The sequence below is a fragment of the Lathamus discolor genome, chromosome 20 (assembly GCF_037157495.1).
Source record: "Lathamus discolor isolate bLatDis1 chromosome 20, bLatDis1.hap1, whole genome shotgun sequence".
Classification (NCBI taxonomy): Eukaryota; Metazoa; Chordata; class Aves; order Psittaciformes; family Psittacidae; genus Lathamus; species Lathamus discolor.
In genome coordinates, this window is record NC_088903.1 from 1,147,778 (window position 1) to 1,205,574 (window position 57,797).

Sequence of the window (57,797 nt, forward strand, 5' to 3'; positions counted from 1 at the left end):
TCCCAGCCCCGACCCCCGAGGGACTCCACTAGTCACAGACCTCCAGCTAGATTCTGCGCCATTGACCACAACTCTCTGCCTTCTTCCTTTCAACCAGTTCTCGATCCACCTCACTACTTGATCGTCAAGCCCACACTTCCTTTGCTTATCTATGAGGATGCTGTGAGAGACAGTATCAAATGCCTTACTGAAATCAAGAAAAACCACATCTACCGCTCTACCTTCATCCCTCCACCTAGTCACTTCCTCATAGAAGGCTATAAGGTTGGTCAGACGTGACTTCCCCTCATAAAACCATGTTGGCTGTTCTTAATGACCCCCTCATCCTTGATATGGCTAGAGATGGAGTCAAGAATAAGTTGTTCCATCCCCTTTCCAGGGATGGAGGTAAGGCTGACCGGTCTATAACTACCCGGGTCCTCCTTCTTGCCCTTCTTATAGACTGGTGTGACATTTGCCATCCGCCAATCCTCAGGCACGTCTCCCAGCACAGCCCCCTCTTAATGAGGCAAAGGAAGCAGGAGCAGGCTGGAAGGTTTAAGGGGAGGCTTCCAGGCTGGGAGCAGGCAAAGGCAAAGGCGAAGGCGCCGCTGCCAGGCAGGAAAGGGCAGGAGGAGCCGGTGCCCCCAGTCCCCACGGGACTGCAGCACACCCGGAGCCACGGCCCCTCCGTCCTGCTCCCACCACACTTGCCCATCCTGGAGGGTGGCTACGAGGAGCTGGTGCAGGCAGCCAGATGTGTGCCAGCGCCCACGTGTGCCAGAGCCCACATGTGCCTTGGCAAGGCAGCAAAGGGGGTCAGGGGGTGCAAGGGACAAGTGCGGTCCCAGGGTAGGGATGCTCAGAGCTCTCTGCCCCAGGCCTGGGGCTTTGCAAGCAGCCGGAGCAAGGGGGACACAGAGAGCAGGGCGGCAGCAGCAGGGTTTTAGCAAGGGGGGAACAGCACCGAAGCACCCAAAGCAGCAGGGGCTGGGCCTGCACTCCAGGACACGGCCCAGGCTGGACGCCCCCAGCACAGCAAAGGGGCAGAAGGCACCCGCAGGAACCCCTGCATCAGCAGGGAAGCCACGATGGAGCTCAGCCCCAGGAGCAAGGGCCTTTGCCAGGCCCAAACCCAGCTCCCCCCAGGAGGGGGGCAAGAAGAAGCAGCCGATGTCTCTGCTCAGCCCTCTGCTTTGAACCAAACTATTTATGAACGACAATAAATCATCTGCTGCAAAACACATCCAGGGCTGGGCTGGGAATGGGGGACAGGGAAAGGGGGACAGGGAATGAGGACAAGGAATGGGGGACAGGGAATGGGGACAGGGCAGGGACTTGGGGGTGACTGTGAGGAGAAGAAACACTTAAGGGGAGCGCTGTGGGGCTGCAAGGAGGACGCAGAGGAAGGAAGAAATCTGGTAACTGGGTTAGGGACACGGGGAGGGATCCGGGAGCCGTCAGCGCAAGAGCTTCATTGGCTGGGGGCGGGCGCAAGGGGTTGGGGACAGTTCCTTGGGTCTCCTCCTGCTGCCCTTCCGGGTGCTGTTCCCCCAGCGAGGCTCTGAGGAAGACAAGAGCAGAGAAACAGATGAGGCAGCTCCTGGGCAACAGCAGCAAACCCAGAGCCCCTCCTGAGGAGGATCCAAGCCTCCTCCTTCCCACCCCTCTCCAAGGACCCTTCCCAAGGCTGTGGCTGCAGCCAGGAACAGCAAACCCCAAACGGCCTCTTCCAGCAGCACCAAACATCCCATTCCCAGGTGTTTGCCCCCCCAGACTAGAACGGGGCTGGCACTGCAGCAGCTCGCCGAGGCAGGGAGCACTCCCAGCGCCCATCACGCTGCAGGGAAAGGGCTTCCCTGGGTGCCTGCCTGGGTGCAGAGGAGCGCAGGGCTCACCTGGGATGCGGGAGGGCTGCACACAGCTCTTGCTGCTGCGCTGCAGTTGGGCAGTGCAGCTCTGGAGCCCCCCTGGGCAGGGCAGGGAGCCGCTGGCAAAGAGAAAGGGACCATTTCAAACCCGCAGGGCTCAGGGCAGAGCCCCCCTCATCCCCAGCTGGCACAGGGGAGGTGGCACAGACACAGGCAAGGATGGGGGCTCGAGCCCCAGCGGGGAGCAGAGGCAGGAGCTGCCTGCACGGAGCACTGAGGGGCACAGGGGGCTGGTGCCTGTCTCACCTCTCCACTCGCCTCCGCTTCAGCGCAGGTGCTTTGGGGATGGAGGAGCTCTTCATGGCCAGCGCTGGGATGGGGGCTCTGTAGCCAAGGAAAAGAGGGTCAGCGCCAGGGGATTCCCCCAGGCTGCAGGGCCGCAGATCCCCAAACGCACACTGAGCCCATCCAGGGCAGCACTTACCTAGGCATGAAGGGGCCCTCCTGCTTTGCTTGCTGGCACTGCCTCTTCTCCCTGTCCAAGCACTCTGAGTGGCGGACGGGAAGGGGCCCGATGGCGCTGGGGGATCTGCTGTCCGGGCAGACCTCAAAGGTCACATTGAGCTCATGGGCAGGCGGGGAGCACAGGTTCTGGGCAGCTGACACTGCCGGGGGCACACGGCTTTGGGGGACTGGTGCTGGGCAGGATTTGGGGGTGTAACCCAGTGGCACCGGGGAGCCAGGGGATGCTGGAGCTCCTGCTTCAAGCCAGGAAGTGCCAGGGCTCTCCGGACTGGGAATCTCCGCTGCCTTCCCACATCCCTGCTGCCGTTTCAATTGCCTCTTGACGCTGCGGCGAGGTCCTGATGGGGAGGCACTGCCCAGCCCAGACTTCCTGCTCTCAATCGGGCTGGAAGCCATGAGCACACGGCCGGAGAACGGAGCAGGGTGCTGCAGGCACTGCGGGGTGGGACTCAGCACCGGGGCACCGCACACGGTGACAGATGCCTCATCTAAAGCAGCAGGAAAGAAGCAGTCACCCCTCTGCCTGCAGCTCCCAGGAATGCCCGGAGCTCAGGGCATCCCCCTCTCCTCCAGCACCGCTCACTGGACTCTGCCCAACAAGCCCCACGGCAGTCACTTCCCAGCGGGGGTTTCCACCAAACCACATTAAACCCAGAGGAAAAGAGCCAGCACAAGGAATCCTGCCCCTGGCAGCCCAAAGGCACCAGCCTGCTCCCAGAGCAACTGCCTGTGGCAATGCCTGAGCTCTCCCAGGAACATGGGGTCTGCGCAGCCCACAGCTCGGCTGCTGGGTCCATGTGTTCGCAAGGAGGATGAGGAGGAAGAGCTCAGGCCTGGGCACACGTAGGCCGAGGACACAGCCAGGGTGACTTGGGCAAACGAACCACGGAGACAAAGGAGAGGGGCCAGCACCGACTGTCCCAGATCCAAATCCTCACCATCACAGCTCCACTTCGTCCTCTTGGCTGGGGGGGGTCTCGCTGAGCTCTGCAGACCTGCTCAGAGGCCCGGCTTGCTCAGGGCTCCCACCAGTGTCCTGAGGGACCAGCTGGGCCAGTTCCTCAAGCACGAGGACCAAGTCAGGGGTGAGGAGGTTGGCAGCCTTCAGGACGGAACAGAGCTTCCGGATGCCACTCAGGCCAGAGGCCACAGGCCTGGGGACAGAGACAGGAACCAGTGAGCAGGAGACTTGAGCCAGTGTCACCAGGAACAGAGGCTCAGCACCACCAGCATCACCTCCGAGACACCAGCTCAGGTGGGGCAGGGCCCATTAGCAGAGCTCTGGGGGAAGAGAAGCCAATGGAAGCTGCGAGGTGCCCAAATGTCAATCTCTTGCTGGAGAAGAGCGAGCTGTGCGCTCAGCGCCTGCTTACAAGGGACCAGCCGGCACCTACAGACTTTTTGCTGCCCTTCAGGCACTCGATAGCTCGGCTGGAGACAGATCCAGGCCCACACCAAGGGCGGCTTCCCCCAGGAGACCTTTCTAAAGAGGTTCATTCTGCCAAGATGCTCGGGCAGAGCCATGAGCAGATGGTGCTGGGGGAGCCCTGCCAGGGCAGGACCCGGGGGAGCCAAGGCAGCAGCAAAGACTTCAGAGGCAGTTTCAGAACCAACAACACACACTTAAGGCTCCAGCAGTTGCTGTGCCTGGAAACCTTCGCAGCTGGCATTTCCAGCAGAGATTATTCCATGGGATTAGATCCCAGGAGCCAAATCCCTTCTTGTACAGGGCAGGCAGTCATCTGAAAGCAAAGATGTGGGCCCGCCTTCATCTAGACCATGCCCAGGCTGGTTACGTGCAACAGCAGGGTGGACAGTCCACCTTCCCCAGGCAACCAAGAGGACACAGGGAGGGCAGGAGGACACTCACTTCTCTGTGCAGTGGCCGGACAGCCCCTGCAGTTTACTGCTTCCACCAAGCCTTGGCTGCTTCAGTCCCAGCCGCAGATCTGCCCGAAGGGATGCTCTGGGTCTGCTGGCAGGCATTGCCTCTGGAGCCTGGAGCAATCACCCAACATTCCTTACCCATCCAGCCCAGGGTAGCCCACATTTGAGCTGAGTTTGGTCCCCAAGATGCTCGTTCCCTGGGAAGTTAAGGGGTTTCGCTAGCAAACCACAGCCCAGCACATGCTGAGCCAGGACACATGGACCCGCCGAGCTCCTGCCACCGCCCAGCAGGCCCAGTGCATCCCGTGAGAGCCCCAGCTTCTTCTGGGCCCTGCTCATCACGCCAAGCCCTCCTGTGCTGCCCATCCCTCCTCTCACCTCGCCCTCCAATTCCAGCTGCATCTGAACACGCAAACCAGCCTGCAGCTCCTGCTGCTCTCCATCATTCTCCCCCTCATCATCGAGGGCCAAGCATGTCTTTGGGACAGCTTCCTCCAACCTACAGAAGCCAGAGAAGCCGGCACTGAGCCAGAGAAGATCCTCTGGTGAAGCACCATTTTGCATGACAAGTCTTGGGATGGATCAAACACAAGACTGGGCCTTTGCAACCCAGCGTCCCTTGGTGCTTGCGTGCTCTGCTCCAGCAGGTTCAGAACCAAACCCGACCACAGTCGAGATGATGCTGCACACCAGCGGCTCCTCTGCTTTCTGACAGGCACTAGGCTCTTACCAGCACTAAAACCCTGCAGGCTCCTTGACACAGGGGACACCAGGAGGTCACACACAAAAGCTCTCTTGCTTCTTTTCCCCCCAGCCTCACCTGGGCAGCTCCACTGGGCTCACGCTGGAGGGAGCCTGGGGCCCTGCTGCCTGCTTCTCTGCCTCTCGGGCAGCATCCTCATAAGCACGAAGCTTTGCCCGCAGCTCTGCCACCTGCAAGGAAGGATCCTCTGTTTGCTCAGATGGTTTTATGACCCCTGGAGCTCAGAGGTTTGCATCCCAAACAGACCATAGCTGAAGGCAGAGCCCTGCCCTCCCCACCAGCATCTCACCTCCCCTTTCAGCTGCTCACACATCTCCACATATCCACAGACGTGGGAGCCAGAGCTGCGCGTGCTGCTCTTCAGCTGCAGAGGCAGGGACGAGACAGAGGTTAAAGAAGCACTGGGGCAGCACATACCCTCTCCTGACACCGGAGCAGGGCAGCTCCTCAGCCTCCTCCAGGATGCAGGGTCCCCATGGAGCCCCGGGCTGCCTGCAGCAGACACAACCTGCACTCAGGGACCTACTGCCACAGTCACAAGCCTTTCTAGGCTCTGGGCTGGGGAGCTTTAGCAGAAGCCTAGGCACACACTGTCTGCAGCTCCATCAGCTGCTTCCTGCCCAGAGCAGCACCCCCAGGGCTGGAAAACTCACGCTGGGTAAGGGAGGCTCCCACTGATCTCCCCCAGCACGCAGCAGACTCCCTCCCATCCATCAGCAGCTCCCAAACACACAACGCATCACCACCACCACCACCAGCTCCTCACTGACAGCTTGATCTCCTTGGCCCTGCTGGCATACTTGAGTGTGTTGTAGGTGTCCTCATAGGCCAGCACAGAGGCGCTCACCGCCGCCACCATGACGCTGCGGCAGTTGCCACCCAGGCAGTCCTTCAGCAGGCGCGTCAGCTTGCTGTCCCGGTACGGGATGTGGCTTTGCTTGCTCTGTAGCAAGAGATCCAGGACCTGCTCAGCTCTTGGCCCTTGGGCACTCAGCTCCTAACCCTGAGGCACAAGGGGATGGCTGCGCTCACCCCCAGCACCAGCAGCACTGACACTTGAGGACACGGCTCACATTCAGCCAGCCCAGGGAGCCAGAGCCCAGCAGGGCCACGTGGGGAACAGCGTTACCTTCGCATCAGCCAAGGCGTTGATGACGTTGATGAGGGCCAGCAGCGAGCGGTTGATGTTGGCCCCCTCCCGCAGCCGCTCTCCCCCGGTGTTGGCGACCGACACCCGCTCTGAGCCTGCCAGGTCGATCAGGCTCATCTTGGCCACCTTCAGACCCCGACTGAGGCTGCCAGGGCAGTCGTGCTGCTTCACATGGATCTGTGAGGACAGACATGGGTGAGGCCGCAGCTCCACAAGGCTCATGGGGGCCATGGCTGGAGGCGGCTCAACAGCAGGGCAAGAGGCTGATGTTTAGAACAGGATGGCCAAGTGGATCGTGTGGGCTGTGGGGCAGAGAGGAGCCTGACACGCCAAGAAGAGAAGCCAAAACCTCAGTGAGGGGACAAACAGCAAAACCATGGAAGGGATCCTGCAGGAAGTGACAGAGCTGTGGAAAATAATCAGCATCTGCTATGCGTGGTGCACAAGCAGGGCAGAGCCGGCTGGGTCCCCAAAGGGCAAAACACCACCCAGAGCCCCAGCACCAGTGGATTTTGTCAGACTCAAAGCACCAATGGGGGGGCTACAAGCCCTCAAAAGAAGGGGCTCTCTGTGCCCCCTTGCAGGCATCAGCCAGGGCTTTCAGTGCTGAGCCCAGATCCCAGCTGGTAAGGGCGAGGAGGGACACAGCCACCAAGACTCATCTGGCAGCATCCTTCCTCTTCTGCATCCCGGAAGGTCTCCCTGGAGAATGCAAATACTTTCCCCACAGCCTTCAAACACACTCAGCCCCCAAGGAACAACACCTGCACAGACTGGAGATACCATGGAAGTGCTGGAGCCCACTAACAGGTCCTGCATCCTCACCCGACTGTGGCTCGCCTGCCAGGAGGCAAAGCTGGCAGCGGGAAGGGCACATTTCCAGCACAGCGAATGGATTCACAGCAGGCAGCAATCCAGCACCCCCCAATAAACTCAGCTGGGATGCCAGCCGGAAAAGCATCCAGACACCTGGACTTCCCCCTAGAAGCAGCCACGGGGGAGACACCAGGTTTAGACTGAAACTGCAGTCAGAGCCCTCCATCTGCGCACGCAGCCGTGACCGCCCTGCTCATTCAGGAGAGGGCCCAGCTGCAACTGAAACCAACTGGCAGGTTTGCACAGGAAAGCACCAAGAAACTGGGGAGCCAATTCACAGAGCCCCTGCGGGAGGGCAATTCCCAGCTCAGTGCCAAGGAAGACACCATGGAGGAGACAGCCTGCTCCAGGCACCCTTTGCTATGGCTCAGGTTTCAGGGACAGCTCCCACACCTTGACTCAACAAGAGTGAAAAGCACACAGTGAAGTTTCAGCCCCAAGAGACAGAACACCAAGCTGAGAGCATGGAGCTGCCTGGGAGACGTGGCCACCAGCATGACCAGTACCTCCCGTTCTGCAGCAGCATGGCCAGGGCCCTGCTCAGACCCATACCTCTGTTTGCAGGGCTACAACCACTCTGCTTTACCCCATGGCACATGAGGAGCAGGGGCAGGAACCCCAGGCCTGGCATGGCCTTGCTTCCTCGTCTCTTTTTAAGCACAAACCCCTGTGACACTGCAGCCACCAGCCCTCACCTGGAAGATGGCATGCGAGCGGGAGGAGACAGCGTTGGCGTCAGTGGGATGCTGCGTCCGGTTTCTGTTGCCATTGGCCAACATCTCCAGAAGCTGCTCTGCTGAGGCAGGCTGGGAGAGAACAGGGAGAGGGATGATACCAGTGTGCCCCATCTGCAGGCACAGACACAACCCGACCCAGAGCACCCACAACTCCGGCATCCTGCAGCACCGTGGGCCTCGTTTCAGCTCAGGCTCATGTTTGCTGCCAGCCAGGAGCTGTGCAGGTGGCACCCCCCTATCTTCAGACACCCCCATCTCCAGCACACGTCTGCTTTCAGAGCTGGTGGGGTGCAGCACTGCCCGTTTTTATACCTGGTGTGCCCATTTTAATACCTACCTGGTGGAAGGAGAGGCCCTGAACCACAGCTCCTCGCTCAGGATCCTCCCGGATGGCTGGCGGTCCCTTGGGCTCCAGCAGGTCATAGATCTGTTCGTTGTACATCTGAAGCAGGGAACTCACTGTAAGGCCGAGGTTTGGCTCCCCAGTGGTGAGCAGGGAGAGGAGCTCTGTAGCCCAGGGTCACACATGACCTCGTGTCCCACTCCCAACACCCCCTCCAGGACGTCACTGCACCCAGAGCCGCTGATGGTGCCCTAGGGGACAGCTCAGGAGGGCTTTCAGAGCAACGCACTTGGCCACAGCTCCTCTAAAGCCTTTCCAGCCAGGAACCCCTCATTGCTACGTGCACCGTGGCAAGGAGGAGAAAATGCCCCGATTCCAGACAGGAGAAACCAGGAACACCAGTTCATTGAACTGGCAGGCTGAGCATGCTTCCAGCTGGGCTCTAGGGCTGCCCTGGGGACACTGGGTACCCTGAACGTGGCACTACCGGGTCTGCATCAACCCCGAATCTTAGTGACAGTGACCCAGTTGCGGCAGCCACAATGCACCTCCTGGTAGGAGACTAGGACCTCACAGCTCTTCTGCTTTCTGGCCTCCATCCTCCTGTACAGCTCCACCATGGTGAAGTACATGATGCCAGGGCTGTGCTCCGAGCCCAGCATGGTGTGGGTTTTCCCTGCTCTGGTCGCGCCATTGGCAAACACTGAGAGGAGAAAGATTGGATGGGTGAAAGCCTGACTGGGAGCAGCAGAACGTCCGCTCCTTGCTGCAGAGGAGATGTGGAGATCTTCCCGCAGCAACCCCTGCAGCAGGGCTCGCTCACAGGCTCCCAGAGACGAGGCAAAGCCCATTACCCTCTGCACTACCGGCAGGAGCCTTCAGTGCAGGTCATTTCCTCAGTTCAGCCTCTCCCATTTAGCAGAAGCAGAATGGGTCCCCAAACCATCACCACTTGGATGCTGCAGTCGCCTCCAAACTCTTCCCTTTAATAAACCAAGCAGCCCCATTCCCCCATCTCTCACCAGAATGGGTTTCTCCATCCAGCCCTCGTAATTCATCTCATTTTTCCACCCCAGCCTTTCAACACCCTCTTTAAAGCATCACCATCAGAGCAGGACACACTGATCTAGAGAGCCTCAGCCCTTCTCCCTGTTAGCAGCACTCGGTGCCTCGCAACTCTCTCCTTGAGGATCCTGGAGCTCTTTTATGCAGATAGAGACACGAGACGTGCCTGCCAGGTGGGCACGGTGACAGAGGCAGGCTTCAGCGCCTCGCCGAGCACACGGGGAGCCAGGAATAGCATCCTGCAGCGCCAGGGCCCCGCTCGGCACACGAGGAGACGGGAGCGCGGTGTCACCTGCTCGGTGCCTGCCTTACACAAGTGATGGGCTCATTAAGGCACCGTCGGCTGACGGCCTGCAAACGGCACAGGGGCTGCAGCACCATGAGAGGAGCTTTCAGGCCCAGCTTCATGGAGCTGCCAGCCTGGGGGATGCTCAGGAGGGGCACAGCAACCCCCAGAGCTCCCCAAGAAGTGGCTGCTTCACCCCAGATCCCCCTCCGAAACTCAGCATCCCCTGTGGATGCAGCCCCACATCCAACCTACCTTCACTCCTGCCACAGTGCTCTGCTCACTCCCCTTCAGGTCAGTGCGCACCACAACCCACAGGTCCCTCCCAGTCACACAGATCCCAGCCTGCACCCAGCTCCTGGGTTATCCCATCACAAGCGCAAGGCTTCCCACTCCTCTGTGTTAAGCTACACACCATTCTGGTTCGCCTTCCCCAGCCCAGCCGGGGCTCTCCCACAAACCACATCACATCCTGACCACACTTGCCATCACTAAGGGATGCCACCGACCAGTTGAAGGCTGCAGGTTTTGCACTGCTCTTGTGCCTCCCCCCACCACCTGCCTGCGGGCCCCCAAACTAAACCCACAGCTCTCCCAACAGACGGGGCAGGAGCTCCCAAAGGCTCCAAGCCATTCGGCAGCTCTCACCAGAGCAGTTGTAGCCCTCGAGGACGCTGCCCAGCAGCTCGGAGGTGGTGTGCTGGAACACCTCCTCCTGCGTGGCCTCTTCCCCGAAGACCCGGTCGAAGACAAAGTCCAGGCCCTTGCCCTTGGGCCCACGCGTGGGCAGCGCGCTGCCGGGGGGAGCCCCGGGCCCCGCGGGGGTGAGGACGATGCCGCGCTGGTTAACGACGTGCACGACCTGGGGCAGGGCCTGCTCACTGCGGGCCAGGGGCCGCACACGCACCACCACAGCCACGGTGCCCTCCTCGGGCGGGGGGCACGGCCCCATGGGGGCAGCAGGGGCAGGCACCAGGGGCAGGCACCAGGGGCAGGCACCAGGCAGGCAGCTCCTTACTTGTGCTGGAGGCTGCTGAGGTCCTGGCTGAGGTTGTCCCTCTGCGTCTCCAGATGGGCCTTGGCAGTGGCCAAGTGCTCCACGCGGCCCCGCAGCTCACGCAGCTCCTCCCGGTAGACGTCGGCCACACGCGAGGGCTCCTGGTCCCGCGCCTGGTTCAGCTCCAGCGCCAGCCCCCGGTTCTGCTGCTCCGGCAGCCGGACCTTCTCGACGGAGCTGGCGAAGCGGTCGTTGAGCTCCATCAGCTCCACCTTCTCCTTGCTGCGCGTCTCCCTGAACTCCGAGTTGAGCACCGTGGCCAGCGAGAAATCCATCCTGCCCGTGCCCATGCGGGGACCCAGCCGGGAGCTGCGGGGCGCCCGGAGCCGCGCCGGGGAGCTGGCGGGGAGCACCTGGTGCAGCGGGGCGGCGGTGCCGGAGCGGCGGCTGTAGGAGGACAGGCGCTGGCTCTCCATGCCGATGGGATGGGCGCGATGCGCCGGGATGAGGGGTTTTATGGAGCCCCGGAGCCCCCGTCCCGCCGGCACTGGCCACTGGCCACAGAGCTGGAGGGATGGCACAAAACCCAGCCTCTGCGGCGCCTGCAGGGGTGAATGTGCCCTGGCACCCGGCCTGGGCACCGGGAACCGCCTGCCCCATCCACAGGCTCTGCTGGGATCCGGGGAGGGCCCGCGACAGCCGGCATGGGGAGCACAGAGCACGGCCATCCCTACCCATCCCTTCTCCATCCCCATCCCGGCTCCATCCCTACCCATGGGGCAGCCGGAGGGTTTGCTGGGCGCAATGCCCTGGGGACACGGGGTGCTGGGTCCGAGGTGTCGCAGGGTGCCCGCTGCAGTGCCAGGGCTGTGCCTGCACCCTGGGGATCCATCCAGCAGCGTCTTGAGGTGCTCAGGGTAGGGAGAGCCCCTGGGCAGGCTCAGGGGTGGGTGTGCACCCCCCCGCCATGCACACACACGAGGCTTTCCTGTGGTTCTGCCGCCTGATGATGCTGATGCTGACCTGGATGCTCCTTTGGAGCCGGGGCCTCTGGATCCGGGCAAGGAGCCTGGTTCACATCCCCCACATCCTTATGACAAACGGGCAGCTGTAAAGGGAGAAGGGAGAGGGGCAGGGCTGCGGATGGACAGAGAGCTTTCCCGGTGGCGTGTGTGCCGGAGCAGGACCCGCCGTGGGAAGGTCTCTGCTATGCTCTTATGAAAGATACCAGGCGAATGGTGACGGACCATGGACCCGGGGCCCCATAGAGAGCTCATTTGACAGGGTCTCTCTGGGATACTCACGTACCAGGGGCTGGCACATACAAATAGATCCATGTTGCCATCGACACTGGAGACTTTTCCAGCCTGATCGTCCATCCTCTCGGGGTTCTGGCGCCACGTTCTGTGCAGGGGGCTGTGGAGTGGCGTAATGATGGTCCGGGTTTTGTGTTTCAAACACTGTAATTGTGGGGAGTGCGCTTGTGCGATCCCATGCGTGTGTCTGTGTCCGTGTGCGTGTGTGTTGGTGGCAGGCAGTGTTCTGTGTGCTTTCTGTTGTCTGGTTCCCGTATTAGTTTTTAAGGGGTTGGAAGCAGCAGTGCGGCCCCCTCAGCTGTTGCATCACCGTGTGCAAAAGAAGCTGCCCCCCGATCCGCTTCCCAGCGCTCCAACGGTGGCACGGCCGGGATGGACACCGGAGCCGTGCAGTGAAGGAAAACAAACCCAAACCCTTTCCATCTATGGGAGCACTGGGGCAGTTTGTAGAGACCCCACAGACAAGGCCTAAAGAGCGCCTGCAGCACGCGGGGCACACGGGAGGAGCCCTGCTCAGTGTGTTTAAAGTGACCTGGGGGTGAATCCAGGGCTGGGAGGAACGGATGGATCGGGTGACACCAGAGCTGCTGGCTGGAACAGCGAGAGGGGCAGCGCAGCCCCAGCTCCATCAGCCCCATCACCTCCATCAGCTCCATCAGCTCCATCAGCTCCATCAGCCCCATCACCTCCATCAGCCCCATCACCTCCATCAGCTCCACCAGCCCCATCACCTTCATCAGTTCCATCAGCCCCATCACCTCCATCAGCTCCATCAGCTCCATCAACTCCATCAGCCCCATCAGCTCCATCAGCTCCAACATCTCCATCAGCCCCATCAGCTCCATCAGATCCATCACCTCCATCAGCCCCTTCAGCTCCATCACCTCTATCAGGATATCTATCTCTTCTTTCCTCTTGTTATTTCCTTTATCATTATTATTATTGGCGGTAGCAGCAGAGATTTCTGTTATACCTTAGTTACTAAACTGTTCTTATCTCAACCCGTGGGAGTTGCATTCTTTCTGATTCTCCTCTCCGTCCCTCCAGGAGCAGGGGGAGGGCAAGAAGGGGGGGAGTGAGCAAACGAGGTTTGTAGTTGGGTTTAAAGCAGAACACTTGTGAGGTCCCAAGGGAAGATCCCAAGCCTGGAAGCAGGATGCTCCAGCTGGATGCAGGGATGAAACAGAACCATGGAAGGCTGGGTTCTCCTTCATCATTTGGGTGTGTTCCAACTGGAACAGAGAAGTTCAGGTTGGAGATAAGGAAGTGAGGGAGCTGGGACACTGGGATGGGTTGAATGGAGAAGGAGGGATGGGGCATGGAGCAACCTGGTCTAATGGAAGCTGTCCCCCCTCCTTCTTCATGCCACGGCTTGATGGTAGGGCAATGATTGGACTTTATGCTCCTGAAGGTCTTTCCCAACCTGGCTGATTCCCTGATTCCCAGCTCCCGCTTCCCACTGTGCCCTCCATCCCTCATCCCCATCCCTCCCCATGCACCAGAAGAAGAGGTGGGCGTGCAAAGCATCCCTTCTACGGGAAAACGAGGCAACTTTACTGCAGTTCAAGCCAACTGCAGGCGATGCCGCTCCTCAAGTCTTCTTCCCCCCTAGACCCTGCAGCAACTCCCGCACCCGAGTGGCGAATTCCACCAGCACCCGAACCGGGAACGAGCAGAAGCCACTGATGCTGGAGGCCGTGGGCGCCGGCATCGTCTCCTGGGTGGGAGTGTGGGAGACGTGCTGGTGGCTCCATGTCGGGGGCGTGGCGGAGGCTCCCGCGGAGCGGAACATCCCCAGCTGGTAGAGGATCCACTCATGGAAGTGCTGCGTTGAGGTGTAGACCCCCGGATGGTTGGCCCTGGCGCAGCCGCGGCCCCAGCTCGTCAGCCCCACAACCCAGAAGAAGTTGGCGCGCTTGTCCCGGCACATGAGGGGACCGCCGCTGTCACCCTATGGAGGAGAAGGAGAGAGGATGAGGATGGGGATGGGTGGCCATGGCAACGCCGGAGGGGACCGCCACTCTCCCCTGTGGGGATGGAAGGGTTCTCCTTCATCATTTGGGCGTGAAGGGGGACCTTCCACATGGATTGGAGCCGTAGGATGAGGAGTGATGGGTTCCAACTGGAACAGGGGAGTGTGGCTTGAGATAAGGAGAAGTTGTTCCATATGAGGGTGGTGGGACACTGGCATGGGTTGGATGGAGAAGGATGGATGGGGCTTGGAGCAACCTGGTCTAATGGAAGGCGTCCCTGCCCCTTGCTTCCACCTGGATGCTTTAAGCTCCTTCCCAACCTAACCCATTCCATGAACCCGTGCTCATGACATGGTTTAGTGGTGGAATCTCGATGCTCTTAAAGCTCTAGCCTCTATGGTCTGTGCGCAGGGATGACGGCCCAGGAGGCGGATGCGCTTCCGCAGCTGGGATAAGGGGGGATGCAGAGCAAGGCCCTGCGGATGGGAGAGGAGAAGGGAGCCCCGATGGCACATCCCTACCTGGCAGGTGTCGATGCCTCCCTGCGGGTACCCAGCACAGAGGTTGTGTCTCTTGATGGCCCCTCGGTACCAATTGGTGCTGTTGCAGAGCTTGACATCGATGAGGTGGACCTTGGCCTCCTGCAGGGCTGATGGGGACGATGCCCCTGCTGTGGGGACGCAAAGGGGGTCAGGGCTGGGGGTACAAGGGATGGCTTTGGGGTATTGGGGGCTGAGAAGCTCAATGGGATCCATCAACACCCCCCCACGGCCTGGGCTGCATCCTCTTTGCTCAGTATCCTCAACATAAGGAGGACGTGAAGGGACCTTCAGCGATGGGACAAGGGCTGATGGTTTCCAGCTCAACCAGAAATGCTCAGGTTGAACAGAATGAAGTGGTGGGACACTGGGATGGGTTGGATGGAGAAGGCTGGTTTGCTCCTTCCCCAGTTGCAGCAACCTCCAATAGGCCTGGATGAGCTTTACCCTCCCTTCCATCCCATTCCATGAACTCATGACCCAGCATTCCAAGGCCAACGGGGCCGTCGGGCACTCACTTCTGGCCTCCCTCGCGCCCCATCCGCTGATGAAGCACTCGGAGAGCTGGGATAGCCTGAGCGTCGCATCGGGCACGCAGGCCAGCTGCACGTGGTACCCGCACTGCACCGGCTGGTCCAGCTCCACCAAGGCGATGTCGAAGCCGCCGGAGATGCCGGTGTAATATTCATGGACCACAACCTGCCGTATCCACCGCTTCTGGGTCTCGGCATTGGCCCAAGCCAGGTCCGTGATTCCAACCATCACGAACCAATCCGTGGTGAAGCTGGGAGGGAGTGGAAGAGCAGGGGTTGGAGCCGTAGGACAAGGGCTGATGGGTTCCGACAGGGACTTGCAGGCTGGAGATAAGGAAGGGATTCCCTGGGAGGGTGCTGGGGCACTGGGATGGCATGGACGGAGAAGGTTTGGATGCTCCATGCCTGGCAGTGCTCAAGGCCGGCTTGGAGCAAGCTGCTTTACGGAAGGCATCCCTGCCCATGGCAAGGGGTTGGAAGTGGGTGATCCCAAGCTCCTTTCCAACCCAACCCAGCCGATTCCATGATCCATTTGATCCCGTGCCATTCCATTCCATCTCATTCCATTCCATTCTAATCCATTCTAAGGATAAGAGGGGTGGGAAGGAGCCACATTCCTGGTGCTTCCCAAAGGAAAGCACTGCCCCAGGGACAGGATGGGGGCTGCTCCTGGGCTATTCCCTAAGGCTGGAATCCCTCCTCTGCCTTACTTTTGCCCGACGAAGCAGTGAGCAGCCGTGAGGACCCACTGGGGGGTGATGAGGGACCCCCCGCAGATGTGCGAGGAGCCGGTGCCCCTGGGGAACTGGATGCTGACGATCCATGGCCAGGCGCCCTGCTGCGCATCCACGCCTCCGACGATGCGTGACGTCCCATAGTAATCAGCCATGGGACGGGTACCGCAAGTGCCTCTGGAAGCAGAAGCCCAACACTTGATGGTTAGCGATGAAGGGCGAGCATTGTCCCACCCCACTGGTGCAGCAGGTACAAGGGACCCTATGGGGTGCCCCATAGCTGCGCTGTGCTACCACATGGGGTGATGGCAAGGAAGTGGGGCTCCCCCAGTCCCACCATCCCACTGGTGTGCTCCTGGCTGGGAGCAGCAGCATCTCCCTGTGGAATAGCAGGAGCCCCAGGGCCACTCACCCACAGCTGTCCCAGGAGCCTCGCACCAGCCAGGCCGAGGCCAGCAGGATGACGGCACGGAGCAAAGCCATCGCTGCCAGCACTGCTAAGGGTGACAACAAGGAGCTGCAAGCACCACTGCACCCAAAGCACAACTGCCCCAGGGACACGGGTGCTGGATGCAGGTCCCTTGGAGCTGGTGCTGATGTCATAGAGAGGCAGGTTCCATGGGGGGGGTTCAGTGGGGGGGGAATGGGGCGTGACCATGAGGGGTTCCATGGTGTGTGGGAGCCTGCTGAGACGGGGGTGTTCTGATGGGCTTGGGGTGATTTGAATCCCTATGGGATGCTCTGGAGCTCTGTGGGATGCTCTGGAGCCCTGTGGGATGCTCTGTTTGTGGGATGCACTGAATCCCTTTGGGATGCTCCAGAACTCTGTGGGATGCTCTGGAGCCCTATTGGATGCTTTGAATCCCTATGGGATTGATTCTCTGCTTGTGGGATGCTATGAATCCGTATGGGCTGCTCTGCTTGTGGAATGCTCTGAGTCCCTGTAGGATGCTCTGCTTGTGGGATGCTCTGAATCCCTATGGGATGCTCTGCTTGTGGGATGATCTGAATCCCTATGGGATGCTCTGCTTGTTGGATGGTCTGAATCCCTATGGGATGCTCTGGAGCCCTATGAGATGCTCTGAATACCTCTGGGATGCTCTGCTTGTGGGATGCCTTGGAGCTCCCTTGTGCCAGCGTCGCCCTGCTGTGCCCGGGGGGCCTCCAGAGCTGCACTGCCCAACTGCAGCGCAGCAGCAAGAGCTGTGTGCAGCCCTCCCACATCCCAGGTGAGCCCTGTGCTCCTCCGCACCCAGGCAGGCACCCAGGGAAGCCCTTTCCCTGCAGCGTGATGGGCTCTGGGAGTGCTCCCTGCCTCGGCGAGCTGCTGCTGTGCCAGCCCCGTTCTAGTCTGGGGGGGCAAACACCTGGGAATGGGCTGTTTGGTGCTGCTGGAAGAGGCCGTTTGGGGTTTGCTGTTCCTGGCTGCAGCCACAGCCTTGGGAAGGGTCCTTGGAGAGGGGTGGGAAGGAGTGAAACAAGGGGGACAGAAAATCGCAAAATGGAATATAAAAACCTTTAGAATCAGTTTTAAGTAATGCTAAGTTTGATGGCTTTGTAACAGTAGCTATGGAAAATTACTGAAGTGCATGGTACATAGAAAAAAAATAGAGTGCAGCTGGAGAACACACTGAGCATTCTTGTGCAAGATAAATTGTTATAGTTGACAGAGTTTTAAGAAAAACAGGCTAGAAGAGCAGGACACAGGGATAAGGAGTATCTGGGAATGGCAGGTGTCCAGGATGGGCTACAGTTAAACTAACTGATAAGTAGGAGGATAGGAGGATTATTATGTCTCCTGTGCTAACGAACCAATTAAACTGGTATGAGCATCTACTGCGCATGCTCCAAAGGCTGCCAGAAGTGATGAAGATTGTTGGAGGAAGTAAACGACCCTCAGAGACCACCGCCACAATTCTGTACGCATGCGGGGAACTTTCTGGAAAACGACGTAATGTATGTGTGCCCAGGGACTAGATAAGGACAGCCTGTGGAGCAACAGAGAGACACACGTTAGGAGGAGCTCTCCCCCGTGTCTCCCGGCGCCGCAATAAAGAATACCTGCTTGTCAGCTTGAAAACTTTGCTGGCAAGTTTGTTCCTGGAGTTTTCTCCCAATCAATCTGGCGACCCAGATGGGACCCTCTCTGCTCGGCTGCAGGACCCACTGAGGACAGGGCTCCCTAGGGCCCTCGGGAATTTTTCCCGGAGGGACCCCTCGACTCATTCGGATCACTGCAGGAGCAGACAAGGACCATCTTCATCAAAGGTATTCTTTTCTTTTGTATGGTCTGTAAGGTGCAGGGGCATCTTGCATAAAGACTGCATTGGTAATTGGGTTGGTTTGGTAAGCATACGCAAGGTTTGGAAGCCTTCCGTAAATCGAGATAGGAAATCTCGTGGGTAAAGGCGAATACCCGGCTGCTAGCGTCCGTTTGGTATACACCCACAAGAAGCAGGGGGCTTCTTGTGGTTTGGGTCCTACAAGACACAGGGGGTGTGTTGTGGAAATGGTTTTGGATCTTGTTGGTATTTGATTTATTTTGTGGCTTGTTACGTTAAGGATTTTGGTCGTGTGCTTTGGTATTGGTGACAGGATGCTATAACTGTGTTATTAACTGTTGTTTGTTTGATAGAATTTTAGTCTCTGTCTCCAGGGTTGTAACTGTGTGCAGTGTGTCTGTGGGATCCCGTGTGTGTGTGTGAATGTGAGACTGATAGTGGAAAGTCAGCAGAGTGAAGAGATCTTGAAAAAGAGTCTTTTAGGGTGCATTTTGGCACACTGGAAGTAACTTGGAGGGTCTCCTGGGGGCTCGGTAAATAAGAAAACATTGGTAAAATATTGTAACCGATGGTGGCCTTTGTATATTTTGGAAAATCAGGGAAAATGGCCTGAAAATGGAACTCTGAACTATAATATATTGTTACAATTAATGTTGTTTTGAGGTGGCAAGGAAAATGGGATGAAGTAATGTATGCAGATGTGTTTTTCACTTTAAGAAACCACGTGGAGTGAGGGACTGAATGCAGAATTAATATAGCTCTGCCAGATCCCTTAATTTTCGCTTTGGAAAAGGACAGGGAAAAACTGAAAGTTAAGATGGAGAGATGCTGTTCAGCCTGTGATATTGGGGAAAGATGTTTAAAGTAAAAAAACAGTAATCAGGAAGGTAGGTTGGGAAATTATGTGTCACAGGTACCTCTGAGAGGAGCACCCTCTGCACCTGTCCTATCTGATATTGATAAGGAGGAAGAGATTGCTGCCACTGGCAAAAAGCGGCAGATTCACATTCAGAGTTAGGAAAGGGTTAAAGCAGAAGTGCTGTTGCAGAGGCAGGCACCTGCAGCCTCTGCAGAGCAGGGTGAGCAACTGTGAGATAAAAAAAAAAAAACAAAAGGGAAAACCAAGGGGGAAAGGAGGGGAGCTCGAGCAGCTCCTGTGTTTGAGCCTGGGAGGAGGGATGTCGGGCAGAGGTGGGGGAGTGGGCTCTTCTGTGGAAGCGGATCGGTGTGCGGGCTGTGGGGAGTTTGGACGCTGGAAGTGAGACTGCCCTGGGTGGGGGGGCAGTGCCACGGGGTGGATCCGGTGACTGAATTGCAACCAGACTGACAGGGACCTGGGGAATCTACCTTACCAGATCCACTGGTTAAATTAAAACTAGGGACTAGAGGAAATAATGTGGAATTTTAGCAATTACAGGAGCAAGTTATTTGGTATTAAATCAGAGAGAAAAGAATTCACTACAGATGTGGGAGCTACTGGCCCCCAGGAAAAAAAAAAGTGAAGCATTCTTTCTGAAACCTTTAAAGTACAAATTGGGAAAACAAATAGGAATGCATAAATTTTTATGCATGCCAAATTCTCTAAAATCTTTATTAGGGTGAGAAGCAACATTTAAAGAAGGCAAAATGGAATTTAGAGTTAAAAATAATCAATTAATTGCAGTTTTGAGTTTATCTTTAATTCAGCAGAAAAGCAAACAGGAGGACCTCCCTGCAATAGAAGAAAAACTTAATCAGGTATATCTGGGAGTATGGGCACCTGAAGTTCCAGGTAAGGCGAAAAATGCTTTGCCTCTTAAAGTGTCAATAAAAAGGAGGGGGAGCCTTGCTCAATTAGAATAAAACAATATCCCTCAAAATTAGAAGATCAAAGGGAATCAACAATCACTGATACATTTTAAAATATAGATTATTAATTGAATGTGACTTGGAATATGACACTCCTATCTGGACACTAAAGGAATATGATGGCAAAAGGTGCAGATTGGTTCAAGATCTCAGGGCAATCAACAAAACAGCAGAGTATATTCGTCCAGTAGTAGCTAATTTGTATGACTTATTGGCTAAACTGAATAATAATCAGAAATGGTTTGCCGTCCTGGACTTAAAGGACACTTTCTTTTGCTTACCATTGGCCAAAGAAAGCCAAAGTTATTTGCTTTTGAATGGGAAAATCCTGACACAGAAAGGGAAACTCAGTTAACTTGGGCAGTATTACCTAAAGAGTTTAAAACAGTCCAGCAATGTTTGGAAATCAGCTAGCACGAGAACTAGAATCACAGAAGCCACCTACTCAGACGGGACTCTGTTACAATATGTGGATGACCTGTTAATTGCTACAGAAACAAAGGCAGAATGTATCCAGTGGACAGTGGAATTATTCAATTTTCTGGGACTGAATGGTTATTGGGTATCCAAATGAAAGGCCCAACTAATCCAAACCTGAGTTTCCTACCTAGGATATGAAATAGCAGGAGGACAGACAGAACTTGGAGCTGCTAGAAAAGAAGCCCTTTGTCAGACTCCATGACCGTCAACCACCAAGGAGCTCCAGGCATTCCTGGGAATGACCGGATGGGTGCAGACTTTGGATCCATGATTATGGTGTTCTGGTAAGACCACTGTATGAACTGTTGAAAGGAAACCCTCCCTCTTTAAAACGGACTGATACAGCAGAGGGGCTTTTAAAAATTTAAAAACAGAGCCAGTGAGAGCTGCAACTCTGTGACTTCCGGATGTGACTAAATCCTTTAGGCTATATTCCTATAAAAAACAAGGAATAGCCTTGGGGGTCCTTGCTCAGAAACTAGGACCATACAGAAGGGCAGTGGCATATTTTTCAAAACAACTGGATGAAGCGAGCAAAGGATGGCCCGGATGCCTGAGGGCTGTGGCCGCAGTCATCATAAATATTGAAGAGGCTCGCAAATTCACCTTGGGACAGAAGATTACTGTGCTAGTGTCCCATGCAGTATCAGCAGTCCTGGAGCAGAAAGGAGCCCACTGGTTATCTCCTTCACGGTTTTTAAAATACCAGGCCACCCTTGTGGAACAGGATGATACAGAAATTGTGGTCACCGATGTGGTGAATCCAGCATCCTTTTTGCAGGAACAACTGACAGAACTACTAACACACAATTGCTTGGCCACCATAGAGACTGTGTATTTGAGCCGACCAGACTTGAAAGAAAAACCTCTGGAAGGCGCTGATTCTCGGTTTACTGAGGTAGTAGCTTCATGAACGAAAGCAGGTGAACGAAAGGCAGGATATGCCGTTACCACCACTTCACAGGTAATAGAAGCTAAACCTTTACCAGCAAACACCTCTGCCCAGAAGGCAGAAATAATAACATTAACGAGAGCCCTGGAACTGCCTGAAGATAAAAGGATAAATATTTGGACTGATTCTAAATACGCATTTGGTGTGGTCCATGCACGAGGTGCTATCTGGAAAGAGCAAGGACTTTTGAATACACAAGGGAAACAGACTAAACATGCTACAGAAATTCTACAATTACTAGAAGCTGTTCAGCTACCTGAACAAGTAGCTATTATGTACTGTAAAGGACATCAAGGTGACTCTGATCAGGAAATTGGAAATAATTTGGCCGATTTTGAAGCCAAACGAGCAGCTGAACAATCTAAAATCATGTCCTTAATCCCTGATGGCAAACTAACAATTGAGAAATCTAAACCTAGGTATTCAAAAGAGGATAGAAAATTGATTCAAGATCTAAAAGGACAGGAAAATAAAGAGGGTGGGGTTCAGATACCTGATGGGAGAATTGTAACCCCCTATAACCAACTCTGGAAGTTAGTTCAGGAAGAACATAATAAAACTCATTGTGATAGTAACTCTTTGTATAAACACTTAAACAAACAAATTGTAGGAAGAAATCTATATACTGTAGTTCAGTAAGTGACAAAACAATGTCAGCTATGTCTTAAGAATAATCCTAAAAGTGAAAATAGAAATCAAATTAGGACAATTGTGAGAGGAAGTTACCTGGGACAGCAGTGGCAAACAGATTTTTCTGAATTATCAAGAAAAGGAGGTTATCAATATTTGTTGGTGTTAAAGGATACTTTTTCAGGCTGGCCAGAAGCATTCCCTTGTAGGATAAATAATGCAAGACAAGCGATTAAAATATTATTTAACGAGATCATACCTCGTTTTGGAGTACCAGAGGCAATTTCTTCAGACTGAGGTTAACACTTTAGTGCAAAATTGTCACAAGAAATTAGCAAAAAAATTTGAAATTGATTGGCAACTACGTGTTCCATACAGGCCTCAGGCCAGTGGGTAAGTAGAAAAGATGAACCATCTGATTAAACAGATTAGTAAAATATGTCCGGAAACAAATTTATATTGGTACCAGGCGTTACCACTGGCTCTATTAAGAATTCAAACTAAACCTCGGTCAAAAGAAGAGGTTAGCCCATTTGAGATTTTGTATGGAAGACCATATCAGTCCCAGTTTACAGGGGAAAGTCTTCAGGAAGTGAGAGAAGGCTATCTACGACAGTTTTTGATTAATTTAGGAAAACAATTGGAAGAGATAAATAAGAGAATAGTAGGGACAAGAGCAAGAGGTTTGGATTATCCGATCCACCCTTTCAGATCTGGAGACTGGGTTTATGTTAAGAATTTTTCTGGAGATCCTCTACAGGAGAAGTGGAGCGGACCGTACCAGAGATTACTGACCACCTTTACAGCAGTGAAGATAAAGGAACAACCTGCTTGAATACATTACTCAAGAATAAAGAAAGAACCAGAGCCAGAGAAGACATGGCAGGTCAAACCTTCAGGACCCTTGCGTATGAAATTGCGTCGGGTGGTGTTCTGATGGGCTTGGGGTGATTTGAATCCCTATGGGATGCTCTGGAGCCCTGTGGGATGCTCTGCTTGTGGGATGCACTGAATCCCTTTGGGATGCTCCGGAGCTCTGTGGGATGCTCTGGAGCCCTGTGGGATGCTCTGAATCCCTATGGGATTGATTCTCTGCTTGTGGGATGCTGTGAATCCGAATGGGATGCTCTGCTTGTGGGATGCTCTGAATCTGTATGGGCTGCTCTGCTTGTGGAATGCTCTGAGTCTCTATGGGATGCTCTGGAGCCCTATGGGATGCTCTGAATCCCTGTGGGATGCTCTGGAGCTCTGTGGGATGCTCTGGAGACCTACTGGATGCTATGAATCCCCATGGGATTGATTCTCTGCTTGTGGGATGCTGTGAATCTGTATGGGCTGCTCTGCTTGTGGAATGCTCTGAGTCCCTATAGGATGCTCTGCCTGTGGGATGCTCTGAATACCTATGGGAAGCTCTGCCTGTGGGATGACCTGAATCCCTGTAGGATGTTCTGCTTGTGAGATGCTCTGAAACCCTATGGGATGCTCTTCTTGTGGGATGATCTGAATCCCTATGGGTTGCTCAGCTTGTTGGATGTTCTCAATCCCTATGGGATGCTCTGCTTGTGGGATGCTCTGAATCCCTGTGGGATGTTCTGGAGCCCTATGGGATGCTCTGAATACCTCTGGGATGCTCTGGAGCCCTATGAGATGCTCTGAATACCTCTGGGATGCTCTGCTTGTGGGATGCTGTGGAGCTCCCTTCTGCCACCAGCTGCTTCCCAAGATCCATGCACCAGAGAACATCCACACTGCAGCACAGAGGTGTGGGATCATGGAGTCATGGAATCCTGGAGTCATGCAACGGGTTGGGTTGAAGGCACCTTAAAGCTCTTCCAGCTCCAACCCCTTCCATGGGCAGGAACACCTTCCATAGAGCAGGATGCTCCAAGCCCAATCCAACCATGCCCGCTCCCAAGAACACCCCACAAACCCAATTAACTTGGACGGTTTTACCTCAAGGGTTTCAAACCAGTCCAGCCATGTTTGGAAATCAGTGCACACACAGCCAGAATCATGGAAGCCACCCACTCAGACGGGGACTCTGGTACAATACGGGGACGCCCTAGGAACTGCCCCAGGAACAGAGGAAGAACGTGTCCAGGGGATGGTGGGATTCTTGAAGCTCCTGGGACTGAACGGTTATCGGGGATCCAGATTAAAGGCCCAACTAATTCAAACCCGAGTTTCCTCCTTAGGATATGAAGTAACAGGAGGACAGAGAGAACTTGGAATCGCTGGAAAAGAAGCCCTTTGTCAAACTCCACGACCGTTGACCGTCAAGGAGCTCCGGATGTTCCCGGGAATGACGGTATGGGGCAGACTTGAGATCCACGATTACGGTGTTCTGGTAGGACCACGCTAGGAACTGTTAAAAGGAAACCCTCCCTCTTTGGAACGGACTGATGCAGCAGAGGGGGCTTTTGGAAATTCAGGAAGAGAGCAAATGAGAGCTGCAGCTCTGGGACTTCCGGATGCAAACCAACCCTGTTGGCTGTATTCTGATGGAAAACAAGGAACAGCCTCGGGGGTCCTGGCTCAGGGACCCTAGAAAAGGGCAGTGGCATCGTTTGCGAAAGAGCTGAATGAAGCGAGCAGCGCACGGCCCGGATGCCTGAGGGCTGTGGCGGCGGTTCTCATGAATACGGAAGAGGCCGCAAACTCTCCTTGGGACAGAAGATGACTGTACTGGTGTCCATGTTGTATCGGCAGCCCTGGAACAGAAAGGAGCCCACTGGTTATCTCCTTCACGGTTTTCAAAGTACCAGGCCACCCCTGTGGAACAGGATGATATAGAAATTGTGGTCACCGATGCGGTGAACCCAGCATCCTTTCTGCAGGAACCACTAACACACGAGTGCTTGGCCACTGGAGAGACTGCGCATTGGAGCCCACCAGATTTGGTTCTTGGTTTACTGATGGGAACCGCTCCATGAAAAAGGGTGATCGAAAGGCAGGATATGCCCTTACCACCACTTGACAGGTAACAGACGCTAAACCTTTACCAGCAAACCCCTCTGCCCGGAAGGCAGAAATAACAGCATTATCGAGAGCCTGGAACTGGCTAAAGACAAAAGGATCAATATTTGGGCTGATTCTAAATACGCCTTTGGTGTGGCCCATGCACACGGAGCCATCTGGAAAGAACGAGGGCTTTTGAACAGCCAAGGGAAACAGATTAAACGTGCTGCAGAAACTGCTGTTCGGCTGCCTGAGGAAGGAGCTGTTATGTATTGTAGAGGGCATCAACACGGTGACCCTGATCAGGAAATCAGAACTAATTTGGCCAATTTGGAAGCCAAACGAGCATCTGAACAAGGTAAAATCATGTCCTTAATCCCTGACGGCAAACTGACAACTGGGAAATCTGAACCCAGATATTCAAAAGGGGATGAAAAGCTGACTGAAGATCTGAAAAGACAGGAAAACAAAGAGGGCTGGGTTCAGATAGCTGATGGGCCCACTGTAATTGCCTATAATCCACTCTGGAAGCTGGTTCAGGAGGAACATAATGAAACTCATTGGCTGAAAACAGAAATCAAACTGGGACAATCGGGTGAGGAAGTTCTCTTGGACAGCAGTGGCAAATAGATTTTTCTGAATGACTGAGCAAAGGAGGTTATTGCTATTTGTTGGTGTTCAAAAGAATATTGGGGACAAGAACTACAGGTTTGGATTTTCCATTTCACCCTTGCAGACCTGGAGACCGGGGTTAAGAAGATTATACCTGTGTACAAAGCAGTGCCACAGGTGTAAGTCACTGTTCAAACTGCAATCACTCTATGAATATCAGATGGTTTCGCAGTTCAGTGGTGGCCCGTTCCTGAAGGGAAACGATGGGATGGGTTATGCGGAGAAAATGCTCATAATACTCCACCCCGACTGGAAGGGGGCATGCACCTTAGGTGCTGTGGTACCCATTCTTGCTAGTATTGGGTTCACAAGGGGGGGGTTGTTCCATAATCAATGGTTCCTACATAGATCAAAGTGGCAGAATTGAAACAGACCTGGAGGAAATTTGGAACCAAACGGAAATATTTCATGCAATGACCAACGATGATACCTCCTGGGGTTTTGAAGAAATCTGGTGTCGTGGTTTAAACCCTACCACAAAAGCTCGTTCACTCACTCCCCCCCACCCTTTTCTCTTTCTCCCTCTTTCTTTCCTTCCCCCCACCCCAACCCTCCCCGCTCCTGGAGGGATGGGGAGGAGAATCGAGAGAATGTAACTCCCACGGGTTGAGGTAAGAACAGCCCAGTAACTAAGGTATAACACAGATCACTGCTGCTACCGCCAACTGATAAGAGAAAATAGCAAGAGAACACGATACCACCGCCGAGCGAGTTCGAGCCCCCCGAAGTGAGACCGTGCCCTTCTGGGTAACTCCCAGTTACATCCTGGGCATGCCGTGCTGTGGTATGGAATACCTCTTTGGCTAGCTTGGGTCAGGTGTCCTGCCTCTGCTTCCTCCCAGCCTCCCCTCGTCCCCGGCAGAGCATGAGGCTCACAAAGTCCTTGGCCAGAATAAACATTATTTGACAACAACTAAAACCAATCGGTGTTATCAGCTCTGTTCCCAGGCTGGAAGTCAAAACACAGAGCTTGCGCCAGTTACTAAGAAGGAGCAAAACGGCTCCTGGTAAACCCAGGACAGGTGTCGTGTGTGTTCCATCAGAAGTGTGCTCCGCACCTCTTGGCTGTAAGCGGTGCAGGATGGCACCACGTTGTAAGCTCAAGCTCTAATCAGCAGAAACATCGGAAGCAAGGAATGTCCCTGTTGTCTGTGCCCCCAGACACACAGGAAAGGAACCACAGGCATCTCCGTAGCTTGTGATTTGAAAGGTTAAAGGGGGGCACTTAAAAACCCAACTGGTTCCAATTAGGGGAGGCCGTTCCAGGACATGGAATGGAAATGCCACGTGGACTTCACTTACCTTGACCCATGGTCTCCTATAGGAATTAGCAGTCAGTGTTTGGACTTGTAAAGACATCAACAGGAGTACAAAAAGGACTGTGTGACCTGAGCACACTTGTTTTGGCTTTAATGAAAGGAAGGGTATAAAAAACACAAGGGTACTCGATATAAAGGCTTCTTGGTGGAATTTGGGTGTTGGGAGAGTCGTGTCTGGCTTTCCCGGTCGGGATCTGTAAATGAAGGAAGAAGGGTGCTTGAAAACACCTTCACCGACAAGAAAAGCACTCCCTGAACAATACGAAATGCCGTGGCTTTCTCTGAAGCTTGCAAGTAGAGAAAAATCACTGAGTAATTATTTTGATTGCCAATTATCTCCACTATTATCCTGCTGTTCTGTTCTCAGTCCCTTCTGAACTCACTTTTGCTGCCCTTTGGAGGATACAACAGCTTCCCCAGCATCCAAAAGAGGGTTATTCATTGATATAGCCTTCAGATTGATGCAGTTTGAATTACAGTATGTTAAGGTGGAAAGTCTGGTCTCCTCGTTGCACCTAAACAGTGTGGAAATCGCTGAAGTGCCCATCTTTGTCCCTAAAATGGGAAGTTTGTAATTGTTACTGTACTGTTGTTAAGATTTAACAGGTGCAAAACCTTTGCAAGTCACTGGTTGTGAATCGTGTGAAACTGCCACGTCCTGCTAAAAAATACTGATTTATTATGCTATTTATTTGATGGGCTTGTCAGATCTATAGCATTTGAATTGTTTTTAACCCTTACATATTACCTAAGGAGTAAATTTAGTCTGTTCACGAAGATGAGACCTCACCTGGATCATTGTGTGCAGTTCTGGTGTCCTCAACATAAAAAGGACATGGAGCTGTTAGAACAAGCCCAGAGGAGGCCACGAGGATGATCAGGGGCTGGAGCACCTCCCGTATGAAGACAGGCTGAGGAAGTTGGGGCTGTTCAGCCTGGAGAAGAGAAGCTGTGTGGAGACCTCAGAACAGCCTTCCAGTACCTGAAGGGGGGCTATAGGGATGCTGGGGAGGGACTCTTCGTCAGGGGCTGTAGTGACAGGACAAGGGGTAACGGGTTAAAACTTAAACAGGGGAAGTTTAGATTGGATATAAGGAGGAAATCCTTTCCTGTTAGGGTGGTGAGACACTGGAATATAACCCCCATTTTCAAGAAGGGCAAAATGGAAGACCCGGGGAATTACAGAGCAGTCAGTCTCACCTCCATGCCTGGTTAAATCTTGGAGCACATTCTCCTGGATGGCATGCTAAGGCACATGAAAAACAACAAGGTGCTTGGTGGCAGCCAGCATGGCTTCACTAAGAGGAAATCCTGCCTGAGCAATTTGGTGGCCTTCTATGATGGGGCTACAGAGTTGATGGATAAGGGTAAAGCAGTTGATGTCATCTACCTGGACTTGTGCAAAGCGTTTGACACTGTCCCACACGACATCCTTCTCTCTAAATTGGAGAGATATCAATTTGATGGATGGACCACTCGGTGGATAAAGAACTGGCTGGACGGCCACACACAAAGAGTTGTGGTCAGTGGCGCGATGTCCGGCTGGAGACCGGTAACGAGTGGTGTCCCTCAGGGATCGGTGTTGGGACCGGTCTTGTTTAACATCTTCATCGCTGACGTGGACAGTGGGATTGAGTGTGCCCTCAGCACGTTTGCCGATGACACCAAGCTGTGTGGTCCGGTTGATACGCTGGAGGGAAGGGATGCCATCCAGAGGGACCTTGACACGCTTGTGAGGTGGGCTGATGCCAGCCTTATGAAGTTCAACCACGACAAGTGCAGGGTCCTACACCTGGGTCGGAGCAATCCCAGGCACAGCTACAGACTGGGCAAAGAAGAGATTCAGAGCAGCCCAAGGAGAAGGACTTGGGGGTGCTGGTCAATGAGAAAATGAACATGAGCTGGGTGCAGTGTGCGCTCGCAGCCCAGAAACCAACCGGATCCTGGGCTGCATCCAACCAGCAGGTGGAAGGAGGTGATCCTGCCCCTCTACTCTGCTCTTGTGAGACCTCACCTGGAGCATTGTGTGCAGTTCTGGTGTCCACAACATAAAAAGGACATGGAACTGCTGGAACAAGTCCAGAGGAGGCCACGAGGATGATCAGGGGCAGGAGCACCTCCCGTATGAAGACAGGCAGAGGAAGTTGGGACTGTTCAGCCTGGAGAAGAGAAGGCTGCGTGGGGACCTAATAGCAGCTTTCCAGTACCTGATGGGGGCCTATATGGATGCTGGGGAGGGACTCTTCATCAGGGACTGTAGTGACAGGACAAGGGGTAACGGGTTCAAACTGAAACAGGGGAAGTTTAAATTGGATGTAAGGAGGAAATTCTTTCCTGTTAGGGTGGTGAGGCACTGGAATGGGTTGCCCAGGGTGGTTGTGAGTGCTCCATGCCTGGTGGTGTTCAAGGCCAGGTTGGATGAAGCCTTGTGTGGGATGGTTTAGTGTGAGGTGTCCCTGTCCATGGCAGGGGGGTTGGAACTGGATGATCTTGAGGTCCTTTCCAACCCTAACTATTCTAGGATTCTATGATTCTATGTGTGTGCACATCTCACACACACACGTGCACATCCATGCGTGTGCACATCTCACACACACATGTGCACATCCATGTGTACCCATGCGCCCAGGGAAGCTCACACGTGCGCTTCCATCCCTCCACAGCCATGTGCAGCACACATGTGCCTGCCCTCGCACGTGTGTGCCCTGGGCAGATGCACACCCACGCTGCGGTCCCTGCCCATGGCCGCAGCCCTAGAGCTGCACACGCTCATCCACCCTTCCATGAGTGCACCAGGCACAGGCACAGCCACCCTGCTCTGCACACGCGGGCACCCATGGCCAGGGCACCCATGGCCACAGCCCCCGGACAGCCCCAGCATGAGCATGGACAAAGTGGGGTCTGGAGGCACAGGGCTGTAAGGGACATGGGGGTCCACACGGATGCCACCACAAGAGGCAGCCAGGATGAAGCTGGGGGCAGGGGGTCACTGTAGGGATGCTGAGGACAGGGATGGGGACAGCTCGCACAGGCTGGCAGCGAGGTGGCATCTGATGGCTGGGAAAGGCTCCCTGAGTGCTGCAGCACAGGGACAGCAGCCAGGCCCTGCTGGACCACAGCCACCAGCACCGGGACACCGACAGCATCCGGACAGGGACGGTTGTGGCAACAGTCATGGGTGCGACCTGTGGGCACCCAGAGGCATTGGTTGCAGTGGGGCACAGTGGTGGCACTGGGGCAGCGCTGAGTTTACACCCATTGCCCCTTGTCCTAGCACTGGATATCACTGAGAAAAGCCTAGCTCCATCACCCTGACACCCACCCTTTACATATTTGTAAACTCTGATGAGGTCACCCCTCAGTCTCCTCTGCTCCAAGCTAAAGAGACCCAGCTCCCTCAGCCTCTCCTCATAAGGGAGGTGTTCCACCCCCTTCATCATCTCTGTGGCTCTGCGCTGGGCTCTTTCAAGCAATTCCCTGTCCTTCTTGAACAGAGGGGCCCAGAACTGGACGCAATATTCCAGATGCGGCCTCACCAAGGCTGAGTGGAGGGGGAGGAGAACCTGTCTTGACCTACTATCCACACCCTTTCTAATGCCCCCTAAGATGCCATTTGCCTTCTTGGCCACAAGAGCACATTGCTGGCTCATGGTCATCCTCCTGTCCACCAGGACCCCCAGTGTGGGAATCGCCGGGAGACGAGCTCATCAGATGATGACCGACAACTCTCGTTTATTGCTAAGCAGATGGATACTTATATACCTTGCTTGCACGTTTATAGTTTGGTTACAGAGAGATCATTGGCTCATAGCTTTTACATGTTACAAGATCATTGGTTTGTAGCTTCTACATTTTTGCAGCTACACCGTGCACCCCCCCACCAGCCTCCTTCTCATGCACTTATCACTTAGTGGCCTTGGCTGTGATTGGTCATAGTATGTTGCTGTTTGCCGGTGTCCTTCAGTTCCTCATTATCTGGCGTGAGAGGTTTGCACCATGTTCTACACAGATGTCTTGTTTCAGCTCGTTGATGGGAGCGTGACCTTTTGACCTTTTTCGACAAGCCAATCCTCCACACCCATTCAGCACCATTACCCATTCAGCACCGTTACCCATTCAGCACCGTTACCCATTCAGCACCGTTACCCGTTCAGCACCATTACCCATTATCCATTCAGCACCGTTACCCGTTCAGCACCAATGCCCATTCAACACCATTACCCGTTCATCACCGTTGCCCGTTCAGCACCGTTACCCATTCAGCACCATTACCCATTCAGCACCAATACCCATTCAACACCGTAACCCATTCAGCACCGTTACCCATTCAGCACCGTTACCCGTTCAGCACCATTACCCGTTCAGCACCGTTACCCGTTCAGCACTGTTACCCATTCAGCACCGTTACCCATTCAGCACCATTACCCGTTCCGCACCATTACCCGTTCAGCACCGTTACCCATTCAGCACCCTTACGCTCAGCCCCTTGGACAGACCTCCCGTGGGTCAACACAGCCCCACAACACCAGCCCTTACACCCTGGGTTAGGTGCACGTGCCCATCCCACACCCTCCGCCACTGTCCCCAGGGGCCACCCATGTCCCCATCACCACCCTGGTACCCAGCAGTACCTGGTCCCCAGGGCTACCCTGGTCCTGGTGACCACCCTGGTCCCTGGGGACACCCCAATTCCCACATTAGTCCTAGGTGGCACCCTGGTCCTTGTTCCTACCATGGTCCCCATCACCACACTGGTCCCCAGAACAAGCCTGATCACCATCCCCGCATCCACCCTGGTCCTGGCGATGCTCCTCACACCCATCCCCAGTGGCCACTCTCAATCCTGTCCCAGCGGCCACCTTGGTCCCTGGGGGCATCCTGGTGGTCCCCCTGCTCCCCATCACCACTCTGCTCCTGATCATCCTCCTGGTCACAGCAGCCACCTTGAGCCCACGCCTGCCCCAAGCCAGGCAGCTCCTTACTTGTGCTGGAGGCTGCCGAGGTCCTGGCTGAGGTTGTCCCTCTGCGTCTCCAGATGGGCCTTGGCAGTGGCCAAGTGCTCCACGCGGCCCCGCAGCTCACGCAGCTCCTCCCGGTAGACGTCGGCCACACGCGAGGGCTCCTGGTCCCGCGCCTGGTTCAGCTCCAGCGCCAGCCCCCGGTTCTGCTGCTCCGGCAGCCGGACCTTCTCGACGGAGCTGGCGAAGCGGTCGTTGAGCTCCATCAGCTCCACCTTCTCCTTGCTGCGCGTCTCCCTGAACTCCGAGTTGAGCGCAGTGGCCAGTGAGAAATCCATCCTGCCCGTGCCCATGCGGGGACCCAGCCGGGAGCTGCGGGGCGCCCGGAGCCGCGCCGGGGAGCTGGCGGGGAGCACCCGGTGCAGCGGGGCGGCGGTGCCGGAGCGGCGGCTGTAGGAGGACAGGCGCTGGCTCTCCATGCCGATGGGATGGGCGCGATGCGCCGGGATGAGGGGTTTTATGGAGCCCCGGAGCCCCCGTCCCGCCGGCACTGGCCACTGGCCACAGAGCTGGAGGGATGGCACAAAACCCAGCCTCTGCGGCGCCTGCAGGGGTGAATGTGCCCTGGCACCCGGCCTGGGCACCGGGAACCGCCTGCCCCATCCACAGGCTCTGCTGGGATCCGGGGAGGGCCCGCGACAGCCGGCATGGGGAGCACAGAGCACGGCCATCCCTACCAACCCTTCTCCATCCCCATCGCAGCTCCATCCCTACCCACGGGGCAGCCGGTGGGGTTCGCTGGGTGCAGTGCCCTGGGGATACGGGGTGCTGGGTCCGAGGTGTCACAGGGTGCCCGCTGCAGTGCCAGGGCTGTGCCTGCACCCTGGGGATCCATCCAGCAGCGTCTTGAGGTGCTCAGGGTAGGGAGAGCCCCTGGGCAGGCTCAGGGGTGGGTGTGCACCCCCCCGCCATGCACACACACGAGGCTCTCCTGTGGTTCTGCCGCCTGATGATGCTGATGCTGACCTGGATGCTCCTTTGGAGCCGGGGCCTCTGGATCCGGGCAAGGAGCCTGGTTCACATCCCACACATCCTTATGACAAACGGGCAGCTGTAAAGGGAGAAGGGAGAGGGGCAGGGATGCGGATGGACTGAGAGCTTTCCCGGTGGCGTGTGTGCCGGAGCAGGACCCGCCGTGGGAAGGTCTCTGCTATGCTCTTATGAAAGATACCAGGCGAATGGTGACGGACCATGGACCCGGGGCCCCATAGAGAGCTCATTTGACAGGGTCTCTCTGGGATACTCACGTACCAGGGGCTGGCACATACAAATAGATCCATGTTGCCATCGACACTGGAGACTTTTCCAGCCTGATTGTCCATCCTCTCGGGGTCCTGGCGCCACGTTCTGTGCAGGGGGCTGTGGAGTGGCGTAATGATGGTCCGGGTTTTGTGTTTCAAACACTGTCATTGTGGGGAGTGTGCTTGTGCGATCCCATGCGTGTGTCTGTGTCCGTGTGCGTGTGTGTTGGTGGCAGGCAGTGTTCTGTGTGCTTTCTGTTGTCGGGTTCCCGTATTAGTTTTTAAGGGGTTGGAAGCAGCAGTGCGGCCCCCTCAGCTGTTGCATCACCGTGTGCAAAAGAAGCTGCCCCCCGATCCGCTTCCCAGTGCTCCACCGGTGGCACGGCCGGGATGGACACCGGAGCCGTGCAGTGAAGGAAAACAAACCCAAACCCTTTCCATCTATGGGAGCACTGGGGCAGTTTGTTGAGACCCCACAGACAAGGCCTAAAGAGCGCCTGCAACACGCGGGGCACACGGGAGGAGCCCTGCTCAGTGTGTTTAAAGTGACCTGGGGGTGAATCCAGGGCTGGGAGGAACGGATGGATCGGGTGACACCAGAGCTGCTGGCTGGAACAGCGAGAGGGGCAGCGCAGCCCCAGCTCCATCAGCCCCGGCACCTCCATCGGCTCCATCAGCTCCATCAGCTCCATCAGCCCCATCACCTCCATCAGCCCCATCACCTCCATCAGTTCCATCAGCCCCATCACCTCCATCAGCTCCATCAGCTCCATCAACTCCATCAGCCCCATCACGTCCATCAGCCCCATCAGCTACATCAGCTCCATCAGCTCCATCACCTCCATCAGCTCCATCAGCTCCATCAACTCCATCAGCCCCATCAGCTCCATCACCTCTATCAGCTCCATCAGCTCCATCAGCCCCATCACCTCCATCAGCCCCATCAGCTCCATCAGCTCCATCAGCCCCATCAGCTACATCAGCTCCATCACCTCCATCACCTCCATCAGCCCCATCAGCTCCATCAGCTCCATCAGCTCCATCACCTCCATCAGTTTCATCAGCCCCATCAGCTCCATCAGCCCCATCAGCTCCATCAGCTCCATCAGCCCCATTAGCTCCATCAGCTCCATCACCTCCATCAGTTTCATCAGCCCCATCAGCTCCATCACCTCCATCAGTTTCATCAGCCCCATCAGCTCCATCACCTCCATCAGCTCCATCACCTCCATCAGCTCCATCAACTCCATCAGCTCCATCAACTCCATCAGCCACATCACCTCCATCAGCCCCATCAGCTCCATCAGCTCCATCACCTCCATCAGCTCCATCAGCTCCATCAACTCCATCAGCCCCATCAGCTCCATCACCTCTATCAGCTCCATCAGCTCCATCAGCCCCATCAGCTCCATCAGCCCCATCAGCTCCATCAGCTCCATCAGCCCCATCAGCTACATCAGCTCCATCACCTCCATCACCTCCATCAGCTCCATCAGCTCCATCAGCTCCATCACCTCCATCAGTTTCATCAGCCCCATCAGCTCCATCAGCCCCATCAGCTCCATCAGCTCCATCAGCCCCATTAGCTCCATCAGCTCCATCACCTCCATCAGTTTCATCAGCCCCATCAGCTCCATCACCTCCATCAGCTCCATCACCTCCATCAGCTCCATCAACTCCATCAGCTCCATCAACTCCATCAGCCACATCACCTCCATCAGCCCCATCAGCTCCATCAGCTCCATCACCTCCATCAGCTCCATCAGCTCCATCAACTCCATCAGCCCCATCAGCTCCATCACCTCTATCAGCTCCATCAGCTCCATCAGCCCCATCAGCTCCATCAGCCCCATCAGCTCCATCAGCTCCATCAGCCCCATCAGCTACATCAGCTCCATCACCTCCATCACCTCCATCAGCCCCATCAGCTCCATCAGCTCCATCACCTCCATTAGTTTCATCAGCCCCATCAGCTCCATCAGCCCCATCAGCTCCATCAGCTCAATCAGCCCCATTAGCTCCATCAGCTCCATCACCTCCATCAGTTTCATCAGCCCCATCAGCTCCATCACCTCCATCAGCTCCATCACCTCTATCAGCTCCATCCCCTCCATCAGCTCCATCAGCCCCAACAGCCCCATCAGCCCCATCAGCTCCAACGCCTCCATCAGCTCCAACGCCTCCATCAGCTCCATCCCCTCCATCAGCTCCATCCTTTCCATCTGCCCCATCAGCTCCATCAGCCCCATCAGCTACATCAGCTCCATCACCTCCATCACCTCCATCAGCCCCATCAGCTCCATCAGCTCCATCAGCTCCATCAGCTCCATCAGCTCCATCACCTCCATCAGTTTCATCAGCCCCATCAGCTCCATCAGCCCCATCAGCTCCATCAGCTCCATCAGCCCCATTAGCTCCATCAGCTCCATCACCTCCATCAGTTTCATCAGCCCCATCAGCTCCATCACCTCCATCAGCTCCATCACCTCTATCAGCTCCATCACCTCTATCAGCTCCATCAGTTCCATTAGCCCCATCAGCTCCATCAGCTCCATCACCTTCATCAGCTCCAACGCCTCCATCAGCTCCATCCCCTCCATCAGCTCCATCAGCCCCAACAGCCCCATCAGCCCCATCAGCTCCAACGCCTCCATCAGCTCCAACGCCTCCATCAGCTCCATCCCCTAAATCAGCTCCATCCCCTCCATCTGCCCCATCAGCTCCATCAGCCCCATCAGCTCCATCAGTTCCATTAGCCCCATCAGCTCCATCAGCTCCATCACCTTCATCAGCTTTATCACTTCCATCAGCTCCATCACCTCCATCAGTTCCATCAGCCCCATCACCCCCATTAGCCCCATCAGCTCCATCACCTCCATCAGCTCCATCAGTTCCATTAGCCCCATCAGCTCCATCAGCTCCATCACCTTCATCAGCTTTATCACCTCCATCAGCTCCATCCCCTCCATCAGCTCCATCCCTTCCATCAGCCGCCAGCCAAGCAGCATCGGGGGGCAGGAGAAGAAGAAAACAAACCGAGACGACGCAGCCCTGGAACAGGAAGGAGCCAGTGCAGCTCCTGTGCTTCCAACCTGCCGGGCCCTTTAACCGCGGGGAATGGCCCAGCCGACTCCTGCAGTGTTAACACTGGGCCGCTTGCTCCTGCGGCTGCTGAACGCTCCTTGTGCATCAGGACGCCTCTGCCCTAAGGAAACCCTTCAACCTGCTGATAACCTGAGGGGTATTTGTGTCCTCCTGCCTACAGGTCCATGGCGGCTGCCTGCAGCGCTTGTCAAGCCTTGCCATGGGCTGGGCAGGGGAGTGGAGGAACCGGATGCCTCGGCTGCAGGAGCTGCCCGTGAATACCCCGAGCAGAAGGAGGCAGGAAGAGAGAAACGAATGATTGCAAAGCATCACTTGGGGGCAGCTGAAAGGTCACAGCTTCAATGTGTGTGCTTGTGAGATTCCAACAGGATGGCAGTGTTCTAAAGCAGGCATCGAGAGCAGATCCATGGAACAAAACAGGGGCAGCTCAGGGTTAACCCCCAAGAACGCACAGTGAAAGTGTGGGATGTTTGGGATGTTTGGGATGCTGGATGGAGGACGGAGCTCCTGTACTGCGCCAGGGCAGCACCCACATGTGCCTTGGCAAGGCAGCAAAGGGGGTCAGGGGGTGCAAGGGACAAGTGCGGTCCCAGGGTAGGGATGCTCAGAGCTCTCTGCCCCAGGCCTGGGGCTTTGCAAGCAGCCGGAGCAAGGGGGACACAGAGAGCAGGGCGGCAGCAGCAGGGTTTTAGCAAGGGGGGAACAGCACCGAAGCACCCAAAGCAGCAGGGGCTGGGCCTGCACTCCAGGACACGGCCCAGGCTGGACGCCCCCAGCACAGCAAAGGGGCAGAAGGCACCCGCAGGAACCCCTGCATGAGCGGGGAAGCCACGATGGAGCTCAGCCCCAGGAGCAAGGGCCTTTGCCAGGCCCAAACCCAGCTCCCCCCAGGGGGGGGGCAAGAAGAAGCAGCCGATGTCTCTGCTCAGCCCTCTGCTTTGAACCAAACTATTTATGAACGACAATAAATCATCTGCTGCAAAACACATCCAGGGCTGGGCTGGGAATGGGGGACAGGGAAAGGGGGACAGGGAATGGGGACAGGGAATGGGGGACAGGGAATGGGGGACAGGGAATGGGGACAGGGCAGGGACTTGGGGGTGACTGTGAGGAGAAGAAACACTTAAGGGGAGCGCTGTGGGGCTGCAAGGAGGACGCAGAGGAAGGAAGAAATCTGGTAACTGGGTTAGGGACACGGGGAGGGATCCGGAAGCCGTCAGCGCAAGAGCTTCATTGGCTGGGGGCGGGCGCAAGGGGTTGGGGACAGTTCCTTGGGTCTCCTCCTGCTGCCTTTCCGGGTGCTGTTCCCCCAGCGAGGCTCTGAGGAAGACAAGAGCAGAGAAACAGATGAGGCAGCTCCTGGGCAACAGCAGCAAACCCAGAGCCCCTCCTGAGGAGGATCCAAGCCTCCTCCTTCCCACCCCTCTCCAAGGACCCTTCCCAAGGCTGTGGCTGCAGCCAGGAACAGCAAACCCCAAACGGCCTCTTCCAGCAGCACCAAACATCCCATTCCCAGGTGTTTGCCCCCCCCAGACTAGAACGGGGCTGGCACAGCAGCAGCTCGCCGAGGCAGGGAGCTCCCATCGGGGCTCCCTTCTCCTCTCCCATCCGCAGGGCCTTGCTCTGCATCCCCCCTTATCCCAGCTGCGGAAGCGCATCCGCCTCCTGGGCCGTCATCCCTGCGCACAGACCATAGAGGCTGGAGCTTTAAGAGCATCAAGGTTCCACCACTAAACCGTGTCATGAGCACGGGTTCATGGAATGGGTTAGGTTGGGAAGGAGCTTAAAGCATCCAGGTGGAAGCAAGGGGCAGGGACGCCTTCCATTAGACCAGGTTGCTCCAAGCCCCATCCATCCTTCTCCATCCAACCCATGCCAGTGTCCCACCACCCTCATATGGAACAACTTCTCCTTATCTCAAGCCACACTCCCCTGTTCCAGTTGGAACCCATCACTCCTCATCCTACGGCTCCAATCCATGTGGAAGGTCCCCCTTCACGCCCAAATGATGAAGGAGAACCCTTCCATCCCCACAGGGGAGAGTGGCGGTCCCCTCCGGCGTTGCCATGGCCACCCATCCCCATCCTCATCCTCTCTCCTTCTCCTCCATAGGGTGACAGCGGCGGTCCCCTCATGTGCCGGGACAAGCGCGCCAACTTCTTCTGGGTTGTGGGGCTGACGAGCTGGGGCCGCGGCTGCGCCAGGGCCAACCATTCGGGGGTCTACACCTCAACGCAGCACTTCCATGAGTGGATCCTCTACCAGCTGGGGATGTTCCGCTCCGCGGGAGCCTCCGCCACGCCCCCGACATGGAGCCACCAGCACGTCTCCCACACTCCCACCCAGGAGACGATGCCGGCGCCCACGGCCTCCAGCATCAGTGGCTTCTGCTCGTTCCCGGTTCGGGTGCTGGTGGAATTCGCCACTCGGGTGCGGGAGTTGCTGCAGGGTCTAGGGGGGAAGAAGACTTGAGGAGCAGCATCGCCTGCAGTTGGCTTGAAGTGAAGTAAAGTTGCCTCGTTTTCCCGTAGAGGGGACGCTTTGCACGCCCACCTCTTCTTCTGGTGCATGGGGAGGGATGGGGATGAGGGATGGAGGGCACAGTGGGAAGCGGGAGCTGGGCATCAGGGAATCAGCCAGGTTGGGAAAGACCTTCAGGAGCATCAAGTCCAATCATTGCCCTACCATCAAGCCGTGGCATGAAGAAGGAGGGAGGACAGCTTCCATTAGACCAATTTGCTCCATGCCCCATCCCTCCTTCTCCATTCAACCCATCCCAGTGTCCCAACACCCTCACTTCCTTATCTCCAACCTGAACTTCCCTGTTCCAGTTGGAACCCATCACCCTCCTCCCCACACCCAAATGATGAAGGAGAACCCAGCCTTCCATGGTTCTGTTTCATCCCTGCATCCAGCTGGAGCATCCCACTTCATCCCTGCATCCAGCTGGAGCATCCTGCTTCCAGGCTTGGGATCTTCCCTTGGGACCTCACAAGTGTCGTGCTTTAAACCCAACTACAAACCTCGTTTGCTCACTTCTCCCCCCTTCTTGCCCTCCCCCTGCTCCTGGAGGGACGGAGAGGAGAATCAGAAAGAATGCAACTCCCACGGGTTGAGATAAGAACAGCCCAGTAACTAAGGTATAACAGAAATCACTGCTGCTACCGCCAATAATAATAATGATAAAGGAAATAACAAGGGGGAAAATGCAACACCTCAACGCCAGCCGACCAATAACTCGCCCCTGTCCCCCCAGCAGAGCACCGACCGATGCCTCCTCGAACCCTGCAGTCCCAGCCCTTCCGGGTAACTCCCAGTTACATCCTGGCCATGCCGTGCTGTGGTATGGAATACCTCTTGGGCTAGTTTGGGTCAGGTGTCCTGTCTCTGCTTCCTCCCGGCCTCCCCTCCTCCTTGGCAGAGCAGGAGGCTCACAAAGTCCTTGGCCAGACCAAACATTCGAGCAGCAACTGAAAACATCGGCGTTATCAGCGCTGTTCCCAGGCCAAAAAACGAAACCACAGCGCTGCACCAGCTACTAAGAAGGAGAAAAATGACTGCTGCTGCTGAACCCAGGACATTCAGAAAAATCTATTTGCCACTGCTGTCCCAGAGAACTTCCTCACCCGATTGTCCCAGTTTGATTTCTGTTTTCAGCCAATGAGTTTCATTATGTTCCTCCTGAACCAGCTTCCAGAGTGGATTATAGGCAATTACAGTGGGCCCATCAGCTATCTGAACCCAGCCCTCTTTGTTTTCCTGTCTTTTCAGATCTTCAGTCAGCTTTTCATCCCCTTTTGAATATCTGGGTTCAGATTTCCCAGTTGTCAGTTTGCCGTCAGGGATTAAGGACATGATTTTACATTGTTCAGATGCTCGTTTGGCTTCCAAATCGGCCAAATTAGTTCCGATTTCCTGATCAGGGTCACCGTGTTGATGCCCTCTACAATACATAACAGCTCCTTCCTCAGGCAGCCGAACAGCAGTTTCTGCAGCACGTTTAATCTGTTTCCCTTGGCTGTTCAAAAGCCCTCGTTCTTTCCAGATGGCTCCGTGTGCATGGGCCACACCAAAGGCGTATTTAGAATCAGCCCAAATATTGATCCTTTTGTCTTTAGCCAGTTCCAGGCTCTCGATAATGCTGTTATTTCTGCCTTCCGGGCAGAGGGGTTTGCTGGTAAAGGTTTAGCGTCTGTTACCTGTCAAGTGGTGGTAAGGGCATATCCTGCCTTTCGATCACCCTTTTTCATGGAGCGGTTCCCATCAGTAAACCAAGAACCAAATCTGGTGGGCTCCAATGCGCAGTCTCTCCAGTGGCCAAGCACTCGTGTGTTAGTGGTTCCTGCAGAAAGGATGCTGGGTTCACCGCATCGGTGACCACAATTTCTATATCATCCTGTTCCACAGGGGTGGCCTGGTACTTTGAAAACCGTGAAGGAGATAACCAGTGGGCTCCTTTCTGTTCCAGGGCTGCCGATACAACATGGACACCAGTACAGTCATCTTCTGTCCCAAGGAGAGTTTGCGGCCTCTTCCGTATTCATGAGAACCGCCGCCACAGCCCTCAGGCATCCGGGCCGTGCGCTGCTCGCTTCATTCAGCTCTTTCGCAAACGATGCCACTGCCCTTTTCTAGGGTCCCTGAGCCAGGACCCCTGAGGCTGTTCCTTGTTTTCCATCAGAATACAGCCAACAGGGTTGGTTTGCATCCGGAAGTCCCAGAGCTGCAGCTCTCATTTGCTCTCTTCCTGAATTTCTAAAAGCCCCCTCTGCTGCATCAGTCCGTTCCAAAGAGGGAGGGTTTCCTTTTAACAGTTCCTAGCGTGGTCTTACCAGAACACCGTAATCGTGGATCTCAAGTCTGCCCCATACCGTCATTCCCGGGAACATCCGGAGCTCCTTGACGGTCAACGGTCGTGGAGTTTGACAAAGGGCTTCTTTTCCGGCGATTCCAAGTTCTCTCTGTCCTCCTGTTACTTCATATCCTAAGGAGGAAACTCGGGTTTGAATTAGTTGGGCCTTTAATCTGGATCCCCGATAACCGTTCAGTCCCAGGAGCTTCAAGAATCCCACCATCCCCTGGACACGTTCTTCCTCTGTTCCTGGGGCAGTTCTTAGGGCGTCCCCGTATTGTACCAGAGTCCCCGTCTGAGTGGGTGGCTTCCATGATTCTGGCTGTGTGTGCACTGATTTCCAAACATGGCTGGACTGGTTTGAAACCCTTGAGGTAAAACCGTCCAAGTTAATTGGGTTTGTGGGGTGTTCTTGGGAGCGGGCATGGTTGGATTGGGCTTGGAGCATCCTGCTCTATGGAAGGTGTTCCTGCCCATGGAAGGGGTTGGACCTGGAAGAGCTTTAAGGTGCCTTCAACCCAACCCGTTGCATGACTCCAGGATTCCATGACTCCATGATCCCACACCTCTGTGCTGCAGTGTGGATGTTCTCTGGTGTATGGATCTTGGGAAGGAGCTGGTGGCACAAGGGAGCTCCACAGCATGCCACAAGCAGAGCATCCCAGAGGGATTCAGAGCATCTCATAGGGCTCCAGAGCATCCCAGAGATATTCAGAGCATCCCATAGGGCTCCAGAGCATCCCAGAGGGATTCAGAGCATCCCACAAGCAGAGCATCCCAGAGGTATTCAGAGCATCTCATAGGGCTCCAGAGCATCCCAGAGGTATTCAGAGCATCCCACAAGCAGAGCATCCCATAGGGATTGAGAACATCCAACAAGCTGAGCAACCCATAGGGATTCAGATCATCCCACAAAAAGAGCATCCCATAGGGTTTCAGAGCATCTCACAAGCAGAACATCCTACAGGCATTCAGGTCATCCCACAGGCAGAGCTTCCCATAGGTATTCAGAGCATTCCACAGGCAGAGCATCCTATAGGGACTCAGAGCATTCCACAAGCAGAGCAGCCCATACAGATTCACAGCATCCCACAAGCAGAGAATCAATCCCATGGGGATTCATAGCATCCAGTAGGTCTCCAGAGCATCCCACAGAGCTCCAGAGCATCCCACAGGGATTCAGAGCATCCCATAGGGCTCCAGAGCATCCCATAGAGACTCAGAGCATTCCACAAGCAGAGCAGCCCATACAGATTCAGAGCATCCCACAAGCAGAGCATCCCATTCGGATTCACAGCATCCCACAAGCAGAGAATCAATCCCATAGGGATTCAGAGCATCCCACAGGGCTCCAGAGCATCCCATAGGGATTCAAATCACCCCAAGCCCATCAGAACACCCCCGTCTCAGCATGCCCCCACACACCATGGAACCCCTCATGGTCACGCCCCACTCCCCCCCACTGAACCGCCCCCCATGGAACCTGCCTCTCTATGACATCAGCACCAGCTCCAAGGGACCTGCACCCAGCACCCGTGTCCCTGGGGCAGTTGTGCTTTGGGTGCAGTGGTGCTTGCAGCTCCTTGTTGTCACCCTTAGCGGTGCTGGCAGCGATGGCTTTGCCCCGTGCCGTCATCCTGCTGGCCTCAGCCTGGCTGGTGCGAGGCTCCTGGGACAGCTGTGGGTGAGTGGCACCAGGCCCCGGGGCTCCTGCTATTCCATAGGGAGATGCTGCTGCTCCCAGCCAGGGGCACACCAGTGGGATGGTGGGATTGGGGGAGCCCCACTTCCTTGCCATCACCCCATGTGGTAGCACAGCGCAGCTATGGGGCACCCCACAGGGTCCCTTGTACCTGCGGCACCAGTGGGGTGGGACCATGCTCGCCCTTCATCGCTAACCATCAAGTGTTGGGCTTCTGCTTCCAGAGGCACTTGCGGTACCCGTCCCATGGCTGATTACTATGGGACGTCACGCATCGTCGGAGGCGTGGATGCGCAGCAGGGCGCCTGGCCATGGATCGTCAGCATCCAGTTCCCCAGGGGCACCGGCTCCTCGCACATCTGCGGGGGGTCCCTCATCACCCCCCAGTGGGTCCTCACGGCTGCTCACTGCTTCGTCGGGCAAAAGTAAGGCAGAGGAGGGATTCCAGCCATAGGGAATAGCCCAGGAGCAGCTCCCATCCTGTCCAATTCCCCATCCTGGATGCACTGGGAAGAGCGCACAAGAGAAGGCTGCTTCCAGCTTGACAGCCCTTGAGCCTAAGCCACCCTGGGGCAGTGCTTTCCTTTGGGAAGCACCAGGAGTGTGGCTCCTTCCTACCCCTCTTCTCCATAGAATGGATTAGAATGGCACAGAATGGAATGGAATGAGATGGAATGGAATGGCACGGGATCGAATGGATCATGAAATCGGCTGGGTTGGGTTGGAAAGGAGCTTGGGATCACCCACTTCCAACCCCTTGCCATGGGCAGGGATGCCTTTCGTAAAGCAGCTTGCTCCAAGCCGGCCTTGAGCACTGCCAGGCATGGAGCATCCAAACCTTCTCCGTCCATGCCATCCCAGTGCCCCAGCACCCTCCCAGGGAATCCCTTCCTTACCTCCAACCTGCAAGTCCCTGTCGGAACCCATCAGCCCTTGTCCTACGGCTCCAACCCCTGCTCTTCCACTCCCTCCCAGCTTCACCACGGATTGGTTCGTGATGGTCGGAATCACGGACCTGGCTTGGGCCAATGCCGAGACCCAGAAGCGGCGGATACGGCAGGTTGTGGTCCATGAATATTACACCGGCATCTCCGGCGGCTTCGACATCGCCTTGGTGGAGCTGGACCAGCCGGTGCAGTGCGGGTACCACGTGCAGCTGGCCTGCGTGCCCGATGCGACGCTCAGGCTATCCCAGCTCTCCGAGTGCTTCATCAGCGGATGGGGCGCGAGGGAGGCCAGAAGTGAGTGCCCGACGGCCCCGTTGGCCTTGGAATGCTGGGTCATGAGTTCATGGAATGGGATGGAAGGGAGGGTAAAGCTCATCCAGGCCTATTGGAGGTTGCTCCAACTGGGGAAGGAGCAAACCAGCCTTCTCCATCCAACCCATCCCAGTGTCCCACCACTTCATTATGTTCAACCTGAGCATTTCTGGTTGAGCTGGAAACCATCAGGCCTTGTCCCATCGCTGAAGGTCCCTTCATGTCCTCCTTATGTTGAGGATACTGAGCAGAGAGGATGCAGCCCAGGCCGTGGGGGGGTGTTGATGGATCCCATTGAGCTTCTCAGCCCCCAATACCCCAAAGCCATCCCTTGTACCCCCAGCCCTGACCCCCTTTGTGTCCCCACAGCGGGGGCATCGTCCCCATCAGCCCTGCAGGAGGCCAAGGTCCGCCTCATCGATGTCAAGCTCTGCAACAGCACCAATTGGTACCGAGGGGCCATCAAGAGACACAACCTCTGTGCTGGGTACCCGCAGGGAGGCATCGACACCTGCCAGGTAGGGATGTGCCATCGGGGCTCCCTTCTCCTCTCCCATCCGCAGGGCCTTGCTCTGCATCCCCCCTTATCCCAGCTGCGGAAGTGCATCCGCCTCCTGGGCCGTCATCCCTGCGCACAGACCATAGAGGCTGGAGCTTTAAGAGCATCGAGATTCCACCACTAAACCGTGTCATGAGCACGGGTTCATGGAATGTGTTAGGTTGGGAAGGAGCTTAAAGCATCCAGGTGGAAGCAAGGGCCAGGGACGCTTTCCATTAGACCAGGTTGCGCCAAGCCCCATCCATCCTTCTCCATCCAACCCATGCCAGTGTCCCACCACCCTCATATGGAACAACTTCTCCTTATCTCAAGCCACACTCCCCTGTTCCAGTTGGAACCCATCACTCCTCATCCTACGGCTCCAATCCATGTGGAAGGTCCCTCTTCACGCCCAAATGATGAAGGAGAACCCTTCCATCCCCACAGGGGAGAGTGGCGGTCCCCTCCGGCGTTGCCATGGCCACCCATCCCCATCCTCATCCTCTCTCCTTCTCCTCCATAGGGTGACAGCGGCGGTCCCCTCATGTGCCAGGACAAGCGCGCCAACTTCTTCTGGGTTGTGGGGCTGACGAGCTGGGGCCGCGGCTGCGCCAGGGCCAACCATCCGGGGGTCTACACCTCAACGCAGCACTTCCATGAGTGGATCCTCTACCAGCTGGGGATGTTCCGCTCCGCGGGAGCCTCCGCCACGCCCCCGACATGGAGCCACCAGCACGTCTCCCACACTCCCACCCAGGAGACGATGCCGGCGCCCACGGCCTCCAGCATCAGTGGCTTCTGCTCGTTCCCGGTTCGGGTGCTGGTGGAATTCGCCACTCGGGTGCGGGAGTTGCTGCAGGGTCTAGGGGGGAAGAAGACTTGAGGAGCGGCATCGCCTGCAGTTGGCTTGAACTGCAGTAAAGTTGCCTCGTTTTCCCGTAGAGGGGACGCTTTGCACGCCCACCTCTTCTTCTGGTGCATGGGGAGGGATGGGGATGAGGGATGGAGGGCACAGTGGGAAGCGGGAGCTGGGCATCAGGGAATCAGCCAGGTTGGGAAAGACCTTCAGGAGCATCAAGTCCAATCATTGCCCTACCATCAAGCCGTGGCATGAATAAGGAGAGGGGACAGCTTCCATTAGACCAGGTTGCTCCATGCCCCATCCCTCCTTCTCCATTCAACCCATCCCAGTGTCCCAGCACCCTCACTTCCTTATCTCCAACCTGAACTTCCCTGTTCCAGTTGGAACACACCCAAATGATGAAGGAGAACCCAGCCTTCCATGGTTCTGTTTCATCCCTGCATCCAGCTGGAGCATCCCGCTTCCAGACTTGGGATCTTCCCTTGGGACCTCACACACTTCAATGCTGTATCCATCCCACCACAAGCACCCATCCCAGCTTGCAACACCCATCCCAGCACACTTTGGACCTCTCCCAGATCCCAGCACTGGTGTCCCCAGTGCCAGGAAAAGGGACTGGGGTCAGCGCTCACCCTTGTCCATGTTCCTGGGTCCCCATTCACCCCTCATCCCACTAAGATCCCAGGAAGATCCTATTAAGATCCCATTAAGACCCCAATAGGATCCCTTTAGGACCCCATTAACATCCCAATAAGACCCCGTCAGGATCCCATTAGGACCCCACTAGGATAGGTTCAGAATCCATGAAGATCCTTTAAGATCTAAGGAGGATCCCTTTAGGACTCCATTAATACCCCATTAATATCCCTTTAGGATCCAATTAATATCCCATTAATATGCCTTTAGTATCCCATTAATATCCTATTAGGATGATATTAGGACCCCTTTAGGACCCCATTAAGATCCATTTAGACCCCATTAAGATCCCATCAGGATGCCATTATGACTCCGTTAATATCCCATTAGGATCCCTCTAGGGCCCCATTAAGATCCCATTGGGACCCCATTAATATCTCACAAGACCACCCCACCCCCCCCCATAGCGGCCCCCCCGAATAGGGACACAGTGACCGGGGGGGGGGGGGTGGGGGGGCACAGCCCCTGAGGTAGTCAGTGCGATGGAGGGGGGGTCAGTGGCAGGCTCAGTTTGGCACCTGGGGGGAGGGGATGGGGGGGTCCTGTCTCAGTGGGGCGCCACAGAGCGGCTCCTGTCCCCCCCCCACCATAGCAATGCTCAGTGGGGGGGACGGCCCTCATCCATCACCCTGGTGGGGGGGGGCATTAATGTCATGGGGGGGTCAATAAGGGTTGGGGTTTAAGCTTCAAGCCGCAGGGTGATTTGTGGGGTGGCACCCTTAGGCCCATAGAGACCCCCCCCACAATGGGGTGGGTGGTCCTGGATGGGGGAGGGGGTGGTCCCAGTCTGGGGGGAGGCCATGGTTGGAAGCATCCATTGGGAAGGTGCTAAAGTGGGGGGGGTGGGGACGGTCATGGGGGGGCACCCATCTCCAGCAGTTTTGGGGGGGGGATGTCCACCTTTTGCGGGGGGGCCCAATTACGGGGCGGACGGGGGTTTTGTAGTGGTCTTGATGGGTGTCCCTCCACTGGGACCAGTGGCTTTTTACAGCCACAAGAGGTTGAGTTGTTACCCCTGTCAAAGTGCATCTGGATCTGCAGTCTCATTCTAGAGCTCAAACCCAGCTGTCAGGGCAGAAAGCGAACTGTTCTTTACCTGTTTATCTGCTAGGGTAGGAGCACGAGGGAAGAACTTGCATTAAGAGTGTTTGTTTTGTTCGGTTCCAGTGGCTCAGACAGTTTCTTATTGATGGAGCCCTTAAGCAGGGGCTGAGCGTGGAGATCCAGAAGAAAGAAGGGGGAGATGTGGGCAGTGGCGGCCATGAGACTGGCGTGAAAAAGAGCTCAGGAATGAGCCCTGAGGCCTTGGTGCTGTGACCAGCCCTGGCCCGAGGAGCTGGGGCCTTGGAGGGCAGAGGATGTGGGGGCTGTGCGAGGTCTGCAGCATGGAGATTGGACTGTTGACCTGGAGAGTTTCACAGGGGCCAGTGAGACGGAGCGTTGTATGGATGTGCAGGTTGGGAAAGCACCGGACAAGGGGATAGAGAAGGCTGGGTTGTGACAAAGGTGGATTTGAGTCTCCTCATCAGCTCGAGTCCGTGCCGTGCTGCGCCCCAGTGCGTGCTGCTGGGATGGATCCCTGCTCACACGGCTCCCACGCACGTATCCGCAGGCAGGCGTGCACATCCATGCGTGTGCACATCTCACACACACACGTGCACATCCATGCGTGTGCACATCTCACACACACACGTGCACATCCATGCGTGTGCACATCTCACACACACACGTGCACATCCATGTGTACCCATGCGCCCAGGGAAGCTCACACGTGCGCTTCCATCCCTCCACAGACATGTGCAGCACACATGTGCCTGCCCTCGCACGTGTGTGCCCTGGGCAGATGCACACCCACGCTGCGGTCCCTGCCCATGGCCGCAGCCCTAGAGCTGCACACGCTCATCCACCCTTCCATGAGTGCACCAGCCACAGGCACAGCCACCCTGCTCTGCACACGCGGGCACCCATGGCCAGGGCACCCATGGCCACAGCCCCCGGACAGCCCCAGCATGAGCATGGACAAAGTGGGGTCTGGAGGCACAGGGCTGTAAGGGACATGGGGGTCCACACGGATGCCACCACAAGAGGCAGCCAGGATGAAGCTGGGGGCAGGGGGTCACTGTAGGGATGCTGAGGACAGGGATGGGGACAGCTCGCACAGGCTGGCAGCGAGGTGGCATCTGATGGCTGGGAAAGGCTCCCTGAGTGCTGCAGCACAGGGACAGCAGCCAGGCCCTGCTGGACCACAGCCACCAGCACCGGGACACCGACAGCATCCGGACAGGGACGGTTGTGGCAACAGTCATGGGTGCGACCTGTGGGCACCCAGAGGCATTGGTTGCAGTGGGGCACAGTGGTGGCACTGGGGCAGCGCTGAGTTTACACCCATTGCCCCTTGTCCTAGCACTCGATATCACTGAGAAAAGCCTAGCTCCATCACCCTGACACCCACCCTTTACATATTTGTAAACTCTGATGAAGTCACCCCTCAGTCTCCTCTTCTCCAAGCTAAAGAGACCCAGCTCCCTCAGCCTCTCCTCATAAGGGAGGTGTTCCACCCCCTTCATCATCTCTGTGGCTCTGCGCTGGGCTCTTTCAAGCAATTCCCTGTCCTTCTTGAACAGAGGGGCCCAGAACTGGACGCAATATTGCAGATGCGGCCTCACCAAGGCTGAGTGGAGGGGGAGGAGAACCTCTCTTGACCTACTATCCACACCCTTTCTAATGCCCCCTAAGATGCCATTTGCCTTCTTGGCCACAAGAGCACATTGCTGGCTCATGGTCATCCTCCTGTCCACCAGGACCCCCAGGTCCCTTTCCCCTTCGCTGCTTTCCAGCAGGTCAACCCGCAACCTGTGCTGGTCCATGGGGTTGTTCTTCCCCAGGTGCAAGACTCTACACTTGCCCTTGTTGAATTTCATCAAGTTTCTCCCCGCCCAACTCTCCAGCCTGTCCAGGCCTCGCTGAATGGCAGCACAGCCTTCGGGTGTGTCAGCCACTCCTCCCAGTTTTGTGTCCTCAGCGAACTTGCTGAGGGTGCACTCAGTTCCCTCATCCAGGTCCTGGATGAAAATATTAAACAGCACCGGTCCCAGCCCCGACCCCCGAGGGACTCCACTAGTCACAGACCTCCAGCTAGATTCTGCGCCATTGACCACAACTCTCTGCCTTCTTCCTTTCAACCAGTTCTCGATCCACCTCACTACTTGATCGTCAAGCCCACACTTCCTTTGCTTATCTATGAGGATGCTGTGAGAGACAGTATCAAATGCCTTACTGAAATCAGGAAAAACCACATCTACCGCTCTACCTTCATCCCTCCACCTAGTCACTTCCTCATAGAAGGCTATAAGGTTGGTCAGACGTGACTTCCCCTCATAAAGCCATGTTGGCTGTTCTTAATGACCCCCTCATCCTTGATATGGCTAGAGATGGAGTCAAGAATAAGTTGTTCCATCACCTTTCCAGGGATGGAGGTAAGGCTGACCGGTCTATAACTACCCGGGTCCTCCTTCTTGCCCTTCTTATAGACTGGTGTGACATTTGCCATCCGCCAATCCTCAGGCACGTCTCCCAGCACAGCCCCCTCTTAATGAGGCAAAGTGTCGTGGTTTAAACCCAACCACAAACCTCTTTTACTCACTCCCCTCCTTCTTGCCCTCCCCCTGCTTCTGGAGGGACGGAGAGGAGAATCGAAAAGAATGCAACTCCCACGGGTTGAGATAAGAACAGTTTAGTAACTAAGGTATAACAGAAATCACTGCTGCTACCACCAGTAATAATAATTATAAAAGAAATAACAAGAGGAAAGAATACAACACCTCAACACCAGCCGACCAATAACTCGCCCCACTCCCCCCAGCCGAGCACCGACCGATACCTCGTCCAACCCTGCAGTCCCTCTCGCCCTTCCGGGTAAGTCCAAGTTACCTCCTGGGCATGACGTGCTGTGGTATGGAATACCTCTTTGGCTAGTTTGGGTCAGGTGTCCTGTCTCTGCTTCCTCCCGGCCTCCCCTCCTCCCTGGCAGAGCATGAGGCTCAGAAGGTCCTTGGCCAGACCAAACATTCGAGCAGCAACTGAAAACATCGGCGTTATCAGCGCTGTTCCCAGGCCAAAAGATCAAAACACAGCACTGCACTAGCTCCTAAGAAGGAGAAAACTGACTGCTGCTGCTCAAACCAGGACATTATCCACCCCTTATTCCATACCATTCACGTCATGATCAGATCCCACATCTTCAATATGCCATCACTCTTACATATATATACACATCTACATATAGACAGAGAAAAAGATCATTTCTTAGTGCATGGACCTATAAAGCTGCTGAGTCCATCTGGTCCATGATGTCAGGCTCCATCTCTTGTAACAGTCTCTCAGAGCAGGAGAGGCTGTGTGCAGTGTTCACACTAGTGAATAACCTGGGCAATAGTGTCCATTGCTAAGTCCACCCCTCGACCATGAGTCCATCTCTGTGTTGCATCTCTGCCCTGATAGCCTGAAGTGCCATGGCCCACCAGGCTCAAAATAATTCACTGTCCCCTTCAGCAGTTTCTGCAGCTTGTTGCTGGGGGCTCCATAGAGCTGCCTTCCATCTCCAATGCTTCCAAGGCACTGGAGGGGTCCAGTGGACTAGATACTGGCTCATACTGTCCCACACACCCTGCCACTCATGGCTGTCCAGCCTTGGGGAAGATCTCTTGGTCCTCCCATATTGTTGTCTAACCCCAGACAAGACCCAAACCTGACTCTGCTTAACTTCTGAGATCAGACAAAATGGTCGTGGGTAGAACACCCTCTGTGTGTGTGCCAACATGCTGATCGCCATCACAACCAGCAGGCAGGTCCCAAGGGTACCCACAGGCCATTCAAACCCGTCAGAACCCTCAAACGATGCTGCTGTGCTTGTCCCTGGGGCTGGTGCAGCTGCTGTGCCTGCCGGCTCTCCCTCCACCAGCTTCTCTTTCCCTGGGTGCAGCTTTTCCTGCTCTGCCGTGCTGGGAAATGCTGCGGGGACTCCTGCATCCTCCTGGGGCTCGGCGGGCGGCTGCCGGGGGACGCTCTCGGCCGCTGCGGGGCTGGGCTCGGCCGCAGGGCTCGGCTCCTCCACGGGGCTCGGCTCCTCCGCGGGGCTCGGCTCCTCGGCCGCCTCCTCCCGCTGCTCAGCAGCTGCCTTCCTCCCGGGCTCGGGCCCCGCTCCCGCCGCCGCCTGCTCCCCGGGGCCGCTCTCCCGGGCCGCTTCGGCCGCCGCCGGCTCCCGGGGCCGCTCCCCCTCGGCTCCCCGCGGCCTCACAAAGACAGAGGCGAGGACAAGGGCCAGGGCGGTGAAGAGCAGCGGGACGGCCGGGTACAAGTCCACGGCCACGTCCATCCCTCCCTGCTGCTGGAGCCCACCCGTATTACAAGCCATAGCCATAAAGTACAGTGAAACAAAAACCTTAGCCCAAGCCCCACACTTGATAAACACTAACACAGGGAATACCGGCTCTAGGTAATGTACTACATTCTGAAGCTCTGAGAGCAAGAGAAACAACTTTGAGAGCCAATAAATCAGCACTGTGACGACTATTAATCTGATCATCTCCGTCGTTATCTCAACCCTTCGTGCCCCACGTTGGGCGCCAAAAAGAACTGTCGTGGTTTAAACCCAACCACAAACCTCTTTTACTCACTCCCCTCCTTCTTGCCCTCCCCCTGCTTCTGGAGGGACGGAGAGGAGAATCGAAAAGAATGCAACTCCCACGGGTTGAGATAAGAACAGTTTAGTAACTAAGGTATAACACAAATCACTGCTGCTACCGCCAATGATAATAATGATAAAGGAAATAACAAGAGGAAAGAATACAACACCTCAACACCAGCCGACCAATAACTCGCCCCACTCCCCCCAGCCGAGCACCGACCGATACCTCGTCCAACCCTGCAGTCCCTCTCGCCCTTCCGAGTAACTCCAAGTTACCTCCTGGGCATGACGTGCTGTGGTATGGAATACCTCTTTGGCTAGTTTGGGTCAGGTGTCCTGTCTCTGATTCCTCCCAGCCTCCCCTCCTCCCTGGCAGAGCATGAGGCTCAGAAAGTCCTTGGCCAGACCAAACATTCGAGCAGCAACTGAAAACATCGGCGTTATCAGCACTGTTCCCAGGCCAAAAGATCAAAGCACAGCACTGTACTAGCTCCTAAGGAGGAGAAAACTGACTGCTGCTGCTCAAACCATGACACAAAGGAACCAGTAGCAGGCTGGAAGGTTTAAGGGGAGGCTTCCAGGCTGGGAGCAGGCAAAGGCGAAGGCGCCGCTGCCAGGCAGGAAAGGGCAGGAGGAGCCGGTGCCCCCGGTCCCCACGGGACTGCAGCACACCCGGAGCCACGGCCCCTCCGTCCTGCTCCCACCACACTTGCCCATCTTGGAGGGTGGCTACGAGGAGCTGGTGCAGGCAGCCAGATGTGTGCCAGCGCCCACGTGTGCCAGAGCCCACATGTGCCTTGGCAAGGCAGCAAAGGGGGTCAGGGGGTGCAAGGGACAAGTGCGGTCCCAGGGTAGGGATGCTCAGAGCTCTCTGCCCCAGGCCTGGGGCTTTGCAAGCAGCCGGAGCAAGGGGGACACAGAGAGCAGGGCGGCAGCAGCAGGGTTTTAGCAAGGGGGGAACAGCACCGAAGCACCCAAAGCAGCAGGGGCTGGGCCTGCACTCCAGGACACGGCCCAGGCTGGACGCCCCCAGCACAGCAAAGGGGCAGAAGGCACCCGCAGGAACCCCTGCATGAGCGGGGAAGCCACGATGGAGCTCAGCCCCAGGAGCAAGGGCCTTTGCCAGGCCCAAACCCAGCTCCCCCCAGGAGGGGGGCAAGAAGAAGCAGCCGATGTCTCTGCTCAGCCCTCTGCTTTGAACCAAACTATTTATGAACGACAATAAATCATCTGCTGCAAAACACATCCAGGGCTGGGCTGGGAATGGGGGACAGGGAAAGGGGGACAGGGAATGAGGACAGGGCAGGGACTTGGGGGTGACTGTGAGCAGAAGAAACACTTAAGGGGAGCGCTGTGGGGCTGCAAGGAGGACGCAGAGGAAGGAAGAAATCTGGTAACTGGGTTAGGGACACGGGGAGGGATCCGGGAGCCGTCAGCGCAAGAGCTTCATTGGCTGGGGGCGGGCGCAAGGGGTTGGGGACAGTTCCTTGGGTCTCCTCCTGCTGCCCTTCCGGGTGCTGTTCCCCCAGCGAGGCTCTGAGGAAGACAAGAGCAGAGAAACAGATGAGGCAGCTCCTGGGCAACAGCAGCAAACCCAGAGCCCCTCCTGAGGAGGATCCAAGCCTCCTCCTGATTGGGAGGAAACTCCAGGAACAAACTTGCCAGCAAAGTTTTCAAGCTGACAAGCAGGTATTCTTTATTGCGGCGCCGGGAGACACGGGGGAGAGCTCCTCCTAACGTGTGTCTCTCTGTTGCTCCACAGGCTGTCCTTATCTAGTCCCTGGGCACACATACATTACGTAATTTTCCAGAAAGTTCCCCGCATGCGTACAGAATTGTGGCGGTGGTCTCTGAGGGTCGTTTACTTCCTCCAACAATCTTCATCACTTCTGGCAGCCTTTGGAGCATGCGCAGTAGATGCTCATACCAGTTTAATTGGTTCGTTAGCACAGGAGACATAATAATCCTCCTATCCTCCTACTTATCAGTTAGTTTAACTGTAGCCCATCCTGGACACCTGCCATTCCCAGATACTCCGTATCCCTGTGTCCTGCTCTTCTAGCCTGTTTTTCTTAAAACTCTGTCAACTATAACAATTTATCTTGCACAAGAATGCTCAGTGTGTTCTCCAGCTGCACTCTATTTTTTTTCTATGTACCATGCACTTCAGTAATTTTCCATTGCTACTGTTACAAAGCCATCAAACTTAGCATTACTTAAAACTGATTCTAAAGGTTTTTATATTCCATTTTGTGATTTTCTGTCCCCCTTGTTTCACTCCTTCCCACCCCTCTCCAAGGGCCCTTCCCAAGGCTGTGGCTGCAGCCAGGAACAGCAAACCCCAAACGGCCTCTTCCAGCAGCACCAAACATCCCATTCCCAGGTGTTTGCTCCCCCAGACTAGAACGGGGCTGGCACAGCAGCAGCTCGCCGAGGCAGGGAGCACTCCCAGCGCCCATCACGCTGCAGGGAAAGGGCTTCCCTGGGTGCCTGCCTGGGTGCGGAGGAGCACAGGGCTCACCTGGGATGTGGGAGGGCTGCACACAGCTCTTGCTGCTGCGCTGCAGTTGGGCAGTGCAGCTCTGGAGGCCCCCCGGGCACAGCAGGGCGACGCTGGCACAAGGGAGCTCCAAGGCATCCCACAAGCAGAGCATCCCAGAGGTATTCAGAGCATCTCATAGGGCTTCAGAGCATCCCACAGGGATTCAGAGCATCCCATAGGGCTCCAGAGCATCCCATAGGGATTCAGACCATCCCCCAAGCAGAGCATCCCATAGGGATTCAGATCATCCCACAAGTAGAGCATCCCATAGGGATTCAGAGCATCCCACAAGCAGAGCATCCTACAGGGACTCAGAGCATTCCACAAGCAGAGCAGCCCATACGGATTCATAGCATCCCACAAGCAGAGAATCAATCCCATAGGGATTCAAAGCATCCAATAGGGCTCCAGAGCATCCCACAGAGTTCTGGAGCATCCCAAAGGGATTCAGTGCATCCCACAAACAGAGCATCCCACAGGGCTCCAGAGCATCCCACAGAGCTCCAGAGCATCCCATAGGGATTCAAATCACCCCAAGCCCATCAGAACACCCCCGTCTCAGCATGCCCTCACACAGCATGGAACCCCTCATGGTCACGCCCCACTCCCCCCTACTGAACCGCCCCCCATGGAACCTGCCTCTCTATGACATCAGCACCAGCTCCAAGGGACCTGCATCCAGCACCCGTGTCCCTGGGGCAGTTGTGCTTTGGGTGCAGTGGCGCTTGCAGCTCCTTGTTGTCACCCTTAGCGGTGCTGGCAGCGATGGCTTTGCTCCGTGCCGTCATCCTGCTGGCCTCAGCCTGGCTGGTGCGAGGCTCCTGGGACAGCTGTGGGTGAGTGGCCCCGGGGCTCCTGGTATTCCATAGGGAGATGCTGCTGCTCCCAGCCAGGGGCACACCAGTGGAATGGTGGGATTGGTGGAGCACCACTTCCTTGCCATCACCCCATGTGGTAGCACAGCGCAGCTATGGGGCACCCCATAGGGTCCCTTGTACCTGCGGCACCAGTGGGGTGGGACCATGCTCGCCCTTCATTGCTAACCATCAAGTGTTGGGCTTCTGCTTCCAGAGGCACTTGCGGTACCCGTCCCATGGCTGATTACTATGGGACGTCACGCATCGTCGGAGGCGTGGATGCGCAGCAGGGCGCCTGGCCATGGATCGTCAGCATCCAGTTCCCCAGGGGCACCGGCTCCTCGCACATCTGCGGGGGGTCCCTCATCACCCCCCAGTGGGTCCTCACGGCTGCTCACTGCTTCGTCGGGCAAAAGTAAGGCAGAGGAGGGATTCCAGCCTTAGGGAATAGCCCAGGAGCAGCTCCCATCCCGTCCGATTCCCCATCCTGGATGCACTGGGAAGAGCGCACAAGAGAAGGCTGCTTCCAGCTTGACAGCCCTTGAGCCTAAGGCACCCTGGGGCAGTGCTTTCCTTTGGGAAGCAGCAGGAATGTGGCTCCTTCCCACCCCTCTTCTCCTTAGAATGGATTAGAATGGCATGGAATGAGATGGAATGGAATGGCACGGGATCGAATGGATCATGGAATCGGCTGGGTTGGGTTGGAAAGGGGCTTGGGATCACCCACTTCCAACCCCTTGCCATGTTCAGGGATGCCTTCCGTAAAGCAGCTTGCTCCAAGCCGGCCTTGAGCACTGCCAGGCATGGAGCATCCAAACCTTCTCCGTCCATGCCATCCCAGTGCCCCAGCACCCTCCCAGGGAATCCCTTCCTTACCTCCAACCTGCAAGTCCCTGTCGGAACCCATCAGCCCTTGTCCTACGGCTCCAACCCCTGCTCTTCCACTCCCTCCCAGCTTCACCACGGATTGGTTCGTGATGGTCGGAATCACGGACCTGGCTTGGGCCAATGCCGAGACCCAGAAGCGGCGGATACGGCAGGTCGTGGTCCATGAATATTACACCGGCATCTCCGGCGGCTTCGACATCGCCTTGGTGGAGCTGGACCAGCCGGTGCAGTGCGGGTACCACGTGCAGCTGGCCTGCGTGCCCGATGCGACGCTCAGGCTATCCCAGCTCTCCGAGTGCTTCATCAGCGGATGGGGTGCGAGGGAGGCCAGAAGTGAGTGCCCGACGGCCCCGTTGGCCTTGGAATGCTGGGTCATGGGTTCATGGAATGGGATGGAAGGGAGGGTAAAGCTCATCCAGGCCTATTGGAGGTTGCTCCAACTGGGGATGGAGTCATCGCAGCCTTCTCCATCCAACCCATCCCAGTGTCCCACCACTTCATTCTGTTCAACCTGAGCATTTCTGGTTGAGCTGGAAACCATCAGCGCTTGTCCCATCGCTGAAGGTCCCTTCACGTCCTCCTTATGTTGAGGATACTGAGCAAAGAGGATGCAGCCCAGGCCGTGGGGGGGTGTTGATGGATCCCATTGAGCTTCTCAGCCCCCAATACCCCAAAGCCATCCCTTGTACCCCCAGCCCTGACCCCCTTTGTGTCCCCACAGCGGGGGCATCGTCCCCATCAGCCCTGCAGGAGGCCAAGGTCCGCCTCATCGATGTCAAGCTCTGCAACAGCACCAATTGGTACCGAGGGGCCATCAAGAGACACAACCTCTGTGCTGGGTACCCGCAGGGAGGCATCGACACCTGCCAGGTAGGGATGTGCCATCGGGGCTCCCTTCTCCTCTCCCATCCGCAGGGCCTTGCTCTGCATCCCCCCTTATCCCAGCTGCGGAAGCGCATCCGCCTCCTGGGCCGTCATCCCTGCGCACAGACCATAGAGGCTGGAGCTTTAAGAGCATCGAGATTCCACCACTAAACCGTGTCATGAGCACGGGTTCATGGAATGGGTTAGGTTGGGAAGGAGCTTAAAGCATCCAGGTGGAAGCAAGGGGCAGGGACACCTTCCATTAGACCAGGTTGCTCCAAGCCCCATCCATCCTTCTCCATCCAACCCATGCCAGTGTCCCACCACCCTCATATGGAACAACTTCTCCTTATCTCAAGCCACACTCCCCTGTTCCAGTTGGAACCCATCACTCCTCATCCTACGGCTCCAATCCATGTGGAAGGTCCCTCTTCACGCCCAAATGATGAAGGAGAACCCTTCCATCCCCACAGGGGAGAGTGGCGGTCCCCTCCGGCGTTGCCATGGCCACCCATCCCCATCCTCATCCTCTCTCCTTCTCCTCCATAGGGTGACAGCGGCGGTCCCCTCATGTGCCGGGACAAGCGCGCCAACTTCTTCTGGGTTGTGGGGCTGACGAGCTGGGGCCGCGGCTGCGCCAGGGCCAACCATCCGGGGGTCTACACCTCAACGCAGCACTTCCATGAGTGGATCCTCTACCAGCTGGGGATGTTCCGCTCCGCGGGAGCCTCCGCCACGCCCCCGACATGGAGCCACCAGCACGTCTCCCACACTCCCACCCAGGAGACGATGCCGGCGCCCACGGCCTCCAGCATCAGTGGCTTCTGCTCGTTCCCGGTTCGGGTGCTGGTGGAATTCGCCACTCGGGTGCGGGAGTTGCTGCAGGGTCTAGGGGGGAAGAAGACTTGAGGAGCGGCATCGCCTGCAGTTGGCTTGAACTGCAGTAAAGTTGCCTCGTTTTCCCGTAGAGGG

General features: G+C 56.1%; 3 protein-coding genes, 1 long non-coding RNA gene and 1 pseudogene across 4 annotated transcripts; 2 read left to right on the forward strand and 3 right to left on the reverse strand.

Moving 5' to 3' along the window:
* Window positions 1-1,169: 1,169 nt before the first annotated feature.
* On the reverse strand, window positions 1,170-10,434 carry LOC136024011 (kinesin-like protein KIF18B; annotated as a pseudogene).
* A 2,903-nt stretch (window positions 10,435-13,337) lies between these two features.
* LOC136024073 (acrosin-like) lies at window positions 13,338-15,748 on the reverse strand. Its single transcript, XM_065699150.1, has 4 exons — window positions 15,551-15,748; window positions 14,826-15,091; window positions 14,290-14,435; window positions 13,338-13,746 (listed from the first exon to the last, which is right to left on the reverse strand). The coding sequence occupies exons 1-4, from the start codon at window positions 15,727-15,729 to the stop codon at window positions 13,387-13,389; spliced, it is 951 nt and encodes a 316-aa protein (XP_065555222.1). The 5' UTR covers window positions 15,730-15,748; the 3' UTR covers window positions 13,338-13,386.
* Window positions 15,749-20,383: 4,635 nt separating this feature from the next.
* On the forward strand, window positions 20,384-45,363 carry LOC136024267 (acrosin-like). The gene is made up of 6 exons (XM_065699481.1): window positions 20,384-20,468; window positions 42,858-43,058; window positions 43,210-43,234; window positions 43,463-43,874; window positions 44,262-44,410; window positions 44,954-45,363. The coding sequence occupies exons 2-6, from the start codon at window positions 42,880-42,882 to the stop codon at window positions 45,311-45,313; spliced, it is 1,125 nt and encodes a 374-aa protein (XP_065555553.1). The 5' UTR covers window positions 20,384-20,468; window positions 42,858-42,879; the 3' UTR covers window positions 45,314-45,363.
* Window positions 26,790-28,321, reverse strand: LOC136024050 (uncharacterized). Its single transcript, XR_010616736.1, has 3 exons — window positions 28,106-28,321; window positions 27,506-27,650; window positions 26,790-26,909 (listed from the first exon to the last, which is right to left on the reverse strand). It is a non-coding gene; the product is annotated as an uncharacterized LOC136024050 (long non-coding RNA).
* Window positions 45,364-55,290: 9,927 nt separating the features above from the next.
* LOC136024268 (acrosin-like) lies at window positions 55,291-57,789 on the forward strand. The gene is made up of 5 exons (XM_065699482.1): window positions 55,291-55,488; window positions 55,824-55,834; window positions 55,875-56,294; window positions 56,683-56,831; window positions 57,375-57,789. The coding sequence occupies exons 1-5, from the start codon at window positions 55,310-55,312 to the stop codon at window positions 57,732-57,734; spliced, it is 1,119 nt and encodes a 372-aa protein (XP_065555554.1). The 5' UTR covers window positions 55,291-55,309; the 3' UTR covers window positions 57,735-57,789.
* Window positions 57,790-57,797: the final 8 nt, after the last annotated feature.

Bases quoted from the DNA above. Each gene is read 5' to 3' on its own strand.
- LOC136024073 (XM_065699150.1), bottom strand. From the start codon at position 15,729: ATGGCTGATTACTATGGGACGTCACGCATCGTCGGAGGCGTGGATGCG. The intron at 14,436-14,825 runs GTGAGTGCCCGA...TCCCCACAGCAG, and splicing joins GGGCGCGAGGGAGGCCAGAA to GGGCATCGTCCCCATCAGCC. The intron at 13,747-14,289 runs GTAGGGATGTGC...TCTCCTCCATAG, and splicing joins GAGGCATCGACACCTGCCAG to GGTGACAGCGGCGGTCCCCT.
- LOC136024268 (XM_065699482.1), top strand. From the start codon at position 55,310: ATGGCTGATTACTATGGGACGTCACGCATCGTCGGAGGCGTGGATGCG. The intron at 56,295-56,682 runs GTGAGTGCCCGA...GTGTCCCCACAG, and splicing joins GGGTGCGAGGGAGGCCAGAA to CGGGGGCATCGTCCCCATCA. The intron at 56,832-57,374 runs GTAGGGATGTGC...TCTCCTCCATAG, and splicing joins GAGGCATCGACACCTGCCAG to GGTGACAGCGGCGGTCCCCT.
- LOC136024267 (XM_065699481.1), top strand. From the start codon at position 42,880: ATGGCTGATTACTATGGGACGTCACGCATCGTCGGAGGCGTGGATGCG. The intron at 43,059-43,209 runs GTAAGGCAGAGG...ACCCTGGGGCAG, and splicing joins CACTGCTTCGTCGGGCAAAA to TGCTTTCCTTTGGGAAGCAC. The intron at 44,411-44,953 runs GTAGGGATGTGC...TCTCCTCCATAG, and splicing joins GAGGCATCGACACCTGCCAG to GGTGACAGCGGCGGTCCCCT.